Source organism: Heteronotia binoei, chromosome 15 (assembly GCF_032191835.1).
Source record: "Heteronotia binoei isolate CCM8104 ecotype False Entrance Well chromosome 15, APGP_CSIRO_Hbin_v1, whole genome shotgun sequence".
NCBI classification, from domain to species: domain Eukaryota; kingdom Metazoa; phylum Chordata; class Lepidosauria; order Squamata; family Gekkonidae; genus Heteronotia; species Heteronotia binoei.
The window spans coordinates 39,801,568-39,873,656 of record NC_083237.1 but is presented as its reverse complement, the minus strand read 5'-3'; the positions used below and the strand labels follow the sequence as shown (position 1 = coordinate 39,873,656).

The window sequence follows — 72,089 nt, the reverse complement described above, 5'->3', positions numbered from 1 at the left end:
TGCAAACCCAAGGCAGTCCACTTCATCACTCAACCGTCCTGCATGGTCCAGGAATGATTTAGCAAGACCCCGTGCCCCAAAACTGGGGTGCTACAGGTGCTCACCGAGCTGCATAATGAAAGTTTAGGCCAAAACCCAGCCAACCTAAAAAGTGACTGACCTATTTAAACTAGCCACACCCCAGCCAATTCCACAATCCCTTCTACGAGCAGTGTGAGGTAGGCGAAAAACACCACTTCCTACAGCCAAAACAGAAGTGGCGAAAAAATTCCTACCTGGTCCCCCAAAATTGAGAGCAACCAGCAATCACCCACACTGCATCAAGGGCGGGAGGGAGGGCTGAGCACAAGGCGAAGAATGAGAGGAGGGAGCGGAGCCTGCCTCTAAGGCAGGCCTTCTCCGCCCCCACCTCTGATGATGCCCTGCCCGCTCCTCCTCCTTGCGAGGAGGCAAAATGGCCCCCAGACACAAGGCTGTGCAGCCTGCTTCTGGATGGGAGCCACATTTGAAGTGAAATGAGAAGGAGCAGGAAAGGAGTTAGAGTGATGTAAGTAGTCAGTGATTTTGTCCATGATTAAACATGGTAACCTTAACAATGCCTCACCACACACTCACCTCATGGTTGACCAGTCATATTGTGGTTATACAGTAACCATGGAGTGGGCAATTGGGTGGTAACCTTTTTGTTTGCTTGTCTTTTGAGTAGGTTCCTGCAAATAAAAGATTGTTCCCCAAGGACGGAATAAAGAGTCAGACACAGAGTATTGGTATAAAATTGGGCCACTTTATTCTATATTCCAATAAACAGCAAGGGTTTTTTTATTATTATTTATACTTTATTAAAATTTTTTCATAAAGCATATCACAGACATTCATTCCATCGAATGAACAAAGGCACTCATCCTACACCCCTTGCACCACCACCATGTATTCTTCTAATCTAAACTGTCTGTAACTTGATCGATTTAATTACATGCCGGCATGCCAATTCCCCAGCCTGTGCGTCCCCGGACAGGCAAATCCAGACTCAAGGTGCGGAGCGTTGAGTATTAGATGCTTCTAAAAAAGCCAACCAAATCTCTTCAAATTGTTGTTGTTGACATTGCCGGCAATATGCTATCCTTTCTTGCACAGCCAGAACATACATTCCCTCAAGCCAAGTAGTAATCGTGCCAGTGAAGTCTTCACGCCACTGCCGCAGGATAAGCCACTTCACAATCATATCGCACGTGCCGCCCATCTTCGCTGCCAACGAGTCAATGGCCAGGTCGATGGGAAATAGTTCAATAATATCTGCATGGCAAAGATAGACTGGTCAATGTTGAGTACCTGTTTCATCCATCGAGCGATCCCATCCCAAAAATTATGTAGCGTAGGGCGTTTCCACAGCATGTGAACCAGACCCACCTCTGGACGTAGACATCGCCAACAGGCCAAAGATTCAGCCAAACCATGCTTATAAAGGCGGAGAGGAGTCCAGTAAATCCTGAACAAAAGCTTTTGCTGAATTAAAATCAAACGAAGATCTTTCGAACAATGCCTGAGACCACTGCAAATGGCTGCCCATTGAAAAGGGTAAATAGGGCAGTTGATTTCCTCGCTCCATTGACATCGCAAGTCTTTCATAGAGTATTGCGAGTCTTTTTTCAGACATGAATATAAAATGCGGACTGGTTTATTTTGTTCTATAGCCTGTTCTAGGGTCTACAGGAGAGGCGGGGCATCCGGAACTGCCAAGGCATCTATGCCGAAAGAAGTAGACAGTGAGTGCTTCAGTTGCTGGAATTGCAGCCATTGATTAGCTGGTAATCCAAAGGCACTTTGTAGATCTTCAAAAGAGAGAAACGTGTCCACATTGCTATCTTTAAGCTGAGTGAGAGTTAAGGGACCCCTCTGTGTCCATGGCTTCCAGATCACCGGCCGTCCCCCTATCTTCACTTCAGGGTTGCCCCAAAGGGTCATCTGACTATGGATGTAGTTGTCAAATCCGTAGGAATCATCCAAATATTGCCATGTTTGTCTTGTCACCCGGATCGATGGAAGGGCCAACTCTCCCTGATGGTATGTAGACCCGAGCACATTCCTTGTCAACAAAGGAGTAAGAACAGCAGTTTCCAAGTTCATCTAGGGAGACTCAACCAGATAATTAGGTGGAGCCCTTTGCAGAATACCAGCTAGCAAATATGCCCAATGGTATAGGCATAAGTTTAGCAGGCCAAATCCACCTCAGTCAAATGGTAACTGTAAACGTGCCCACGACAGCTGAGGGAGTTTCCCCTTCCACAGGAAATTCATTAATATTGAGTTGATTTTTCGAAACCACTTCTGCGGTATGTATTGATGGATACCACGCAACACGTAAAAAAACGGGGGATAGATTATCATCTTCAAAGCATTTATTTTACCCCAAAGCGACAAGGGGAAAGCGGACAATCGCTCAAACTCCGGCTGTATTTTCCTTATTACATTGTTTAAGTTTAATGATATCAGCATCTTAGGCTGTTTAGGAATAAGGATACCCAAGTACATAATAAAAGCCTCTTGAACTGAGAACTGCCCAGTATCTCCCACCAGTGCCACTTCGCCCCCGATCTGTAAAATTTCTGATTTTTGCCAATTAATTTTATAACCGGACAAACTACCGAAGTAATTTGCCAGTTGAATAATCGCCGGTATCGATATTTCCGGCTGCATAATGGTGGGCATGGCGTCGTTGGCATATAACAAAATCTTAAATATCTGTGATTGGTAACACATGCCATAGATATTGTCATTCAGACGAACCGCCCTAGCGAATGGTTCCAAACAAAGATCAAAGAGAAGAGGGGATAGCGGGCACCCCTGTCTGGTGCCGCACCGAAGATTAATTGACGTCGAAAGGTGACCATTCACCCACACCCTTGACGTAGTGGACTTGTAGATCAGGCATGTCCAGTAAAGAAAATCTTTTGGGAAACCCATATGTTTCAATACCATCTGCAAGAAAGATCTATCAACCCGATGGAAGGCCTTCTCTGTGTCTAGAGAAATAAGGAGGGTGACACCATCTTTCTGAGCATGGATCATGGTCAAGTCCGTGATAAGCCGAATATTGTCTACACCAGAACGTCCTTAGATAAAACCGGTTTGGGAAGGGTCGACCACCGAGGCGATGACCCTTTGAAGACACTTAGCCAATACTGCTGTCAGATTCTTGTTGTCGATATTTAAAAGTGATATAGGGCGATAACTGGCGCAGAGATGTTCTGGCGCAGAAACTGGCACAGAAAAAGTTCTTTTGCTTCCTCACACAACTGCGGAAGACCCAGAGAACACAAAAAAGATTTCTGGACTGATGGGTCCACCGAATTATGTCCCTGATATAAGGTCTGGTAGAATTGACGGAAGCATTCAGCAATCTCGACAGAAAAGACGTGAGGCTTGTCATATTGATCCACAATTTGAGTGATCTATCTCTGCTCTTGCAGGGCTTTAAGCTTGGATGCCAAAACCCTGCCTTGTCTCTCTCTGAATTCCCATTGCTGTTGTTTGATGCGTGCATAAGCAAGTTCGACCTTGTTTGACCTAAGCATATTGAGTTGAAAATTTATTTGTTGAATCTGCCTAAATTGCATCTCTGAAGGACTTTGGAACTGTGCGTCCCATAGGGCCTGAAGTCTGGACTCAAGATTCGCCTCAGTGCAGCATTTTTTCTTTTGTTTTGCAGCAGAATAGGCGATGATTATTCCCCTTATTGTTGTTTTAAAAGCCTCCCATACAGTCAAATAATGTTGAACGGAACCCTCATTAGTGGCGAAAAAATGTTGAATTTCTGTTTCCATTTGTACACAAAAAGCCTCATCGTTTACTAAAGAGTTATTAAAATACCATGATGGAGACTTATCTATGTGCAACAAGTTGTCCACTTCCATAAGCACCATGTGATGGTCAGAAAGAGTGGAAGGATGGATTGCCGATGAACGCACACATCGGAGTATGGATTTAGACACCAATAAGTAATCTAGTCTTGCAAAGGTCTGGTGGATGTGAGAGTAAAAGGTGTAGGCTTTCAAGTCTTTATGTTGCTCCCTCCATACATCCACCATCCCAAATTCCTTCATCAGGGCCAACACAGCCAACCATGATTTCAAGGATCGTTCAGTCGCACCCATGCGATCCATCTTGCCATCCAGAGTGGTATTGAAATCACCACCTAAAATAATATTATCATAGTCCAAGTTCTCAAGTATAGCAGCCACTTTGTTAAAAGTATGAGGATTGTCGTTATTCGAGCCATAGATGTTAATCAGGGCCGTCCTCACCCCCTGGGCTTCCCCTAACAGCACAATATAATGTCCTTGGGGGTCGAGAAACTCCAAGATCCTTGCCCACCTCAGCTTAGCCCGGATAATTATGGCTACACCACCAGCATTTCGTTCGAAGCCCGCCAAAAACACCTGGTCACCACGATACTTTGCCAACCAACCAGCTTTGTCTTGAAGAATGTGGGTCTCTTGCAGCATAACAATATCAGCAGCTCGTATCTCGTGTGCACCAAGGATCATGACTCTTTTTTGGGGGGTCATGGAGGCCACGTGCATTAAATGTCAAAACCTTAAACGGCATCCTGCACCTTGGTCCGGGGGCACCCGGCCGGGGGTTGACAGCCAGGCATCAAGTGGAAAGTAAGAACAGGCATGTTACACCCTACAGTGAAACCCACCACATAATACGCTCCGAACCCCAAGGAGCGTATAACCCCCACCCAAACTTCCTGGCTTCCAATAAGTCATGGGGTACTTAGCAGAGCACGAGTGGCATAAACCTGTGCTTGCTACATTGGGTACTAAGTCCAAACACACACACACACAAACAAAGAATTACAGAAAACACACTGGAGTCTATATAGCTATGACGCATAAATTATGGACATGGCAAGACCAATATGTCGCATAGACTGTCACCCTTGCAAGCACATGCCTAATCAAACACTCGATCAGTCAAGACCCTGATCCCCAGCCCATCAAACAAAAACTCACCCCCCGCCCTCCTGCCCCCCCCCCAGCCCACTTGTTAAAATAATAATAGTCAGACACAACACTGAATACACCTCAGCCTCAGAATAACCGATATACAATGAATAAGTGCTGTGTAGGTCAGTCCAAGCAACAAAACTTAAACTAATAATGAATTCTCCAGAGTAGCTGCAGTGATCCAATAAGTGCCAGTTATCTTAAAGCAATCTTAATGCAGTCGGAGTTTATTGGGCAAGGGGGGTAGAGAAGAGGGCAGAACGGCTCACTCCAGACAAAAAGGGGAAAAAAATTCTGCGTAGCGAGGCAAGGCGGCATGAGGAGGCCTCCCCAAAAAAATAAGCGGTTGACTATGAGTAATAGATTAGAGGGCAAACAGACCCAGCCACATAGAAAAAGTGGATTACATTGCATTGGGATTGAACAGTCTAAGAGGAGAAAGGTGGGACCATCAGGACCCCCTTGCAACCAAGAAAAAAAAAAGAAAAGAAAAAGAAAAAAACAAATGCAAAAAAGAGAGTGAGACTGAGCAAATGGTTGCAAATTAAAGCAACCTTCCAGTGTAAGTTTTTTTTCCTTGCAGCAGCAAACATCTATGGCCCAAGCATAATTAAGTCTCCATGGACCTTGCATTCCCTCCCTGTGACCTTGATGAGTTCACAGCAGCTGGCAGTTGTAAAGTTCTCAGAAATTCTTCCGCACTCTGAGGGGAGTAGAATACTTTACGTTTCCCTTGCTGAATCACGACCAAAGTTGCAGGTAACAAGACAAAAGCTTTTAAGTTCAGCTGCTTAGCTAGGTCTTTTGCAGTTTTATATGCCCTTCTCCTTTGAATTAAAGATAGAGGATAATCAGGGTATAAGGCGAGACGCACTGCACTCCCTTGCCAAGTTATTCTGCTACTCATTGCAGTCTCCTGAAACAGTTTCAAAACAAAGTCTCGAGTAGTAGCATGGACAAAGGAAATCAGGAGAGTGACTCTGGTTAAACCCTGCTGTCCTGGTCTCGCCATGCGACAAACATCAGCAATGTCCAGAGCAAAATCCTCAGGAAGTTGGAGTGTTTGCTGAAAGAAGCCAGCCACAAAGGAAATCAGCTCAGAGGGGGACTGAGCCGGCAAGTCTGTCAAGCCCACCAGCCGTAAGTTACGATGATGCGTTTCAGCCTCCAGGGTATCAAATTTCTCTCGCAGTGCCTGCACTTCTCCCCCTGTCTCTTTAAGAGCAACAGCTTGCTGGGCCACCAATTGTTCAACTGAAGCAACTTTACCTTCACAAAGCTGAATTTTATTTAAAGCTTCATTTGTGGCCTTTTGCATTTGTTGTAACTGCAAAGTCAGTTGCTGTAGCTGTTGGGTAAGTTGAGTAGGGAGACTCTCTAAAACTTGCAGCTTGTCCATACGCGCCGACAGCTGATGCAAATTGCTTGAGAGGGTGTCTATCTTTCCCTCTAGTTTCTCCATGGGGGGTCTTCCTGATGACCCCTCTGCCGACGAAGGCTCGTCTCCACTCAAGGAATCTTCCTCCTCCACCCCCTGTCTCCCACGCATATCATTCTTTCTTTTCTGCTGAGGTTTAGGAGACATAAATCTTCAGCTAAGCAGTTAAGGGGGGGGGGGGAATAAGATAGAGACCTTCCACCTTCTTTAACTCTGCATGAGACCAGCAAAGTCAGGCAAAATAAAACAGGACCTCAAAGGCTTCTCTAAGAGCTGCCGCACTGTTTGAGTAAAGAAAAAAAAAAAGAAAAGCACTCTTATCTGCTCATATAGCCCCAAAGTTGTAACTGCCGCTCGGAGCTCGAGTTACACGCATCTGCTCACAGCATCCCACGCGACCGGAAGCCCCCAATAAACAGCAAGGGTACCCCACCAGTGGCCTGGCCAGGGCTAGGGGTCACCGCGACTGCTCCCCTGCTATTAATGGGCAAGAGACCCAGCTCCCTCCAGGCAAGCCCAGCAGGGAGGCACGCACCAGAGGGCCCAAACCCAGTCGCACGTCTCAACAGAAAGGCACCCTCTAGCCGAGCCTCCTGGCAGTCTGCATTCTCCAAACCTGGGTCTTCAAACCCCAAGGTTGATCATGCCAGACCCCAAATTCCACAAAAGGGGGATGCTTCACAGTCCTCCCCTAACTGCATAGTGCCCTAAACCCCAAAAACCTGCCACTACTAAGGCCAAGTCTCTACTTAGGGCTTAGCGCCCACTAGGAGGCCCAAAGCCACCCACAACCCTTGCTGCAAATCTCTCAGGAAAAGCATATTACCCTTTTCCAAGAGATGGACCCCATCCCCTCTGCAGAGGTAAAAAAAAATCAATGAAATGTCTGGATGGGGCAAATAGTGGCCCAACCCCTTTTCCAGCACCTTCCTGATCTCCTTATTAGCCTTATACCGGGCCCTTTCTATAGCTGCAGGGTCCCAAGCACAATGCCACACCAGGCGGGGCAGCATGGCTGACCAAATTATGGTGGTCCCAGGCCATCGCTCCCAAATGTGCTGGAAATCATCCCGGGCCTACCAAACTAAGGCCTTGCCCTTTAAGAGTCCCAGATTGTTACCTCCCAGGTGAACAATTAAAACCTGAGGAGAAGGACCCACACTATCTTTAAACAACAAAGGCAGCAGGCCCGGCCACTGAAGGCCCCGGTGCCCTTGCCATTCAATAAGCACATGTTGGCTGAGTCCCAGCTGAGAGCCAACCGCAGTTCTCCATGCCTAATGAGCGGCCCAAAGCACGTGGCTATGGCCGCATACAAGAACTCGGCTCCTCTGGCCTGGAACAACAGCGTCTAAAGAGAAAAAACAGTTAAACAAGAACAGAACCAACAATAAACAGCCACCAGGTCACTCACGGCCTAAGAAAAGGTCGCATGTAGGCTGTATAGGCCGATGAACACCACCTGCCCAACCTCTGAACGGAGGTGGAAGGATACCCCATGACAGCCGCTGTCAAGGCTGCCCCAATTCTAAAGGAGTGGGTCCCAAACCACACCCCAGACCACCCCAACTCACCTAAAGCCCTTGACGTTACTGCCCAAAACTGATGCTTCGTCAACAGGCAACCATCCGAATGTATAAACAAAAACTCCTCTATGAGCCCCCTAACTGCCAAATAAGCAGCCAACTGACACAGCTCAAGCTCTGAACAACTACCCAACTCGAGCATCATACCCTTCTGCAACTGATCCATCTTAGAGCGATGGACAGTGATGACTGCCTTACCCGCAAATAGCTGCAGATCCCTTAACAACAGAGCCTTACCAGAAAGATCCTTTCTAGACTGTGCCACCAGCTCACTTACTCTAAGAGCCCCCCAAAAGCTAACAAAGACGCAGCGTGAAACAAACATGCTTCAAATGATGAAGCACACACCACGTCCCACACCCTCTTCAAACCCCACGGAATTGAAGGAGACACAGGATTCCACGTATCAACCCTGGAACCGGCCTCTCTGGCCCACCCCTCCAGAATCTTTTGAATACGAAAGTCAGCTGTTTCCTCCCTATAACCCAGCGCCTTCCTGGCAAAAGCCAATGCAGACAGGCGCCCCCTAATTGATCGCACAGCCAACCCCTTACTTCGCAGCAAAACACAGTAATGGAGCAAATGCTCCACCGGAAGGGGCCAAACCCTGCAATACCCTATCTCAGCCCTAAAGTCTTCAAACTGCCACACAGCCCGTTTGTAAGACTTCCTGGTGCTGGGCGCAATGGCTAAACCTATCGCTCTGCAGGCTTCAGCTCTCCAATCAGCCATAGCTCCTGGGGCATCAGCACTGGCTATCTGTCGGTATCCGGGGCCAGCTGATGAAACCTCTCCATCTGTTTACGAGATAGAGCGTCAGCCACCCCGTTACTCACCCCAGGAACATGCTTGGCTAAAAACAAAATGTTAAGCCGCAAACAGCGCAGAGTGAAGGCCCTCACCAATCTCATAACCCGGCCAGATTTGGATGAAAGGGAATTAATGACGTGGACCACCGCCATATTATCACACCAAAAATGACTGGTGTGATTGGCCATATCCTTCCCCCACAGCCAAACCGCGACTAAAGTGGGAAAGAACTCGAGAAACGTAAGATCTTGGTTCACTCCTACCCGTGCCCAGGAGTCAGGCCAACTATCTGCGCACCAATGACCCCGGAAATAGTCTCCAAAACCCAAAGATCCAGCAGCATCAGACATGACCTGGAGCTCAGCTTCGAGCCTCATGTCATCCCTCCAAAAAGAGATTTCATTAAAGGACTCCCAAAATTTCTGCCAAACCCTCACATCATCCTTCATGCTGCAGGTGACCCTAGCTCTAGCTCTATGCTGAGGCAAGCGTAACCCTGCCATAGCATCACAAAGCCTTCTAAGAAAAGCCCTTCCAGGAGCAACCACTTTGCAAGCAAAGTTGAGGTGCCCAACTAGCTGCTGGAACTCCAACCAAGTAACCTTCCTTTAAAGAAGAAAGGTAGAAATCCTAGCCCTCAGCTCCACTATTTTTGGAAGAGGCACCCTAGACAACTGCGCAATAGTGTCAATCTCAATCCCCAAAAAGGTCAACCTCTGGGTCAGACCTTCAGTTTTCGCAGGAGCTAAAGGAACCCCAAGCTCCACCGCCAGCTCAACAAAGCCAGACAGCAGCAGCCCACAATGCCCAGTCCCCTCAGGACCCACAAAAAGGTACTCATTCAAATAATGAACGACATCCTGCAAACCCACTTTCTCCCGCACAGCCCATTCTAAAAATGTGCTGAAATGCTCAAAAGCAGAACATGACACCAAGCAGCCCATTGGCAATGCTCTATCCATGTAAAATTGACCCTCAAAAAAACCCCCTAAAAGCTCAAAATCATCGGGATGGACAGGTAAAAGGTGAAACGCCGACTTAATGTCGCATTTCGCCAATTCTGCCCCCACCCCGCAACGCCTCACCACGGCAATAGCCTGGTCAAAGCTGGTGTACCTAACAGAGCATAAGTGCTCTGGGATCCCATCATTCATGGACTTCCCCTTAGGAAAAGACAAATGGTGAATCAAATGAAATTCACCAGGTGCCTTTTTAGGCACCATCCCCAAAGGTGAGACTCTAAGAGTACTCACTGGAGGATGTGAAAAAGGACCCAGTATCCTTCCCTCAGCCAGCTCTTTTGCAATCTTGTTCCTAACGACCTGCTCCAAGCCCTGAACTGACTTAAGGTTTCCTGACATAAACGGAACTTGAGGACCCTGAATAGGGATCCTAAAACCAACTTTAAAACCTTCTAACAAATACAAACTATCAACCCTTCAAGGTTACCTCACCAGCCACTGCTCAAGAGGTCCCACCCTTATCGGGCTGGGCCCCTTTCTTAGCTGGAAAGGCTCCTCCACTCCCACCAGGCTTCTTCATATTTTTATGCCCATGGGCTCTAGGACAGTTGTCAAATGAGTGGGAACCACCACACATGGGGCACTCATGCTTGAACTGGCACGCCTTCCTATTACATACCCCAAGGGATCCAAATTCCCAGCAGAGCATGCGGGGTTGAACCGCCTGCCCCGCTGCACCACAGGGAGAGCCTGATGAACCAGCAGCGGATGTGGATGACCTGCTCACCAAGCAGCCGCGATCGGAGCGATCACCCAGGTTAGGCCTAGCCGGGGACATAACCTGAAGCCAAAGCTGCTGATGGATCCGATCCCACTGAAGGGACGGATACAAAGCAGCCCTCATCCTAAATTCCTGGTCATATTGTAACCAGGCTGGTCCACTAAAGGCTGTATAGCCTTTATAAATTATGTCCAAATACTGAAACAGGGATGCTGCCCGCCACGGCTTGCGCCCTTGCAATCACCCCGGCATAAATATAGAACCCAGGAAGCCAATTAGCCCAGGTCCTGTCCACCTTTCGTTTTTTTTAATTTCTCCTTCTCATCTAATTCTTCCTTGTCTTTTTTTCTCAACCTCCCAAAAGAGAAGAGAAAAAATATCCACGTACTCCCCTTTTAATATTTTTTTCCCTAGTAGCAGGAAGCAAGTGGTCCCCCAGCGGCAAGGCAACCTCCCCAAATGGCAAAGCTGCAAAAGGCACCATCCCATATGCTGAGGGTGCCCCCATAAAGGAACCAGCCATGCCAGGATGCCCTGCACCCAGATAAACACTAGGAACACCTTGTCCACATGGCCAAACCCAATTCTGAAACACACCCAACGCGGAGGAGCCAGGCACCCCCGCGCTTGACATGGAAGCGCTCTGCCCGGCCGCTGAAGCAGGCCCCCATGCTCCCCATGGCCAAACCTGCCCAGGCCTCACCTGTAAATTATCACCCGACCTACCTCCGAATCCAGCAGGAACCAATGGCAAACGGACCCCCGATGCTCCAGCCGCCATCAAACCCACATCCGGACCGCAAAGGCCAGCGTCCCTGCCAGGCACAACTCCACCAGACCTACCCTCAAGAATAGACAGCCTGGTGAGAATACTCGCCTGCTTACCCTTCTTAGATTGCCTCACACCTTCCTCCCCACCTGGAGAAAGAATGCCCGCTGCCTGTTCCAATGCTCTCAATCTACAAGCAATATTGGAATCAACCATCATATCACCCTCCTCATCAGAAGAGGATAATGGCGGTGGTGGCCTTTTCGCAGGAGCCTTGGGTGCCTTAGGCGCTGGCTTTTTCCCTTCGGGCTTCCCCGACTCTTTTCCACCAGCCATCTAAATAGCAAGCACAAGACCACAAAATGGCCTCCTGTAGCTCCAATCTAAAATGGCTTCCCCCTGGAACAAGAAAAGGGAACTCAAAATGACCACAAAAGGCCTCTGCTGCACACCAATGTCCCCAGAAGAATCCACCCAACCAATACACCCCCCACCTAAGGCTCCAGCCTGCACAAACCTTCGATTAAAAGGGGGAAAGGCCAACACCTGGGCTCCACAACCCCTGCCCCATCAGACTCCAAACCCTAGGCAGACTCAGCCAACAAGAAGGACAATGCCACGTCCTCCACCGCCTCCGATGCCACTGCCAGCCCACAGCACTGCAGCCAACGCTCCAGCCAACGCTGACGCTCCAGCCAATGCTTCACCCACTGCTGCCCCACCGACTGCCACAACAAACCCCGATGTCCAACCAAAAACAAAAGAAAAGTCTCAGCCTCAGACCTATCGTCTGCCGAGATGAAGGAGCTGACAAGGAGCGCAGATCTGACAGTTAGACTGTCTCTAGTTAGACTGTCAGATCCCGCCTTTTTCTCTACGCACCAAAATGGGTGCCTCCTGACTCTTTCCATCCAGGGAAGCAAACTCTGCTCATGCAACCTAGCAGCTACGCCGCAGGCTGCAAGCATAAGAATGTATCTGCAGTTGCATGTGCATAAGAATGTGCATAAGAATGTATCTGCAGTTGTGGTTCCTTTTTGACAGCTCTGTAATTCCTCCACCAAGTACTGAGGACCCTCTCATCCTCATTGCCTCTCTTCCTTGGAATATATGGGGGGAAGGGAATGTAACCACCACGCAGACCTACATGAGAGTAGCTGTTCTGACTTCATTACATCAATTACGGGATGCTCTAAAACAGCAAGCTTTTTTCTGCTGGCAGGGGAGAAAGTAGGATGGGGAGTAGGGTTGCCAGCCTTCTCAGGCTCCCTGCTGATATGGGAGCCTAACTAGAGACTATTTCCATGGCTTTCCAATCCTAAGAAACAGGAGGGGTTGGGGGGATTGTCATTCAAAACAACTCCCCCAGGGCTCTCAATCCTGACAAAATGTTGGATGCTGAAATGCACAAATGGTGATTCAAAACCCTGGGGTGAAAATCCAGGCATTATACATGTATAGCTTTTTTTTTTTTTAAAGCCACACAATAGATGGCTCATAATTCCCAGTTATCTTGAGTTCTCAACAGGGGGGTTCAGGCATCTGAAAATGCAGTGTGAAATGCTGACATTTGTAAAGACCAGAATTTCTCTGATGTCAAATAACTTTGATTTGAAGACTGGCCAGAATGGAGGCCCAACAATTAAGGAATGGGAGACAAATGTTTCTGTTTGATTGAGTACTTTAAATCTGGAAGGGAACAGCAATGACATCAGATCAAAGTGCTTATCTGACTACAGCCCAGGTCACAGCATCTAACTCCCTAGAAATATATAGATAACTCTGCTGTGCAACCCTCAGGATCAGGCCTAATTGCTAGCAGCAAGAGTGAAATGAGTTATGGATATATCAGTGCAATGCATTCTTACACTGTCTGATGGCACCATTTATATCTTGAAATCTGCCTTCAGTATCAGTAAGAAAGGTGGGCTATAAATAAACCAACTCAATAGATGTAGTTCAGCCAAAGTTGAAAAGATAATTCCTTTTAAAAAAACCAACAGGTAAGTGTAATTGATTGTGATTATTATTTTGTCCATTCTCTAAACAAGGGATCTTTCTCATATAAATATTTGAATTAACATTCAAATTAACATGCTTTCAAGAGGGTGACTATATTGATCTTTAAAATATATTTGTCTGTGTGCTATAATGGATGGGTGGAGGCTTCCAAGAGATAATCCTTTGGATATGCAGGGTGTTTGTTTTTGTTTTTAAATCAGAGAAGGATGAAAAAAAAGAAAGGAGTATTTGTTAATAATTATCATTGGGGAAATATGAATTTCCCTATGATCAAGACATTTTATTTGCAAGAACCTGCTCAAAAAGGTCTCTGGAGAGGGAGTATTTAAATTTTTGAAACAAGGTTTCTAAATAAAAGACTGAAGTATTTTGAAGCCTTAATGAGTATTGCATCACATATTTTAGAAGGGGGAGTTGCTAATTGTTCTGAAATCCCTTCTTTAAAGTACCAAGAGGCTGTTCTTTGTAGACAGTTATTCCCTTATATAAATCCCGTTTTTGTGTATACTGTACAAGTGAAGTGGCAAGAAATGATTGTTTTCTTCAGGAAATGTTAGTAATTTCTCAAGATAGCTAGAAGTATGAGCAACAGCTGTATGGACCTATCTCTCAACAATTCTTTATTGATGCCAGGTGATGGATAATGGTAAGAAAATATTATTATTCTAATGTGAAGATGTGAAGATATTGGATTTATATCCCGCCCTCCACTCCGAAGAGTCTCAGAGCGGCTCACAATTTCCTTTACCTTCCTCCCCCACAACAGACACCCTGTGAGGTGGGTGGAGCTGGAGAGGGCTCTCACAGCAGCTGCCCTTTCAAGGACAACCTCTGCCAGAGCTATGGCTGACCCAAGGCCATTCTAGCAGGTGCAAGTGGAGGAGTGGGGAATCAAACCCGGTTCTCCCAGATAAGAGTCCGCACACTTAACCACTACACCAAACCGGCTCTTATTTAAAGATTGCATGATTCCAGAAACTACTTCTGTCAAAAAATATGAAACTATATTCAATGATGTCCATACACCGTCAAAAGTATTCCATGGAATTAAGTGTCCTTCATTCGGTGGGTGGAAGCTTCCAAGAGATAACCTCATTGATACAAAATATATGATTGTGACAATATAAGTTGCTTGTAGTCAAGATCTATGTATGTGTGAATATGGCCAATTTTCAAATTCAAACTCAAATCCACACAGAAGTAGGTTCTGTTTAATAATTCAAATTTAAATCTGTTACAAAATCTGAGACTTCATTTCAGGGTTCAGAAGGGGAGCATTCTATTATAATGGTTGTGCTGTTGTCATTTGTGTTTGTTTTGTTTGATTACCAACTTCCGTCTAACATCTGGTCATGCAAGATACAAAAACAGGTTTATTTTGAAGAGGTCTTTACTGCATACTTTCAAGGGAGATTACATTTTAGTGAACTTTCACACCATTCCAAGTTCACTTTCACACCATCCCAAGTTCACAAACTGACTTAGAAAAAAAGGGATGTATATTCATCCTGCACATGGCCCTGATATTTTGCATGTGGAGTTGGATCCAACCACTTTTTGCTGGTAGAAAAGAGGGTAAAGGCCCTCTTTCATTGGGAAAAAATGGGACCTGCATAGACTGGTTTTTGTGTGTGTGTGATGGGGGTTTTAATAAGGAGGCCAAGTTGGGTGACATTAAATGAAACCTTGGATGCATCCAGCTCAAGAAAAAAATAATGTAGAATAGAATCTTTCCCCAATACATCTGGTTCTATATGGTGATATTGGAGTCAAGTGATTTTTCAGCATCTGATTGCAAGGATGTAAGGTGAGGTAAGAGATAGACATTGAATTACTTACAGCATGAGTTCCACTTACTGGCGCTGTGAATACAGGCAATGCTGGGCAGCTTCAGGTGTTAATGGCGAAGAACATCAACACAAACCCGCAACCATTTGCTAAGATTTTTTTTCTCGAAAAGTTGTGTATGGGAGGATCATCCCTCCTTTGGCAGATTCCTTGATCACAGTCAAAGGTCCATCCCAGCATTCTTCTCAGGCATGAGGAAGAGGTAGTAGCACCCAACAGTCAGAATTAGGGGTCCAAGGATGCAGAAATGGAGTGTGGTGCTATGTTTAAGGGAGAAAGGCCAACTATAAACATTGCTAATAATAATAATAATAATAATAATAATAATAATAATAATAATAATAATAATAATAATAATAATAATAATAATAATAATAATAATAATAATAATAATAAAAGAAGCTCTGTTGAGTCAGATTCAGACTACATGTTTGAACAACATAATGAAACTTTCTTTCTTCCCCCTCCCAATGAAGTTCACTAATCAGCATGAAATGCTTCTCTTGGAAGACAAGGTACCCTAAGGAATGGTATGAGGGATGTAATGCAAGAGGAAGGTGGAATTCTTGGTAATTGTCAATATAGTCTGGATTTAAACTAGTGTTTGCATTCTTACATGTCATTTAGCTTGTTAGCTTCATATGTAAATGGGTATTTAGTTGTTTTCTATTCAGAATACTTCCATGACCATTTGAGGTGAATATCATGCACTGCTGGTTCCACAACACAGGGAACAATTGTTTTGTGTCCAATAGATAATAGGGCTGCAAATCAGAGCATTTCAGACTAGGACTTTGCTTCAAGAAAATCAGACACCCACTGTCACTCTGATCTATCTCACAGGACTGATATTAGGATAAAATCAAGGGAAAAAATGATGTAAGTCTTCTTGGAGGGGAAATGCACAATATAAATGAAGTAAAACCAGCCAATCAATGGTGCCTGCTAGCCATTTTATGGTCCAGCACTAACAATAGATTGCAATAACTTTATTTTATGTTGTCACCAAGTAACAATGAGATGGTAGTATCCACACAATTAACTTCATAACAGAAAGTCTTTTGAGGTGGTTTCCACATGTCTAGATAAAACACATGGGAATATTTTATACATCTAAGCATTAATTGTCAGAGAGAGGGTATAATAATTTCTAGGCTTTGGGTCTTTCACTTGGAGACCTTATGATTTTTTAATTTCATTTTTAGTGATTCAAACTATGGAGCATATAGAGACAGACAATAACACAGCAATAACTGCATTCATTCTTCTGGGATTTGGGAATGCCCCTGCACTTCAAATTCCTCTCTTCCTGGTTTTCCTAATAATCTACAGTGTGACCATGACTGGAAACATCATCATCATTGTATTAGTAATTACAGATCATCATCTTCACATTCCCATGTACTTCTTCCTTGGAAACTTGTCCTGTTTGGAGACCTTCTACACTTCAACACTTCTCCCCAGGATGTTGGCTAGTTTCCTGACAGGGGACAGAACGATTTCTGTTGGGGGCTGCTTTATCCAGCTTTATTGTTTTGGTACACTTGTGGTTGCTGAATGCTACCTATTGGCATCAATGTCCTATGATCGTTATTTGGCAATATGCAAGCCCCTCCAATATGCTACTCTCATGAGCAGAAGACTCTGCTTTCTGCTGTCAGCTATCTCTTGGATTTGTGGGATAACGGTTATGACTTTAGTAATGAGTTTGATGTCACAGCTGAAATACTGTGGCCCCCGTAAAATTGATCATTTCTTCTGTGAATTGACACCAGTGATTAATCTATCATCCAGTGACACAACTCTGGTGACACTAGTAGGCCTCACAGTATCCATCATAGATACTGTTCCTTCTTGTCTTCTGACCCTGCTGTCTTACATTTGTATAATTGCTGCCATCATACAAATCCCATCTTCAGAAGGGAGAAAAAAGGCCTTTTCCACTTGTTCTTCCCACCTCATTGTAGTTTCCATATTTTATGGTTCATTGATATTCGTATATGCTTTACCAAAAAAAGAAGCTCTGAGAGGAGTGGACAAGATCTTCTCAGTCTTCTACACAGTCTTAACTCCTCTAATTAATCCCCTTATCTATAGTTTAAGAAACAAAGAAGTTAAAAAATCATTAATGAGAGCTGTAAACAAGTGTGGGATTTCCAAGTGATCTATTGGAGAGAGAATTTTTAGATCAAACTGGTCTGGAACAAAATGTACAGAGTGTAGCAATTTCTTGTAGACTCCTGTAATAGTTTCCATTCTATATATATACTTGAGTAGGGATGGGTACAAACTGAAAAAATGGGGGTTCATGCGGTCACACAAACCTTGATCCACCATGAACTTCACCATTTAACAAACTGGTTTGATTCACGAGGTTGGGAGAAAATCTGAGATCTTCCATCCCTCCTTTCTCCTATTGGCAGCTCCCCGAAGTCAGCAGAATGGAAAGGAGCAGAAAATACCACAAAAGCTATTTAAAAGGAAAGTCATGTGTAAGCTGCACATGAGTGAAGTCCAAGCATTCCCTTTAATTTAAAGGGAATGCTTGGAAGTGAGGTGGGGGAGTAAAAGAGATCTCTGAATTAGCTTGCATCCATTTCAGTGACTGTGATTGTGCCCCTCCCTGCTTCCCACCACAAACCTCACAAACTTCCTGATAACCATCTGGAGGGTCATAGGAGGGCTGTAGATAGGAATGAACCAGTAATGTTCATCACTAAATTAGATTTCTGACACTGTCCCTGCCCATCATTATACTTGAGTTTCAGCTTCAGTAGTAAAAGTGGTGGATATTGAAGGTGGTAGATAGGGATGGACCTCCAGTTCATGAACCAGCAATGTTCAACACAAAATTAAGTTTGTGACAACATTCATGCCCATCCCTATATTTGAGTTTTCAGCTTTAGTAGTGGTGGCATAATGGAAAGGAGTGAAGGGGGGGGGGATCCAGTTCCTTCTCAAATCCTCTTTAAGCTGCTGTTGATTCCTGCATGAATCAGTTGCATGAATCCTGTATGAATCAACTGACAATGTAATGATAATAGAAGTAATATGTTTTGCCCCCACAGACAGAAGAAAGAGATGGACACAGGGGATTGGGTAACTAAGGGCCACTTTATTTGCTGCTTTACATAGAACAGCAGGGATATTATAACCAGTGGCATGGGCAGGACCAAAGGTCAAACTACCTCTCTTTTGCTGCATAATGGGTGAGCCACCCTTGCCCCTCCATTCCTTTGCACAGCCCAATCCTCTTAGCAGGTTCCTTGGAAGTAAGTTCCACCATGCTAAACAGCCACCTGTCTGCCCCCCAAGGGGGAAAAAAGCCTCTGGACTATGGTACAGCAGAGTCCGATCGTTATTCTGAGCTGAGTGGCCAGTTTTGAAGCACTTAGATTTATTTATCTGATGCCCCAGGACCCAGCTACAATGATCCATGGTTGGACTAATGTCACTTCCAGGTTGGACTAATGTAACTCGCTCTATGCAGGCTTGTCCTTGAAACTGATCAGGCATCTGACTTCCCACCCTCTGGTGCCAGCTCAGAAGGCGAGGAGCTTGGGGATCATACTGGATGCCTCCTTTTCCATGGAGGCCCAGGTCACAGCAGTTGCGCGATCTGCCTTCTACCATCTTTGACAGGCCAAACAGCTGGTGCCCTATCTGACACCCCAGGACCTAGCTACAGTGATCCATGCAACAGTCACTTCCAGGTTGGACTACTGTAACTCACTCTACACAGGTTTGTCCTTGAGACTGATCCAGAAACTCCAACTGGTGCAAAATGTGTCAACATGGCTCCTAACTGGATTGCCTCTATGGGCAAGCATTCGACTGATGCTGTGCAAATTGCATCGGTTACCAGTTGAGTACCGGTTTTAGTATTGACATTCAAAGCCTTACGTGGCCTGGGACCAACATACCTATAACTGCCTCTCCCCATATGAGCCCCGAAGGTTGATGCAATCTGCCAACCAACATCTTTTGGCTATTCCTGGCTCAAAGAACATCCGTTTTTTCTTGACCTCAGCCTGGTGGAATCAGCTCCCTATGGAGATATGGGCCCTACCAGATTTGTTACTTTTCTGTAGGGCCTGTAAGATGGAGCTGTTCCACCAGGCATTCAGTTGAGGCAAGCGGGCATCCTTCTCCTCTTTGCCTATACTATCTACTATCCTCCCCAACAGTGATCCGTCATCTGAATTATTATATTTGGACCATTGATTATATTCCAACCTGCACTATGAGCCCGCCTGCCTTTGTTATATAGTACTGTGTTGTGTTGTTTTGCTTTTAACTGTATTTTACTGGTTTTACTGTATTTGAGCGGTTTTATTGGATGTAATCCACCCTGAGCCCATTTGGGAAAGGGTGGAATATAAATTTACCAAAATAAATAAATAAATAAAAATATTTTGGGGGGTGAGTTATGCCTGCCACAGACCACTGTCAGGGTCCTTCAGCTCCCCTGATACTTGTTGGATCTCTACTATTCTGCTTCCAATCCAAGGGAGGCTTCTTCATGGATCAGAATGAGAGGAGAGAGGGTTGGTTTGTGAAAGCCAGTTTGTTGCAGTGGTTAAGAGTGGTGGAATAGAATCTGGAGAACTGGGTTTGATTCTCCACTCCTCCACATGCAGCAGCTAGGTGACTGCGGGTCAGCCACAGTTCTCTCAGAGCTGTTGTCTCAACAGCTCTCAGAGCTATTATCTCTTCAAGCTCTTTCAGCCCCACCTACCTCATTTGATGGCTGTTGTAGGGACAGAAAGGGAAGGGGATTGTAAGATGTTCTGAGACTATGAATGAAAGGTGGGGTAAAAATGCAGTCTCCTCCTCCTCTTCTTTATCTCCGCTTCCTTCCCCTCTGTCTTCTGCTAAATCCATAGCACACCACTGGGGTTGTAGCCAACCATTACCTCTCTATCAGGGTTATGGTGCTTTCCTTTTAAAAATAATTATCCTGTCCCTTCCCTGGGGGCCCTCTAGTCCCTTTTCCATTCTGCACTTCTGACCCTTCCAGGGTAAGATGTGGTCTCACTAGACTTGGAAGAACCAGTTGCCTATATCCTCTCCCCGTCCTTTGGGCTGCTTCTGTTTTGGGTTGATGGGGCATTTAAATAAAATACACAAATAAAATACAGCTAATAAATTGACAAAACCTTGTTCATCACTGACTCTCATTCTCAGCCCACCCAATCCCTACCCCCATGGAGTAAGCCACCCAGTCTGTCCATTTCAGGTGAAAGTAGGCTGTCACTGGTTCTGGTCCAAAGTTCTTGGTGACTGGGGAGCAGTTGGACTCTCTGGGGCCTAATCTGGGTCAGTTCTGCTTTTGTGGAACTGGCTGACAACATCATAAGCCTTCGTCAGTTGCAATTAGCCTGCAGCATGTTCAGGACTTGGCTCCCTCCTCCTATTGCAGCTGGCTTCCCAAGGGAAATTTGTCTCTCTGCTGTTATGTTCCACCAATGGGTGAAGATTCTTGGTTCGTTTGTTGGTTTCATTTGGCATACTCCCAATAACCATGTCTCCTTGGGTTCTAGTATAGGTTGTGTGTTTTTATTGGATCATTTCAAAATGTTAAATGTTTCTAATTACTCTAATGTTTTTATGTGCACTGCCATGAGGACCCTAACCAGGTGGAAAGGTAGCATAAAATGTTTTAAATAAAATACATAAATAAAATAAAACTAATAAATTGGCAAAACCTTGTTTATCATGGCCAATAAATATCAAGTTAATCTTATGAATAACTTTTGTGTAATTTCTAAAGGACCAAAAGAAATGGATGCATACTGTATACATTTTAGTAGTAGTAGTAGTATTTTGCAATTTGTATGCTATAAAGCAGGGGTGGCCAACAGTAGCTCTTCAGATGTTTTTTGCCTACAACTCCCATCAGCCCTAGCCGTTGGCCATGCTGGCTGGGGCTGATGGGAGTAGTAGGCAAAAAACATCTGGAGAGCTACTGTTGGCCACCCCTGCTATAAAGATTTTGAGGTATCAACTAACTGAGTTAAGTGGCAGATTTTTTTTAAAGTATCAAATAAATTGTTACTTTTTTGTTCTCGTTGTTCATTTCTAACATCCTTTTGTTGGGAGCAGCACAGCAGTCATTTTCTCATCAGTGATCACAATTCTTCAGTTAATTAATACATTCATATACCCATTTTGCACAAAGAGAACTGGAGTAGGGAAACACTGACTTTCCAGTTAAACTGAAGGAAGATTAGCACACCTATATCCCTTGTGCAGAATATATGTGGAAACAACTGCTTCCATTTATTGGCTCTAAAGCACAGAAAAACTTAGCAATGTAAACAGCTAGTGAGAGGCAAAAGCACAATCCCACATGATGTGGGATGTTGGGGAGAGTTTGGCAATCTGGCTGGTGTACCATCCGTCTAATGCACCGGCCAGTGCCTTACCGTCCCTGATGGAGGCTGTAGCAGACTGGGCATTGGAGCATCCTCGGGCTTATAGTCCTGGGTGACTTCAATGTCCATGCCAAGGATGCAGCTTCCACTCGGGTGACGGACCTAGTGTCTTCCATGGCAGCACTGGGACTCTCCCAATATATAACAGAGCCCACACATTGGGCCAGAGACACGTTGGACCTGATCTTTGCGGCAGGAGTTGTAGTGGATCGGATTTCTACCAAGGCAGTGCCGTGGTCTGACCACTATGCCCTAAGGCCCGTGTGGATATTCCACCCCTATCCCATTTAGGCCGTGAACAAGTTTTAGTTCGCACGCTAAGCCAGGTGGACCCTCTGCGGCTTCAAATGGCTTTACAGGATCTCTGGCCCTCTGGTGACTTGTTGGATGAGCTGGTGGAGATCTGGAATAACCAGCTCTCTACAGCCATTGACGAGATCGTTCCTCGACATCCTTGTCATCCTCATTCACGATCAGCTCCATGGTATACCCTGGAGCTGCGATCGATGAAACGGCGATTGAGACAACTAGAGAGACAATGGCGATGCACTTGCGATGAAGCTATGAGAACATCTTATAGGTCATTTATGCGGACCTATGAGATGGCAGTCCGGGCCACAAAGAAGACTTACTTTGCATCCCGGATTGCATCTGTGACCTCATGCCCAACATAATTGATTAGTATAATTCGGTCACTTACAACTTTACTGCAAGGTAAACCAAACGTTAGAGAATTGGAAACTGGCTGTGAGGCTTTTGTGATTTTTTTCACATATAAGGTCGCATCACTCTGACATGACCTTACCACCATAATCGATACAGTGAAAGAACTTGGGGCAATGAGCGCATCTTCTGGTCCAATTCTAGATTCCTTCAATCCACTCAGCCTGGAGGAAATCAACAGGATCCTTTTTGCTGTACGCCCTATGACCTGTGGGTTGGACATGTGCCCGTCCTGGCTTATAAAAACTAGCCAGGCGTTGCTATGTGAGCTACTACAAGGTATTGTCAACAGATCCCTGGTAGAAGGGATCTTTCCCACATCTCTTTAAGAGGCTGTGGTCCATCCCCTCTTAAAAAAACCATCTGCAGAGCCAGCCGTATTGGCGAACTATTGGCTGGTATCAAACCTTCCCTTTTTGGGTAAGGTTATAGAGCGGGTGGTGGCAACTCAGCTACAGGAATTCCTGGATGACACTTCCGCACTGGATCCATTCCAGTCTGGCTTTTGACCAGGTCACGGGATGGAGATGGTTCTGGTTGCCCTCATAGATGACCTTATGTGACATCTGCATCGGGGCGGCTCAGCGGTGCTGTCATTATTAGATCTGTCAGCTGCATTTGATATGTTTGACCATCAGCTACTGACTAGCTGCCTTGCCGACGTGGGGATTCAGGGGTCCGCCTCACAATGGTTGGCCTCCTTTCTCCAAGATCGGAGACAAAGCGTGGTGATAAAGGAGGAATCATCCCAAAGGCACCCACTTATATGTGGTGTGCCACAGGGTGCAGTTCTGTCCCCGATGTTATTTAACATCTATATGTGCCCCTTTGCCCCAGATTTTCAGGAGGTATGGGCTGGAATGCCACCAATATACAAATGACACCCAGCTCTATCTATTGATGGGTGGCCAGTCTGACTGTACCCTGGAAAATTTAGACCTGGCTCTTCACGCTGTAGCATCTTGGCTCAGGCTGAGTCAGTGAAGCTGAATCTGACGAAGGTTCTCTACCTGAGCCGGGGTGGCCCAGCGGGGGAGATCCTTCGGCCGTCTCTTGACAGGGTGTCACTAATACTGGCCCCTAAGGTCAAGAACTTGGGTGTGCTCCTTGAGTCCTCTCTTACAATGGAGGCCCAGGTAGCAGCCATTACTAGATCTGCCTATTTTCGTCTCCGGCGGGTACGGCAGCTGGCCCCTTTTCTGGAGCATGACGACTTAGCAATGGTGATCCATGCCACGGTCACCTCAAAAATAGATCACTGTAATGCTCTCTACATGGGGGTACCCTTGACGCTGACTCGGAAACTACAGCTAGTGCAGAACGCTGCAGCATGGCTGTTAATGAGGCTCCCCCAATGGGAGCACATTCAACCAGTGCTGAAAGTGCTGCACTGGCTACCTATTGTGTTCTGAGTCAATTTCAAGGAGTTGGTATTGACCTTTAAAGCCCTCTATGGTCAGGGGCCTGTCTATCTGTGGAACTGCCCTTCTCCACATGTTCCCCAGAGATCACTGCATTCAGGGACAAAAAATCTATTGTCCATCCCTGGACCAAAGGAGGCTAGGTTGCATTTGACATGAGCTAGGGCCATCTCAGTGGCAGCACCAGAATTATGGAATGCTCTCCTGGAGGCTATAAGGGCCCTGCAGGATCTTTCTACTTTCCACAGGGCCTGTAAGACCGAACTGTTCCAACAGGCCTTTGATATCTAACCAGGAGAGAACTGCCACCCTACGTCTGCCAAAGTCTGACCACATCTCAGAGAGGTCTGAGGGAGAGCAGAGAAGAGCAGCTCTAAGATAAGCTGAGATAGCTGAGTTGTGGTAGCTGGGGAACTGTTGTTTGTTTGGTTGAGTTGGCTGAAGGTGAAGGTGATTGAAAGTGATTGTTGCTGATTGCTGCTGATTGCTTAGGAGTGGCTGTGCTCCCCACCCTCTTTGCATTTTAAGCTGCGCCTTGCCAAAGGCGCGAGCCAAAGGGCGAGAGCTAAAGGGCTCTTGGTCTGTGGCTCCTAGCCTGGGGGCTTTGTAGGGACCAGGAATCCAGATCCCTACTTTCCTTGTTCTCCCAATAAGGTAAGTTGACTCTCCAGAAGGGGAGCCACTTAAACAAGATTTAAAGAGGTCTGTGTGTGAAGGTAAAATGCCAGCAGGGGGGTGGGGGCTTTTCAGTGTTTTTCACTGAGTGTCACATGTATGACTATCTGCCCACAGGACAGAAGTTTTGGGTGTGTGCTCGATGCAAGGAGCTCCTGGTCCTCAGGGAACGAGTTCGTACCCTTGAAGCCGAGGTGACTGCCCTGGAGAAGCAGAGGTGGTCAATTAGGTACTCGAGGAAAACTCTCGGGGGCATATTAGATGAGCCCCGCTCTGAACGTGACAGCCCCATTGCTGCTAAGGAGCATGAGGGTCGAGAGGGAACAAGGCACCGTGCTAAGGATAAGGGGAATGCGCCCTCAGAAGGGACCTCTTCTTCAGTTGGTGAGCAGGAATCCTTTTGCACCAAGGAACCATCCCTGGGCAGGGAGGGGGGGGGGTCTTGGTAGTTGGTGATTCGATCCTTAGGCAAGTAGACAGCTGGGTTGCAAAACTGCATATTGACTGTATGGTGACTTGCCTGCCTGGTGCGAAGGTAGGGGACATTACACGTGTAGTAGATAGGCTGATAGACAGTGCTGGGGAGGAGCCAGTGGTTGTGGTGCATGTTGGCACCAACGATGTGGGGAAATGCAGTTGTGAGGTCCTGGAGGAAAAATATAGGCTGCTAGGCGGGAGACTTAAGGCCTGGACCTAGGCGGGAGACTTAAGGCCTGAGCCTTCTCAGAAGTGCTACCTGTTCCACGTACAGGGCAGGAGAGACAGGCACAAATTAGAACTCTCAAAGTGTGGATGAGACGATGGTGTAAGGAGGAAGGGTTTAAGTTTGTTAGGCACTGGGATACTTTCTGGAACAAGCGGGAGTTGTACAAAAGAGACGGTTTCCCCTTGTCCCCAGATGTGCGCTTAAAATCAAAAAGGTGGCAGAGCAGTTTTTAAACTAAATCTTGGGGGAAAGCCAACAGGAGATGAAATGTCTCTGGTTCGGGAGGACTCATCTCAAAGAGATGAAGGGTTAGCTGTTACTTTTTTACGGGGTAATGGATCAGAGTTGTCCACTGTGATGGTGACAAACAGTATGGACTGTCTGCCAAAGTCTTGAGGCAGCAGGAGGAAGGTTGGAGGCCTAGCTTGCCTTGGAAATTATAGATGTTTGTATGCAAATGCTAGAAGTGTTCGAAGTAAAATTGGTGAATTGGAATGTTTAGTGTTGAAAGAAAACATAGACATTGTGGGAATTTCACAAATTTGGTGGAATGAGGAGAATCAGTGGGACACGGAGATTCCTGTATATGTTATATCGGAAGGATAGGGAGGGAAGGGTTGGAGGTGAGGTGGCTCTGTATGTCAGAGAGAATATACGGTCCAGTAAGACTGAGGTCGGAGAATTAGATTCCCTTCTAGAAATGCTTTGGGTTGAAATAGAGGGCCCAAAAGGAAATTTAACTACGGGAGTTTGTTGTCACCCACCAAATCAAAAGATAGAGGACGATTATAATATGATAGAAGGATTAAAGATAGCGGCTAAACGTAAAAACTTTGTCGTAATAGGTGATTTTAACTACCCGCAGATTGATTGGGTCAATATGTGTTCAGGTCGAGAGAAAGAGATTGAGTTTCTTGATGCTCTCAATGACTGTGCTATGGAGCAGATGGTCTCAGAACCTACCAGGGGTGGGGCGATCCTGGATTTGGCCCTAAGTAATGCCCAAGACTTGGTGAGAGATGTAAAAGTGATCGCACCGTTTGGGAGCAGTGACCATAACGTTATTGATTTCATCATTTGTATAAATAGGGAGTTGCCCCAAAAGACCGGCACAACCACGTTTAACTTTAAAAGGGGTAAATTCTCTGAGATGAGGAGGTATGTGAAGAGGAAACTGAAAGGAAAGGTAAATACGGTCAAAACCCTTGGGGAAGCTTGGAGGCTATTTAAAACTGCAATCCTAAAAGCTCAGATAAAATATATACCACAAGTTAGGAAAGGCACAAACAGGTATAAGAAAAGGCCCGCATGGTTAACAAACAAAGTAATGGAAGCTGTAAAAAGTAAGAAGGCCTCCTTTAAGCGTCAGAAAACCAGTCCAAGTGAGCTTAATAAAAGGGAACACAGGTTGTGGCAAATCAAGTGCAAGACTGTGATCAGGCAGGCAAAAAGGGACTATGAGGAGCATATTGCAAAAAACATAAAGACCAACAATAAAAAATTATTCAAATAGATTGGAAGCAGGAAACCAGCCAGGGAGGCAGTGGGGCCCTTGGATGAGCAAGGGGTCAAAGGATTACTGAAGGAGGATAGGGAAATGGCTGAGAAGCTGAATGCGTTTTTTACCTCCATCTTCACTGCGGAAGATGAGAAGTGTTTGCCCATTCCAGAACCACTAATTTTGGAAGGGGTGTTGAAAGACCTGAGTCAGATTGAGGTGACAAAAGAGGAGGTCCTACAACTGATAGACGAATTAAAAACTAATAAGTCACCGGGTCCGGATGGCATACATCCAAGAGTTCTGAAAGAACTCAAAGTTGAACTTGTGGATCTTCTGACAAAAATCTGTAATCTTCATTGAAATTTTCCTCTGTTCCTGAGGACTGGAAGGTAGCAACTGTCACCCCCATCTTTAAAAAGGCTTCCAAAGGAGATCCAGAAAATTACAGGCCAGTCAGTCTGACTTCAGTACCTGAAAAGTTGGTAGAAACCATTATCAAGGACAGAATGAGTAGGCACATTGATGAACACGGGTTATTGAGGAAGACTGTCAAGCATTAGATCTCAAAGTAACCAGTCCTTGAAGTATGAAACTATGTTTGGTTTATTGATAATCCATGTGGCTCAGCCGATCTAGGCATTGGAACTGATACAGTGTAACAGTAAAATGCATACTTATAGATGTCACATCAAAGGTTCTCTAAACAATTCTACATTCACGTATGAAACTTCTCACTGTAACTTCCTTATCCGCCCTGAGCCCGCCTCGGCGGGGGAGGGCGGGATATAAAAATAAAGTTATTATTATATTATCTTTACTGCGGTCAGCTCATCCTGGGTTCCAGCCTGGCTGGCATGGGAATTAGTCCGAGGTGTCAAGCATGGCTAATTCTGATCAATAACTGATGGTTTTAAGGCCTGACTTGTAAGCCGAAATGCCCTCAAAACGAGGTTGGGGAATTAGTTAAGTGTGCACCTGGCTCACTTGGGATCTTTTCCCAATGTATACAAGATTAACCAACCAGAGAGTGATGCTTAAATAATGGGGACTCTAATTTAGTAAAACCAATTACAATTTATTAGGAAAATATAGGCATACATACAAGATAAAAATACTCATACAATCATACATATAGTCCTAGGAAATATATAGAAAGACATAGAGACAACACATGGGTAGACAAACAGGGTGATATTTACCTATCGTAGTCTTCAAGGAAGGCTCCAATGGCGACAAAAGAGGACAGGGGAAATGGACCCAAAACTGTGGCCAGAATTGGGGATAGATCTAGACAGCAGAACTGGGGTACTGTTAGATGCACACATGAGTGGAGTTGGGTCAGAGGTTAAATAGACTACCTTAGACCCTCAGGGGTTGGGAGGTATGGGGGAGGAGAAAGGGGAGGCTCTGCAGTGACCATAAGGGCTGGACTACTGCAGTAGCCAATAGAAAGTGCATTGGTGACACCTAATTGGGTGCTTGCTCTTGACCAATGGACTTGCCTGGATCCTGGAAACCTAGTTAAACTTTCAGGTTGAAATGGACCAGGGGGAGGCTCCAAACTGACAGTTGGAAAGAAAAATAGAAGTGACTACTGGGTGGAACACATAAGATTAGGGAACTTATCTGAAAGGGTGACAATAGAGAGTCAAATTGTGGCCTAGGTAACACCCGGTTTGCACAAAAGGAACTTGGCTCTGGCTGAAGATGGTATTCCTATTCTTTAGTCTTCTTCCTGGCACCAGTCTTTGTCTAGAGTTCCGTTAAACAAAGAAAGTGGCAGTTGGACTATTAACCACTCTGGGGTGGGTAGGTTGCTTGTAGGCCAAAGGTGACATCTGGTGTGTACGTGAGCCTTCTGTTGGGATGAACAACAGGAAAACAAGATGGATTCTGGTGGTGTTAGCCTTTAGTTCATGGAAACAGGCTGGAGACTGCTTGCCTGTACAGTTCATGATGGTGTGGCTTCTTCCACTGCAGTGGCCAAGACTGAGCACGCAAAAAACAGCTGAAAGCTTGTCTGTAGTTCTGGCTAACACCCATCCAGAGATGTAGAATGCTGCTGCAAAGCTGAGGCTTATAGTATCCACATAAGCCTTAGAAACCGTGGGTAAAGTCCACTTCTTAGAGCAGATGTGTGTGAGTTAAAACTCCAGGCACCCTGGCAACCATACTGGTGATCACGATGACCATGTGTATGAAAAGTAGGGGGCTTTTCCTTACAGACTAGAAGCAGACCTGGGAAAGATCCCAGAGAACCAAATGTTGTTAGTTTATTATTCTTTCCTGGCTTTCCTCCCGCTTTATGACTGTTTAATTAGCAGGAACAAAGTAATCAGCACCTTCCCATGAATTCTCCTCCGGGAGGATGAGCCATCTGGGCATTGCAAGGCTGAATGCCTGATAACGCCCTGGGAATGTATGTGAACACTCCCCTGCTTCCCCCTCCCTTTGGAATCTCTTTGAAGTGTGCCTTAAAAGTTGTGTATCAATGTATCGGTTTCATTCTTCTCAAGCAATGGCTCTAGCCAAAGTATCGGTCTATCAATAAATGTAGTCTTTGTATCAACTTCGACTTGTCATTGAACCCGCATGCTTGACATTTTGAGAAGAATTCTTTTTGAAGCTTAATCACCCTGGCAACTTTATAACCCAATGGCTGAAAAGATTCCAGGAGGCGGTGAGCTTCATGAACCTGAAGATGGGGTGCCCGTACCATGGCATGTGCAGGACGCCCGGAGGTTCGCCTCTCCAGATCCAACAGCTCCTGGTCACACCTCGGCAGTGGCAGCTGCGGACCTCCACCACCACAATGGACGAGGCACCAGTGCAGAGAGAGGCCATCCTAACCAGACACATGTGTCGGGTGAAAATGGCCAACGAAGGGGGTGACAATCCGGGACCAGTGGAGCCAGAGGAGATCAACACCATCGTAGTCATCCCTCTACCAGACGCTGATCCCGACCCGGGAGAGAGGGACCCAGATGCCCCGTCCCGAAGGAGGAGGAAGATGAGGTGGCCCGCGAGTTCCGTGCGATGGTCCGCAAAAAGGTAGAGGACGTCGCCAAGGGACTGCGGGAAGAAATGCAGGTGATGACCACTCAAATGGCGGGGGAGTTCACCAGACAAATCAACCGAGTCCTGGGACTACCCGGGTTCCAGAGGGCTCAACCACCCCCTCCGGGGAGGCAGCCGGCGGGTACCGGGGGCACAAGCTGCTCCACCACCTGCGGGACCGGCACCTAGGCCGGCAGCGCCTCCAGTGCCTCAAGAGGGAGGCCAAGGATGCCACTTTCAACGGGGACCCTGAGGAGGTGGAATATTTCACGATCCAGGCTAACAGCTACATGCACTATTGGGGGAACACGTTCCCCGACGAATTCAGCAGAGTGGACTACCTGGGGTCGAAACTAAAGGGGGCCGCAAAAAGATGGTACGTGAGCCTGTATGAAGCCATGAGTCCGGAACTGGACTATGTCGCTATGTTCCTCCAGGCTTTGATGGCTCTGTATGAAGATCCCCTTCAGGAGACCAGGGCGTTGGCTGCCTTGTGTGACATGCAACAAGGGTCCAAGTCGATTCGAGAGTATGCTGCGGAGTTCCGGGCCAATGCAGCAAAAGTGAGAGGGTGGAGTGAGCTGATGAAAATCGAGCATTTCGCCAGAGGGTTGAATGCGGGCATCCTGGACCAGGCCCTCACCCAGGCCTGACCTGCAACGTTGGTGGGCTGGATCCAATTGGTGGCCCTGCAACGCCAACACCAAAGTGGCAAGGTGAGCCAAGACCCGAAGGTGGGAGTAAGCCGGAGGTGAAGAAAACCCAAGGGGGAGGCAGCAGTGGAAAGGCTACAGGGTCCCGCAAGTGTTTCCAGTGTGGGGACCCCAACCATCTGGCTAGCAATTGCCCCAACCCACCCCGAGCACCTCTGAGTGCGTCCAAGCCGGGCACGCTGGTGCCAAAGAAGACACCGAGCTGCCCTAAGGAAGCGGCGAAAGGCAGCGCTGTGGCTGCGGCGGAGCAGGATGATGAGGCCCTCATTGCGGATGAGCTGGGTGAGCTGGTGTGGCTGGACGAGCCATCGGGAAACGAGAACGACCTGCTCTAAAGGGTGCCAACTAGCAGGTTGCGGAGGAACCGGCACCGCTCAGGGTGAGAGTAACGGGGTCACTGTATTTTGTACCGATGAAACTATTGAACAGTAAACTCAAAAGATTTGTGCAGGTGAAGGCACTGATTGATTCAGGGTGCAACCGGGACTTAATCACCCCCAAACTAGTGGACACATTAGGGTTGGCCACCACGGCCCTACCCTTCTCCATCCAATTTGAGCAAATGGACGGGTCAGTTATGCGGGGGGAGCCCTGTGTACTAGAGACTCAGTTGGTGCATGTGGGGATTGAAGAGCATTGGGACCAAGAGACTTTTGTAATCGGCCCCTCGTGTTCCTACGATGTGGTCCTAGGGGTGGGGTGGTTGGCCAAGCACGAGCCAAGCATCCAGTGGGGGGATCAAATTATAAGATTTGTTGATCCCCTGTGCAAGGCGCAGCTTTGGAGCATGGACTGGGGGCCGTGACCTCCTCTACGAAGGAGGGAGTCTGTTTAACTATGGAGGAGATCCCAGCTGTCCCCAAGGCCTACCAGGACTTAATGGGGGTGTTTAGTGAACAGGGGGCGGATGAACTACCCCCCCCCCCCAGAACACCGACTGCACCATAAAACTGATACCAGGGCAGTCGCTGCCTAAGGCTAAACTATATTCCATGGGGTGGGCAGAGAAAGTGGAACTGCGAAAGTTCCTAGACAGGAACCTGAAACGGGGATTTATTAGACTGGCGACGGCCCCTCACGCCGCCCCCATTTTAATTAGGAATAAGAAGGGCAGCACGCTCCAGCTTTGCACGAACTTTCGAGGGATTAATGGGATTTCTACCTCAAATGCCTATCCCATCCCCCTCATCAAGGACTTACTAAGCACGGTGTCCAAAGGAAAGATTTTTACCAAACTGGACTTGAGGTCCCCTCCCCCCGTTACTTGACCCCCGCTAGTGTTATTTACTTAAAAAGCAAATATTTAAAAGTGCTCTTAACTATTAAAACAAAAAAATTATATTCTTCTTCTTTTTAAAACTTAATCATTATCAAAAATTGTCCAATGTCCTTTTATTTTCCACTCTTTTTCTACATATCTTCTAAACTTTTTCCACTCTGTCTTAAAAACTTCCAAATCATAGTCTCTTAATATTCTTGTTAATTTGTCCATTTCACTTCATGTCATAACTTTTATAATCCAATCCCATTTCTCTGGTATTTTTTCTTGCTTCCACAACTGCACATACAATGTCCTAGCAGCTGAGAGCAAGTACCAAATTATAGTTCTATCTTTTTTTGGAAATTTTTCCATTTGTAATCCCAACAAAAAAGTCTCTGCAACTTTATTAAACTCATATCCCAAGATCTTAGAAATCTCTTGCTGAATCATCTGCCAAAACATTTTAGCTCTTTCACAAGTCCACCACATATGGTAGAAAGAACCTTCATGTTTTTTACATTTCCAACATCTGTCTGGCATCTTGTTATTCATCTTTGCCAATTTTTAGGAGTCATATACCATCTATACATCATCTTAAAAAAGTTTTCTTTAATACTTTGACATGTTGAAAGTTTCATAGAGTTCTTCCACAAATATTCCCAAGTTTCCATCTGTATTTCTTTATTTACATTTATTGCCCATTTAATCGTTTGCGATTTCACTACTTCATCTTCTGTAGACCATTTTAAAAGTAACTTAAAAGTTTTTGAAATTAATTTTTCATTATCTCCAAGCAGAACATTTTCCATTTCTGTTTGCTCTTTCCTTACTCCTTCAGTTTTAATATCATTCTCCACCAAGCTCTTTATTTATTGCATTTGAAACCAATCATATTTATGATTCAACTCTTCAGCAGTTTTCAGTTCTATTTTGCCACTTTGTATTTTTAATAATTGATTATATGACAACCACTTTTCTTCGCCTATCTCAGCTGCTATTTTTATTACTTCAGCTGGCACTATCCATAACGGTCTTCTCTCATCTCCATATTTCTTGTATTTCATCCATGTATTTAACAAATTATTTCTCATATAATGGTGAGGGGAAAAAAACGACCATCTTCTTTTTTCCATAATACAAATATGCGTGGCAGCCAAATTTATTTCCGTGACCTTCCAGCACTAAAAGTTTAACAACGTTATCCATTCTTTCATCCACACTAAACAAACTGCTTCCTGATATAATTGTAAATTCGGTAGTTGAAACCCAGCTCTCTCTTTTGCATCTGTCAAAATTTTCATTTTAATCCTTGGTTTCTTCCCAGCCCACATAAATTCTGAGATTTTCCTTCGCCATTTATCAAATTGTTTGCCATCCTTCACAATAGGAATAGTTTGAAACAAATACATTATTCTTGGTAAGATATTCATTTTAATTGCAGCTATTCTACCCAACAATGACAAATTAAGCTTGTTCCATTTTAACATGTCTTCATCTATTTTATGCCATAACTTCTCATAATTATTTTTAAACAGATCAATATTCTTCATTGTTTTCTCCACCCCTAGGTACTTTACCTTGGAAGTGACTTCACAGCCCATTAGTCTCTGTAATTCTTGTTGCTTGTTCATCTGCATATTTTTACACAGAATTTTTTATTTTTCTCTATTAATACAAAGTCCCGCCAACTCCCCATATTCTTGTATTTTAGCTAACAGCAAAAATGTAACTTGTATGGGGTTTTCGTTTATAAACATTATATCATCAGCAAAAGTTCTGTATTTGTAAGTAAATCCTTTTATTCTTAAACCTTCTATAGCTTTTTCTTCTTGGATCTGCATCAGTAATATTTCAAGAGTCATTATAAACAATAGTGGTGAAAGTGGACAGCCTTGTCTAGTACCTTTGCTAATTTTCATATCTTCTGTAAGATCTGCATTTATACACAACCTTGCACTTTGTTCAGAGTATATTGCTTTTATCATTCTTATAAAACTTTCTCCTAGCTCCATTTTTTCCATTACTGCAAATAAAAATCCCAATTTAAATTGTCAAATGTTTTCTCTGCATCTGCAAAGAATAATGCTGCTTCTTTTTCTGGATGTCTTTCATAATATTCTCCAATATTTACAACAGTTCTAATATTGTCTCTTATTTGTCTTTTGGGAAGAAACCCTGCTTGATCTTCCTTTATAAAATTTATCAAATATTGTTTAAGCCATTCTGCCAAGATTTTTGTAAATATTTTATAGTCATTATTTAACAGCAAAATTTGCCTATAATTTTATACATTGGTGACATCTCTATCTTCCTTAGGTATCAATGAAATAACAGCTTCTTTTCATGTGTTTGGTACATTCCCTTTTATTCTTATCGTATTCATCAACTTCTGCAGTCTTGGTATTAATTCATCTTTAAAGGTTTTAAAATATTTAGCTGTATATCCATCTGGCCCAGGTGCTTTTCCATTTTCCATTGCATTGATTGCTGCTTCAATTTCTATTTTTTCTATTGGATCATTCAAAACTTTTTGCATATTTTCAGTTAAGGGCTCTGTTTTTATCTTTTGTAAATACTCATCCATCTTCTCTTTCTTTATTTTAACACCTTTAGACAATTTGTCATAGTACTTAAAGAATTCTCTTGAGTAACCACTTATCTTCCATCTACCACAATTCTGTTAATAATTCTATTTTCTCTCTTTTTCTTCAATTGCCAAGCCAAATACTTTCCCGGTTTATTTGCTCCCTCAAAGGATTTCTGCCGAAGTCTTTTCAAACTCCATTCCACTTCTTTATTTAGCAAATGTCTCAATTGAGTTTGTAATATTGTAATTTCCCTTAAAATTTTCTTTTTCCCTGGTCTTTTTCTCAACTCCCCTTCCTTTTTCTTTATTTCATTTTGAATGCCCAACAACTGTTTTTCTTTTACTCTCTTATCGTTATTATTCAAAGTAATCAACATTCCTCTCATTACTGCTTTATAGGCATCCCAGACCATTTGAAAATCAATATCCTCTTTGTCATTCACTTGGAAAAAAGCTTTAGTTTCATTTTCTAGGTATGTCACTGTTTCTTTATTCTGTAGCAAATCTTCATTCAATCTCCATCTTCTCAACTTCTTGGACAATTTTGTAATCCACATTATTGGGTTATGATCAGCCCCAATTTTAGGTAAAATCTCTATCTTCCTTGTTATAAGACCTAAATCTTTAGTTCCCCACAACATGTCAATTCTAGAAAAAGTTTTGTGTTTTGCTGAAAAAAAAGTATAGTCCCAAACTTCAGGATTAAATTTCCTCCATATATCTTTCAAATTTTCTTGTTTAACCAATTAAAAAAAAGACTTTTGCAATTTTCCTGTCCAATGAGTTCTTAACTGTTCCATTAAAGTCACCCATTATCAAAACTTGGTCATAGGTCAGTTCATCAAGGTGTTGTATAATGTCTTTTTAAAAAGCATCCTTTGCACCATTAGGTGCATACAATCCCAATAACAACGTTTTCCCCCCCATTTAATATTGTCTCTACTGCTACAAATATTCCATCTTTATCTTTAAACACTAAGTATTTGTAATTGTGATTCTCTTCCCCTGGAGTTGAAAGCTCAAACCTTCAGGTATTATCTGTTAGAGAATTTATATGCAACAGAAGACACTGAAGAAGAGGGACATGGAACACAGGAATTAATAGACAAGAGAGACAACTGTATGCAACAGTAGAATATATTTACCAGGACAGTATCCAATATTCAGAGTCATTGCCAGGCCAAGGTCATACACAGTAATCAGTACACACTACAGTAGATAACAGTATACACCAGTAAGTATACAGATAACGATCCAAGCACAGTAGCACAGGATCAACACAAGCAGTGTTCGCTGCCACCCGGATGGTAAATTACACAGTACCCACAATCCTTACAGGCAGGATGAGCAAGCTCACTGAGCTTCCCTAAATACACACACCAATCATGCAATCCCACCAGAGGTTGCATCAGCTCTGTGCCAAAACGATAACAGCTCACATTTCTCTCATATTCGAGAAACCTCATATGTTTAGCCTTCAGCTGGTCGTCTAGAATTATAGTATCCTTGTCTAGAACCATCGATGTTGCAGTGCTTCCCCGGACCGACTCTTTGGGCCTGGCTGAAGTCTTCTTGGGTCCCGTCCCAGTTGGCTTCGGAGTCAGGGGAGGGGCTCGAGGTTTCTCAGGGCAATTGGCCGCCAGGTGATTTGGGTCGCCACAGCGGAAGCATTTGCGCACCAGAGGTGTCTTGGTGGCTCCCCCCTGGGTCGCTCCCTTCTTCCCATCTGCTTTGGCCCCCGACCGAGCTTCTTGTCCCCGCTTTCCCCCTTGCTGCAGATTGCGCTGAAGGGCCACTCATTTCATGTTGGTCTCTACCTACCCGGCCAGTTGTACCCAGCCCACGAGGGTGGTGGGGCGGGCTTGCTGCAGGGCCCGATCCAGTAGACTCATGTTCAGCCCTCTTTGGAATGCCTCAATATTCATCATCTCACTCCAGCCCCAAACTTTGGCGGATTGTGCCCTGAAGTCGGTGGCATATTTTCTCACCGATTTTGCCCCCTGTTGCATGTCCCGAAAGGCCGCGATGGCTCTAGTCTCTTGAAGGGGGTCTTCATACTGGGTCAATAGGGCTTGCAGGAACCCAGCTACGGTGTCGAGCTCAGGCCCTCTTGTCTCGTACAGATTCCCATACCATTTTTTTGTGGCTCCCTTCAGCTTGGACCCAAGGTAATCCACCCGGCTGAAGTCACATTGGGGAAGGTGTTCCCCCAGTAATGCATGTAGCTAGTCACCTGGATGGTGAAGTACTCCACTTCCTCGGGATCCTCGTCAAAAGTGGCATCCAGTTCTCTGCCCCACCTGTAGTCCCGGGGTCCCAGGAGTGGTAGTTGTGGGGCTGGTGGCCCCACTGGGGCCGGGACTGCTGGGGGCACCGCCGGCGCTGGTGCCGCTGGTGGTACTTGTGGGGCTGGTGCAGCGGGTGGAGCCGGTGGAGCTCTCCCAAAGTCACACATCAGCAGCCGATCAATCTGCCTTTGCATCTCTCACACCATGAAGGTGGAATTCGCTTGGATTTCATCCTGTAGTTCTCTTGCCATGGTGGTCATCTCGCCCCTCACTGTCTTTAGGATGTCTGTCTCTTTTGGGGGGCTCCTATCTTCCTCCTCTGACTCAGACCCACCAGCACGGTCATCCTCAGGCTGCGGGCCACCCCTTTCCTCCTCATCATGACAAGGGCTCTCCTCCCTTCTCTCATCAGGGTTCCCACCGCCTTTACCACCTCGCCCGGGTCTCGCCAGGATGATTTTGTGGTGCACTGGTGCCTCGTCCATAAAGGTGGTAGACGTACATGGCTCCCACTTCTGAGGGGTGATGAACAACTATTGTACGTGCAGAATGGACCCGCATCCCCCAACTCTTCGAGCTCCAATGATATGCCGGGGGGGGTCTTCTCTTCTACTCCTTCAAATGGATCTGTAGGTTCTCTGTTATCCGGCCCTCTTTCAGCCATCTGGCTTAAAGGTTGCTGGAGCAGATAAACTCTTAATAAAGGATCAGTTCCAAAATGTCAAGCTTTAGATCTCAAAGTAACCAGTCCTTGAAGTATGAAACAAAGTTTGGTTTATTGATAATCCATGTGGTTCAGCCGAGCTAGGTATTGGAACTGATACAGTGTATCAGTAAAATGCATACTTAAAGATGGCACATCAAAGGTTCTATAAACAATTCTACATTCACGTGTGAAACTTCTCACTGCAACTTCCTTATCTCTACTGCGGTCAGCTCATCCTGGGTTCCAGCCTGGCTGGCATGGGAATTAGTCCCAGGAGGTTTTATCTTCAAAGAGTACATTCCTGCATTTGTTAGTAAAAGCGAAAGGAACAAAGGGGGGGGGGGGGTTGCTACTTTGATGTGCATAAGCTTAATTCATGGTTAGTAACATTTCTATAATTTGGTAACTATTAATCAGAAAGAAATAGACAATGCTTGACATAGACTCAGCATGGGTTCTGTAAGGGAAGATCTTGCCTCACTAACCTGTTACATTTCTTTGAGGGGGTGAACAAACATGTGGACAAAGGAGACACAATACATGTTGTTTACCTTGACTTCCAGAAAGCTTTTGATAAAGTTCTTCATCAAAGGCTCCTTAAAAAGCTCGAGAGTCATGGAGTAAAAGGACAGGACCTCTTGTGGATCAAAAACTGGCTGATTAATAGAAAGCAGAGAGTGAATATAAATGGGCAGTCTTCACAGTGGAGGACGGTAAGCAGTGGGGTGCCCAGGGCTCGGTACTGGGTCCCATGCTCTTTAACTTGTTCATAAATGATTTGGAGTTGGGAGTGAGTAGTGAAGTGGCCAGGTTTGCAGATGACACTAAATTGTTCAGGGTGGTGAGAACTAGAGAGGATTGTGAGGCACTCCAAAGGGATCTGTTGAGGCTGGGTGAGTGGGTGTCAGCATGGCAGATGATGTTCAACGTGGCCAAGTGCAAAGTAATGCACATTGGGGCCAAGAATCCCAGCTACAATTACAAGTTGATGGGGTGTGAACTGGTAGAGACTGACCAAGAGAGAGATCTTGGGGTCATAGTAGATAACTCACTGAAAATGTCAAAACAGTGTGCGATTGCAATAAAAAAGGCCAACACCATGCTGGGAATTATTAGGAAGGGAATTGATAACAAAGCAGCCAGTATCATAATGCCCCTGTATAAATCGATGGTGCGGTCTCATTTGGAGTACTGTGTGCAGTTCTGGTCGCTGCAACTCAAAAAGGATATTATAGCATTGGAAAAAGTACAGAAAAGGGCAAGTAGAATGATTACAGGTTTGGAACACTTTCCCTATGAAGAAAAGTTAAAATGCTTGGGGCTCTTTAGCTTGGAGAAACGTCGCCTGTGGGGTGACATGAAAGAGGTTTACAAGATTATGCATGGGATGGAGAATACATGGGATGGAGATGGAGAATGCATGGGATGGAGAAAGTAGAGAAAGAAGTACTTTTCTCCCTTTCTCACAATACAAGAACTTGTGGGCATTCAATGAAATTGCTAAGCAGTCAGGTTAAAACGGATAAAAGGAAGTACTTCTTCACGTAAAGGGTGATTAACATGTGGAATTCACTGCCACAGGAGGTGGTGGCGGCTACAAGCATAGCCAGCTTCAAAAGTGAATTGGATAAAAATATGGAGCAGAGGTCCATCAGTGGCTATTAGCCACAGTGTGTCTGTGTGTGTGTGTATATATATTATATATATATATATAATTATATATATAATTATATATATATAATTATTTTGGCCACTGTGTGACACAGAGGCCGTTTTCGCACTAGCGTTTACTCCGGCGTAGCACCCCATTTACCTCCGGATCTTTTCCTGGTTTTCCCACCTGTTGCTCCGGCGCTGCGGTTTGCTCCGGCGCTGCAGGGGTTTCACGCCGGAGTATCTAGATCCACCTCCTTCCGAAGTTTTTGAAAACCTCCGGATCCACACCGGATCCACTCCTCGGAGTTTGCTGTGGGAAATCCATCCACGCCGGATCGACTGCTTTGTGGGCGTCACCCTCTCCCTTTCCGTCCTCCCACCCCATTCACCCCCTTGGCCAATCATCAGCCTTTCGCGGCGCTTCCCCAAAGTGCCGGCACGGCCATTTTTTTTTAAACTTCACAGTTTTGCGTAATAGCGATATTTCCAAATTAACAAATAGAAAAAAAAAACCCCTCCTGGAATAGCCTCAATTGCCACTTCAATTGGTTTCGTTAGAATTTTTTATTATTATTATTGACTTTAGTTGCGTTATTTCGCTGTTGCGTTATCTCGATAATGCGAAAACGACCATTGTTGGGGGGGGGGGGGAATCTAGTGCCGGTGCGGGCCAAAGCGTTCATGTGTGTGTGTTTTAAAAAGGGAATGCCTCCCTCAGCTGTGCCACCAGGATTTCTGGACCTGCACAAAATCGCCATGTATAAAATGGGAAGTTGGAGTCCTGCGTTCTTCTCCCTGGCTACATTCCGCTCGGTTAGAAAATAGACGCGAGCTCGCTCTTCACACGCGCCACAGAAGGGGAAGGAGAGAATGGGGCGGGGGGGGGGAGCTCTGGCAGCAGGAATCAGTCAGGTCCCCGTTGCAAGCGCCAGCCGGGGAGGAGAAAGAGAGCGGAGGAAATCCCAGCTTCGCCACCCGGGAGGGAGCGAGGCTGGGAAAGGAAGAAGCTGCCACACACACAAACCCCTCGATTTCTCTCTCTTCGTTATTGCGATATTTCGCAACTTCAGAATTTGGGGGGGGGGGGGAATCTAGTGCTAGGATTCTCCACTGTGAATGCTTCTGTTAATACATAAAGGGCTGTGGAGGATTCTACAGCTGCAGCCAATCCATAAGCAGCAGCAGCACACGTGATGCAGTTTGTCCACGAAAAGAAGGGGAGGGAACAGCTGTGCCTGCTCGATGTTACGTTAGTACGTTAGTACGTCCTTACGCAACCAGACTTGCGCTTAAAAAAAAAATGATTGACAGGGCATCGAACTCAAGTCGATGCCAGTGGGAAAACGATTTGAGCCGGGGCTTCAGGGAAGGCGACTCCGCAAAGAGTCACTAGTGCGAAAACGAGAAAAATGATCCGGACATAATTGTGCCGCGGAATAAGGGGAGCAAATGCTAAGTGCGAAAACGACCAGAGTGTTGGACTGGATGGGCCATTGGCCTGATCCAACATGGCTTCTCTTATGTTCTTATCATTATAGAGTACTAAGTGATCACCATCAGAAAAAAGGAACTCGCTTATATTGTAGTGATACAGCACCACAAAATGGTTTTAAAACTTAAATTGTAATTATTTTTTATTGGTTTTAACTTGTAAATATGAATGTTGTCATCCGCCCTGAGTCCGCTTGCGAAGAGGGCGGGATAAAAATTTAAAGTAATTAATAAATAAACAAACAAATAATATATTTGAAGATGGCCAATTTTTATAGTATTGATTATGATCGTTCTCATTATAATTCCAGGCTTCTTTACAAAACTATGCAATTTGCTGTAAAGCTGTATCAAAGCTTCCTTTACCTCTTGTTTGTTCATAGAATAAACAGTGACATTGGCAATGCAAATCAGAACACTATAAAGATAAATATTTTGTTAAGATTTTTCAGTGTACCATTTTTTGGGAAACGTGTAGGCAAAGATAAGGGTTCGTTCAAAAACTGTAACTTTGGTAAGGAGGGAAGAACAGGTGAAAAAAGGCCTTCTTTCTGACCTTCTGTCTGCATATGGTTGAGGAAATTCTCAGGACACAAGAGATGAAAAAGTGTAAGACATCAGGCCCAAAATAAATGGAATATGAACTGTCAGGGAAGAGAGGCCATGAATTCCATCTTATTGCATTGTCCTTCTGACAATACAGTTCAAAACCATTCCAGTGAGCACCAAGTCTATATTGCTTTCTTATTTCTGCACCCAAATTGAGAAAGAAGCCTGATATCCTCAAAAAAGCTTGATATTAACTTTTTTTGGGGGGGGTGTAATGGTAGGTTTACAGGTCCTTCCCTGGATCTTCTACCATGTGCCAAGTTTTGAACCCAAATTTACCATAGAATTTTGCCCAAAACCTAGAGTGTCACTATGACTGTGATCACACATGCTAAATAATGTACTCTCAATCCACTTTCAATGCACTTTCCAACTGAATTTTGCCAGTTCACACAGTAAAATCCAGTTGGAAAGTGCATTGAAAGTGGATTAAAGTGCATTTATTTAGTGCATCTGATCAGAGCCCATTTGACACAAGTAGCACAATGAGATCACTTCTGGGTGGCATCATTGCACTGAGTTTCATGGCCAGCTGGCCAGTGGCAGGAAGGAACCCACAAAAGTGGGCGAACCCCCACCCAGACCAAAGGACTGGGAACCTTAGGAGTGGATAAAGCAGTTTTGAAGCCACAAATGGCAGGACCTGGATTTCTAAAGATTTTAGTGGATGTTCTGAAGCAATCTGATCTCACTCAGATAAACTCTATAAGAAAAGTTGTGAACAAATACGGTTGCCACCTCTGGGTTGGGAAATTCCTGAAGATTTAGGGACAATACCCTGAGAGGAGGGACCTCAATAGGGTATAATGACAAAGTAGCTATTTTCTCCAAGGTAGATCTTAGTAGTCTGGAAATCAGTTGTAATTCAGAGAGATCTCCAGGTACCAGGCAACCCTACCAATCAGAGTATCATATATGAAAAACATAACTTTGATAACATAATAATTATTAGTCAGTAGACTCTTTTGCCTTTCCAGAACATGCCTGAGATAGTATTGCAATAACATTTGCATATTACAAAACAAAGTTGTTGCTTAGTTTCCTTGCAAGTGAAGTTGGTTCACCAACACAATGGATAACTTTGCTTTAGAGGTTGGATCTAGTCCTGGAATTGCCAGCAAGTATGCATTCATTCACACAACAAAAGTGCATCAATAAAATACCTTGTGAATCAGAATTCCTACTATTGAGTCAAAATCAAAAGAGAGGTCTTTCTCATTCTAATCTAAAACTGCTATGACAGGATCCATGCCTCCCTGAAAAAATTACACAGTTGACTGGTAAGCTTATTTAAAGCCTCCTTTACTTCTCTGTTTCTCAAACAGTAAACAATGGGATTGACAATGGGAGTTAAAACAGTGTAACAGACAGAAAAAAATTTGTTGAGGTCTTTTAGAGTGTCATTTTTAGGAATCATGTAGACAATCACAAGGGTCCCATAGAAAACTGTAACTATGGTAAGGTGGGATGAGCAAGTGGAAAAAGCCTTTTGTCTTCCTGTGATTGAGGGTATTTGTAGAATTGTGGAGATGATAAAACTGTAAGAAATCAAGGTCAAAATAAATGGAACAAGAGCTACCAAGGAAGAGAGGCTGAAAGCCATCAGTTCCATCCAATGAGTGTTCTCACAGGCAAGCATTATCACTGGAGTGAAATCACAAAAGAAATGGTCAAGTATGTTAGGGCCACAGAATGATAACTGAGACATCAAATATGTTGTTATGGAGTTAAGCAGAAAACAGCTTATACACGAGGTCATAATAAGCTGTACACAAAGTGTATTATTCATTAAGACTGAATAATGAAGTGGTTTGCAAATTGCTAAAAAGCGATCATAAGACATGGCAGCCAGCAGATAACATTCTGAACCCACTAGAGAGCCAAAGAAATAATATTGCAAAAAGCAGTCCCAAATAGGAATGGTTCTGTCTCCTGTTAAGAAGGTTGTGATCATCCTGGGTAGAATGGTTGTGCTGTAAAAGGTTTCTAAACATGAAAGATTTCCCAGGAAGAAGTACATGGGTGTGTGAAGATGCTGATCGCATGCAATCAGAACAACTATGAGAAGGTTCCCAGCTATTGTCGCTGTATAAATTAGGAGAAAGACCAAAAATAAGAATATCTGTAACTCAGGCACATCATTGATTCCCAAGAGGATAAATTTTGTGAGATTTGTTTGGTTCCTCAGTCCTTGAGTTGCCATTACATTTATCATGTTGAAATGAGAGATACAGAAGTACAGTTATGAAGCTAGCCTTAAATGGTTTCAATGTCTCTTTAAAATATTCATGTTGGTTGAAATCTGTAAGGAACATTGGAAATAAGAGGTAAAATCAAAGAATTCTATACCGAAATTCAAAGCAAATGTTTCTGGAATGTAATCAAGGCCTCAAACAACTGCTATCTCCCAAGAGATTACAAAAGCAATTTTTGAAGATATTTCTTCTGGGAAATATTTAAATAATTTTGAGTGAAGTCAAATGAGTTTTAATAAGAGCAGGGCTTTTAAAAAGCAGCAATGCACAGGAATGCAGTTCTGGCTGGCTTGGCATCAGGGGGTGTGACCTAATATGCAAATGAGTTCTTGCTGGGCTTTTTTACAAAAAAAAACCCCAACCTGAATAAGAATAAAATAGTTTCTTGGGTGAGGAAAGGAGCCACTCATTTCTAATAGGCTGTAGGCAGCGGTGGAATTCCAGGTGGGCCCAGACTACCCGATTGTCTTAAAGGTTGCACCCAGCCTATCAAGTTATTATTATTAATATTGGATGGGGGGATCATTTGTAAGATTCTCATTTGCTTTTGTTGGGGTCTCAGCATTTACTATTTATTTACATTAGGTTAACAGGAAAAAAATACTTTAAAATAATCAGTTCATTTTTAAACTTGAATTTTTGTGTTGTCTTAAAAATGTAAATGGTTTTGCTTTGAAACAGTCATATGATGGCCACTGCTGTACAGTTAACTTCATCTTCATTGTCTTTTAGCCTGCCTCTGGAAGTCAGAAGGAAGATCCCCTTATAGCTGGCATGCACACTGTCAATGTACCTCATTGCAGGGTGTGCAATGGATTTTACACCACCAGGGGTACAGCATACTAATGGCCAGCTTTTAGCAGACATTTTGATTTGCATAGAAATATATTATCTTCCAAACAAGGGATCAATGACAGGATATTAAAAGCAAAGTAGAAACTCTTAAAATCTCATTTACCCCATAAACCCTTGATTGCAGATGTATATTATTAAGGAAAAGAGACTCGGATCTAGAGAGCAATGAATAGACTTCTGCTTATACAATTAGGTGTTCTGCCTACATCTTATGTTGCTGCCCCTTGAACCTCCTGAAAAGACACCCTTGTCAGAGGAACTTATGAATATCAGGGGAATAGGAGATTTCAGGGTTTTTTTTTAAAAAAGGGGGGGGTGTCAGAAGAAATCTCCTTGTATGAGTAGATGACTGGATCTTGACCATTATAATAAATGCACAAGACATTAGAGTCTAAAATTACTGATTGAACATACCTTTCTGGACATAGCACTAGCTTCTCAATTGCATTTACCAGAACTTGTTTAAAAAATCCAGACTCCTTCAGCTTGCATCTAGTCTTGAAGTAATTGATGTTTCAGGAGTGGAAAAAAACATCCTTACAGCATTAGGGAAAAATGCAGAATATTCAATAGGCAATGTGATTTTGGTAGATGATCAACAGAATCAACATTCCCAGTTCAAGGCTTTATATTTCCTGTACTAAGTGAATATCATGTACTGGATGTTATCAGAAATATCTAAGGGATTCATTATGTACTTGTAGTTAATTGGAAACTGTAATTGAGACAAACTGGTAAATCTGGAAGATCTTCAGTTAGGGGAAAACACAACTGAATGGCATTCATTGGATTATTAAAATGTGCTCATTTATCAAAGACATTTATGTTTTAGGACTTTGATCTGTTTTATAAATGAACAAAATTGGGTATACTGTGACACAGTTCTAGGATGCTGAATCCAGTCAGATTTTTCTTCTCTTCTCTTTTGCTAAACCTTTCCAAATCCCCCCCCCCCCTTTTACTGAGGCCCTCACCACACATAACTCTTGTCCATGAAAGTTCCACAATCACCACCACAGCCTTCCTCACTTCCTTATGGTGGAAAAGCTGTCTGGATCCTACTGTCAAGCATTAGATATTCTTTCCTTATTGTAATTGTCTGATCATAGAATTGTTACTAACCATGAATTCAGCTCAGGCACATCAAAGTAGCAAACCCCCTCCCTTCTCCTATGCCTCTTTCGCTTTTACTAACAAATGCAGGAATGTCCTCTTTGAAGATTAGACCTCCTGGGACTTGTTCCCAGGCCTAGCCAGGCCTGATCCCAGGATGTACCAACCGCAGTAGAGATAAGGAAGTTTAGAGTGTGAATTTCACACGTGAATGTAGAATTGTTTATAGAACCTTTGATGTGCCATCTTAAAGCATGTACTCTGTTGTTACAATGTATCAGTTCCAATACCTAGCTCGGCTGAGCCACATAGATTATCAATAAACCAACCTTTGTTTCAAAATTCAAGGACTGGTCATTTTGAAATTACGTGCTTGACACCTACTCAGAACATGCAAGTCAAAAGCCATTCCAATTTTGTGAATATGCAGTATATTTTATAAACAATCTTAGACATAATAATCTTATACAAATGAAGAATGCAATCTACATTGGACAATCTATTCCAAAGCAACATTAATCAAAGTACATGAACACTGTCCAGAAATCTTTACAGATATCCAGGTATATGTTAATCAAGATGTCGAGCAACATCTGACATCAATTAAATGTTATGTCTAATATTGAGGGAAAATACTAGATAAAATGGTCACTGTGTCTGCAAAATATTGTGGCCACTTTTTTTTTTATCTAAGTGAAGAAAAGGAATTCAGTAAAGCAGCTATTCAGCAATTTTTTTTTTAAAAGGAGTCAACTATACATTTAACAAGGAATAATCCACAATGGCCTCTAGCTGCTAGATTTTAGCACATGAGAACTGTACATCGGAGTGGGATCCAAACCACTTTTGCACTCAATCTCACTCAATTATCCTTCTTTCTACAGTGCCCATTCCTCATGGCTGTTGTCTTTGTAGGTCCCATGACCCCTAGCATTGCGGCTCCCATCCAGAAGCAGGCTGCACAGCCTTGCTTCTGGGGGCCGTTTTGCCTCCTCGCAAGGAGGAGGAGCGGACAGGGCAGCATCAGAGGTGGGGGTGGAGCAGGCATGCATAGAGGAGGGCTCCGCTCCCTCCTCTCAGTTTTTGCCTTGTGCTTGGCCCTCCTTACCACCCTTGATGCAGTGTGGGTGACCACTGGTTGCTCAGTTTTTGGGGACCAGGTAGGAATTTTTTCGCCACTTCGGTTTTGGCTGTAGGAAGTGGTGTTTTTTCCCTACCTCACACTGTTTGTAGAAGGGATTCTGGAATTGGCTGGGGTGTGGCTGGTTAAATAGGTCGGTCACTTTTAGGTTGACTGGGTTTTGGCCTAAACTTCCATTATGCAGCTCGGTGAGCACCTGTAGCACCCCAGTTTTGGGGTACGGGGTCTCGCTAAATCATTCCTGGACCATGCGGGACAGTTGAGTGAAGAAGCGGACTGCCTTGGGTTTGCATGGATTGATTCGCCCGTTAGCCGTGTGGCTGGGGGTTGGAACTCCAGGGCATAACCTTTACTAGGCTGCCTGGGTACGAGCCATGTATTTTGGCCAGACCTAGGGGAAGCGTGGCTCATCCGTCATGCGACAGGGGAGGAGTATTTCATCCCCAGGCCCTGCTGTGCTGCCTGCTATCTTACAGCCCTTGTGTTAATGTAATAAATAAATAAAGTGGCCCTTTAGTTAACCAAACCCTTGTGTCCGACTCTTCCTTCCATCGGGGGGGGGGGGGACACCTTTTTCACTATTTTCCTTACCTAGGGTTGCTAACTTTGAAAACAGTTCCTCTAGTTTTGTTTGTTTGTTTGTTTGTTGATACTAGTTTTACTTTTCATGCTCTGCTAGAATGCAGATCTTTTGAGATTATGAAGGATTACTGTATTGACTTTATTCAAACAAGTCTCCCCCCATGCTCTGGAAACCCTGGCTCTTTTGCTAAGTGATAAAGATCCTAAGATCACTCTAGCAATTGCAAAATTTGTCTCAGTCCTTTTAGCCCTTTCACAAGAAAGAAAGAAAGAAAGAAAGAAAGAAAGAAAGAAAGAAAGAAAGAAAGAAAGAAAGAAAGAAAGAAAGAAAGAAAGAAAGAAAGAAAGAAAGAAAGAAAAGAAAGAAAGAAAGAAAGAAAGAAAGAAAGAAAGAAAGAAAGAAAGAAAGAAAGAAAGAAAGAAAGAAAGAAAGAAAGAAAGATCTTCTGCTGCTTGAGATGTGTGAATCAATGAGCTTCTAAGGGTACAAAAGGAAAGAACACTACTTTTATTTGCAAATATTTGTAGGGGACTTTATTTCATGTTATTCCATAAAAAGTTTCAACAGATCATTTCCACTCATTAAACCTCTGTTAAAAATTCAGGACATTTTTTTCCTGCCCAGATGACATCACTAACCCTACCTCATGTTGTTAACTGGCCAGAAATGAAAGAAAACAAAACTAAGCTGTCTAGATTGTTCTTGTACCCTTCACAACTGAATGATAGAGAAATCTGCAGATGAAGGTTTTTAATGAATAATGGATGCCTGATAACTGATGCAGGTCAAATGGCTGCTTAAATTCACAGAAGAAAGGACCAGCTGAAAACTGCAACTCTAACATCAAAGGATTGGGAAGTATAACTCACACAAAGTAAATGTAGTAATTAGAAATTACAACCTACCGAGGAGCTTTGAATGTCACAAACTAGGCTATGGAATGCATATGTACTACCTTGGCAGCAATGTTTCAGGGGGCTACTCAAGCTGGTTCTTCGACTTCCGTTTAGAGCTGCTGGTAGAAGGGAGGAGGCTTACCTTCCCCCTTTTTGTACTTCATCACAAGTCCTGAGCGAATGTATGGAATTGCACACAAGTACAACTTCAATATGGGAGGGGACATAGCTCAGAGGTAGAGCAGCTGGTTGGCATACAGAAAGTCCTGGGTTCAATCCTCAACATCTCCATTTAAAAAGATCAGGTATTAGGTGATGTGTAAGATTTCTCCCTGGGACCCTGTAGATTCACTGCCAATCTGAGTAGACAATACTGACTTTGTTGAACTGATGGTCTGATTCAGTGTGAAGCAACTTTGTAGGTTCATATGTATTTTGCCCTATTAAGAATGTAAGAATTACCCTGGTGGTTCAGAGTCTATCCAATCCAGCTTTTGGTTTCCAAATGTAGTTAACAAATACCTTCCTGATGTGGAGTTTTATAGTGATACCCATGTCTGTGAGTGCAACTCTAAACATACTTCCTAGAAACACTCCCCCCCCCCCGCAATTTAGAACTGATGTGTACATATCAAATATGTTTTAATATTAAGACATTACAAACCATTTACTTTCATTCCCCCAAAAATAAGCACATCGAACAAACATATGAACATATGAAGCTGCCTTATACTGAATCAGACCCTCTGTCCATCAAAGTCAGTCTTGTCTTCTCAGACTGGCAGCGGCTCTCCAGGGTCTTAAGCTGACGTTTTTCACACCTATTTACCTGGACCCTTTTTTGGAGATGCCAGGGATTGAACCTGGGACCTTCTGCTTCCCAAGCAGATGCTCTACCACTGAGCCACCGTCCCTCCCCTACCAGTTATGACAATGTGTTTGTGACATTTTAGAAATAATGTTCCCATTAGAAGGAAAAGAAGGAAACAATGCTTATGATGAATCAACAAAATGCCGGATAGTTTTTTTCAAAGCTTGTTTAATGTCTTTATTTCGCAGACTGTATACAAAAGGATTCACCAAGGGAGTCAAGACAGTGTAAAAGACAGAGAAGATCTTGTTCAGTTCTCTGAGTGTGTTGTTTTTGGGCACTACATAAACAATTACTATAGTTCCATAAAAGAGAGTAACCACAATGAGATGTGATGAGCAGGTGGAGAATGCCTTCTTCCTCCCAACAGAGGATGGGATTCTTAAAATAGTTTCTATGATGCAGCTGTAGGAAATGAGGGTTAAAAGAAAAGGGAACAATCCAAACAGAGCTGACAGAATAAATATCAGTAGCTGGATGTTGAGGGTGTTGGTGCAAGAGAGGTGGAGTAGTGGAGAAAAATCACAGAAGAAATGGTCAATTATGTTAGGTCCGCAGAATACCAAGTGAGTCATGAAATAGGTTGTCACCGAGTTAACCATAAAGCCAATGACCCAAGAACCACTTGCTAACCACAGGCAGGACCTGACATCCATAAGGGTTGCATAATGCAATGGCTTGCATATTGCTAGATAGCGATCATACGACATGGCTGCAAGGAGATAACATTCTGCTGTAGCCAAGCCCCCAAAGAAATATACTTGCATAAAACAAGAAGTCACCCACATGGATTGGTTCCCAGTTAGGAAGCTGTCAAGCATCCGAGGCCAAATGGTGGAGATATAGCAAGTCTCCAAGCAAGACAAATTCCCAAGGAGGATATACATGGGAGTATGAAGATGTCGATCAACTGCAGCTAAGACAACAATCAGCAGGTTCCCAGCCATGGTAACAATGTAGATCACTAGAAATACAAAGAAGAGAAGGATCTGAAAATCACCAGTATCCCCAAATCCCAGGAGAATAAATTCTTTAACTACCGATTGATTTGTCTGGTAATTATCCATGGGTTGCTGTTCAAAAAACTGAAAAACACAAAAGATAAGAGGGAGAAAAAAAGTCATTCAAGAACAAGACATGATCTTACTGCTATTTAGTATGAATATGTTTATATACACACACTATTTAGCTTACATCAGGGGTTTTTTTGGTAGAAAAAGCCCAGCAGGAATTCATTTACATATTAGGCCACAGCCCCGACACCAAGCCAGTCAGAACTACACACGCACACATATATGCATAATACCTTTGGGGTTTTTTTCTGATTAAACTTAGACCTTACCCTTGCAACATTATAGATTAATTAATTTCCATGGACCATACATACTGAATAGGATCCAGCCAGGTGTTCTGCTCAATCTAACCCAAATATTCTCTTTACTAAAGCCTGTCCCACACAGCTTTTGTACATTCTACTTCTATGATCCCCAGAATCTTTTTGAGCAGGCATCAGTTGGATCTCACCCACCTGTTCTTTATACATTGTTTTCTTTTGCAAATGTAGTTGCTGAGGTTGCATGGGGACAATGAGGACATTTTACCCTTTTCTCTCCTCCATTTTTTTAAATAAGAAAAGCCACCCCCAAGTTGCTTTTAATCTCTAGTGGGTGGGGAGATATAGTAGCCTTTAAATTTTCTTCTCCTTGATTTGGATAGCCCAGAATAGCTCTAACTCATCAGATCTCAGAAGTGCTGGTTGATACCTGGAAAGAAGATCATAAATGATTTCTAGGATTGCTATGCAGAGCCAGGCAATAGCAAAACACCTCTAGATGGTTCTTGCTATGAAAATCCTATGGGGTTGCCATAAGTTGCAGTAAACTGCAACTTGATAACCTTTTTTATTTTTTCTTCAGTAACATAAAAGCACCTTGAGGAAGGCTTTTCACTTAAGAAAATGGGAGAGTGAGGGTCAAACTACTAATCTCTCAGCTTGCCATTCTCTTCTATGACAGAACAAAGCCAGGAACTGTATTTGTAAATGGATGACAGATAAGCTAAATTATTATAATGGGGAAGGCAACAGTTACTATCTTTTTTTGGGGGGGGGGGGGAATTGAAGAAGAAGAAGAAGATATTGGATTTATATCCCGCCCTCCACTCCGAAGAGTCTCAGAGCGGCTCACAATCTCCTTTACCTTCCTCCCCCACAACAAACACCCTGTGAGGTGGGTGGGGCTGGAGAGGGCTCTCACAGCAGCTGCCCTTTTAAGGACAACCTCTGCCAGAGCTATGGCTGACCCAAGGCCATGCCAGCAGGTGCAAGTGGAGGAGTGGGGAATCAAACCCGGTTCTCCCAGATAAGAGTCCGCACACTTAACCACTACACCAAACTGGCTCTCCGCCAGGAGGTGGAGAGAAAATTCATGAGCCTTGTTGGTTCAAGTCAAACAATACCTAGTCCAAAATCCTGTTACCAGCAATGGAACAGCACCTCTTACATGAGTATTTTAACTTGAACAACTCCTGAAATTTTACATCACACTTCCTTTATATAACAAGGGAAACATAAATTCAGGAATTCAGGAAATGTAGTATAGAAACAAATAAGTTGATTAATATATACTTTTCACAAATCATGTTTGCAAATATTATGTCCAAAGCTGCCAACTTAAAGCACTTTCTTGGGAGTAAGTTCCACTAAATAACAATAAGTAGACTTGCCTAGGACTGCTAGTTCAGAGCAGTGTAATGATTACATGACATTTGCACAGTTTCTCAACATTAGCAGCTACAATGATGCCATTGGTACCATGAAATGAAATATGATTTGCATTTGACTGCAGTTAGATGTAAATTATTTTAAGGCTCCAGAGTCCACAATTTTGTGTACATAAGGATACTGAAGTCCGACACTACTAAAGACCTCCTGATTAATGAAAACCTAATTTATTTCCTTTAAGTTGAAGGTGATTTATGGTAACCCCACAGGGTTTCAAGACAAGAGACTTCAAGGCAAGAGACTTGTCATTGCCTGCCTCTGAACAATGATCATAGTATTTTTTTGATCGTCTCCCATCCAAATACTAACCAGGTCCAACTCACTTAATTTTCAAGATTTGATGAGATCAGGCTAGCCTTCGCTATCCATATAGTCCCATATTTTATACAGCATTTTTCTTAACACAATTCTTGCATTGGATTGGATACAACCAGCTTTTCTCTTTTCTAAATTCTACTCATCACTACAATCCCCACCTTGTGTAGCTCTTGACCTCACCCTAGCATACATATCCTAGTTTCGTCAGTGGTCAAAATAGCCCTTTACTCCCTCTTATGCTAGAAAAGCTGGCAGGATTCCAACCATTACAGTGAATTAAGATGACTGACTCAGTATCTTCTGCAGGTACTATGCATACATATAACTAGGCTACAGCTACATCATATGACAAATTACATGACAGATACCAGCAATCATCCCTATTCCATATGGAGTTGACCACAAAGCAATTATAGTGAGACAGAGGTGAGAAATTGTTATGTTCATTGTATACATCTGTCAATGAATCATATATAGACAAATCTAAAAGTTAACATGATGACCATACCTTGAAATTTTCTCAGACTTGTACTAAAACACTTTCTGTCTGTGTTCCAAAGATCAAAACAGTTCTATGACTGCAATCAACAAGGTGAATTCTCAGTCTTTTCAACAGACTGAATGTTCATACTTACATATAATTTTGAAAGACAAAAAGCTGTTTATACAATCTAATCACTAAGGAATTAATTATGGTGTTTTATTATATGTGAAGAGAGAATTATCATCTAATGGCCAACCCAGCATTCCCAAATGATGATACCAAAATCTCCAGTGTAAACAAAAATATATAATATAAATTATAGAAATATACATTAAACAGGAAAAGGAAATATAGAAAAAGTAAATGGGTTAATATTCTTGATTGTCAAGGTATTACTTTGAGGTTTAAAATATTGGCCAGGGTGTGTGTGTGTGTGTGTATCATGGACAATTTAATTTTTTTTAAAAAATGCTATTCAATGAGAAAGGTTTTATTTTTCCCACTGAAAATCCTAAAGTCTTCACCCCTCAGACTCTGAGCAGCTGGGTTTTGCATTTGATGGACAGTTTTATATGGATCAGGCCCTGCCTATGGGATGCTCCATTTCATGTGTGGCTTTTAAGGGTTTAGTTCCTTCCTCACTATAGGATGGAATTGGTTGACATGGCCTATGACCTGGACAATTTTTTGTTTGTGGGCCCAAGGACAACATGCAGTATAAAGTAATTGGATAATTTTTTATGGGTTAGGGAGGAAACTTGGAGTTCCATTGGCCCATGAGACTGCTTTGGGTATTTAACTGGATACCTGGAGGCATCCAAACTGCCCAGGGAAAAAATGAGGATCTACAGACTTTGCCCCCACAGACGGAAGGAAGAGACAGACACAAGGGTTTGGATAACTAAGGGCCACTTTCTTTATTATTAAATTAACAACAAGGGCTATAAACATAACAGGCAGCACAGCAGGACCAGGGGATGAAATACCCCATCCCTGCAGCATGATGGGTGAGCCACCCTGCCCCTAGGTATAGCCAAAATGCATGGCTCATACCAGGCTGCCTAGCAAAGGTTATGCTCTGGAGTTCCAGTCCCCATCCACACAGCTGAAGGGCGGATCAATCCATGCAAACCCGAGGCAGTCCGCTTCATCACTCAACTAGTCCACACAGCCCAGGAATGATTTAACTAGACCCCGTGCCCCAAACTGGAGTGCTATTGGTGCTCACCAAGCTTCATAATGGAAGTTAGGCAAAAAACTCAGCCACCACGAGGCTAAGCCTCTGCTTAGGCAGCTGCACCCACTAAACGCCTAGAACTCCCCGAAGCCCAAGCTTTAAGTCATCCAAAAAGGCGTCATTTCCCTCATCGGAAAGATGGACTCCATCAGTCCTGTATAAAACTATGCAATCAGCACGGATCCCAGGATGAGGGAGAAAGTGGCCCAACCCCCCCCCCCCAGGACTTTTTAAATTTCTAAATTGGCTTTGCGGTGAGCTCTCTCAATCGCCTGTGGATCCCATGCCCCACGCCATACCTGGTGCGAGATCATGGCTGACCACACAATCAAAACCCTAGGCCAACGACTCCTAATGACTTGAATGACTTGAAAGCCTGCAGCACAAGGGCTTTACCCTTGAGCAAGCCTAGTGTCAGACAATGGAAAGCTTTGATATTGTACTGCGATATATGTGCTTGAAAGGCAATGTATAGCCCAATCTAACTCCATTTTGAGCTACTAACCCTGAAGCAGAGGCCTTGCATACCAAAGTAGAGACAGAGATGTTACTAACCCCTGCTGTGAATTCCACTTCATAGTACTAACAAAGCAACAACCCTTTGAAGATAACATGCCTCAAAGGGAGCCAGCAGGACTCTTCCGTGAGAAAGGGAACCACAAGAGATAAGGACAGGAGAAGGTGTTACATGTATCCTAGCAGTGTGAGAATGTAGAATTGTTTAGAAATTCTTTGATGTATACTGTTTAAAGCATTCCCGTTCCCGCCAACTGGTATCAGTTCCAATGCTCGCTTGTCCAGAACCTTTGAGTATCAAATAAACGTCTTAACATTGTAACAAATGGAAGTCCGTTTACTTTGAACCTCCATCGTCTGACATTTTGGAACTGATCCCAATACGGGACTATCCAAATTGGCAACTTTTTAGCTGGATGGCTGCCAAAGTTCCGGGTAATGGAGAACCTACCGAATTCATAGAGGAGCCGGAGATCCCACCAGGAGTCACAGTCGACAGACGGAAGGGGGGAGCCCCGCTGCACTTCTCAACCCTACTTGTTACCTCACGGAAGTGGAAGCCCCGCACCTCAACCGCACTCATGGACGAGGCAGCCGGGCACTTCAGGAACTTATTCACCGGGATGGGGAATGAAGGAGAGGACGTCCCGACCAGTAAGGACAGAGGCGGCAGCCGGGGGAAGACAAAGGCCGGACCCCAGAAGGGGGGGAGGATGTCCAGCTACTGAGGAATGAGATGCAGATCTGGATACAAGAGATCCGAAACGAGATCCAGGCGAACACCATGCACATTGAACACGAGGTGCAGAGACAACTGGATCAGATGCGGGAGCAGATAAGGGCCCAACCAGGCGAACTGGCGCCAAGGCCAGAGCCAACGGGTCCGCTGCCAGATCGACCCACGGAACCATCTGGGGAGCCAGCTGAGCCACCATCAGACTGGCTGGCGCCGCAGCCAGACCAACCGAGGGTTCCCCCCGGGGAACCAGCCGAGCCACTGGGCCTGGCGGGACTGCCGCCAGTCCCGGACCCGGCAATTCCACCAATGCCAGCACTTCCACCTGGTTGGCCGAGGGCTCCAGCCGGCCCACAACCCCTAATGCCCTGGGGCGGAGGCAGGGGCCAAGAGCTGCACATCACGTTCGATGGCGACCCGGAGGAAGTGGAGTACTTCACCATCCAGTGCAACAGCTTCATGACCCACTGGGGGAACACGTTCCCGAGCGAACTTAGCCGAGTGGACTACTTGGGATCAAAGCTGAAGGGAGCGGCAAGACGATGGTTCATTAGCTTGTATGAGACCCGTGGCCCCGAACTGACCACCATGGCCGGGTTCCTACAAGCCATGCTGCAGCAGTACGGCGACCCGCTGCAAGAAGTCCAGGCCACGAGCTACAACAGGGGGCGTGGCCTGCGCGAGCTACAACAGGGGGCGAAGACAGTGAGGGAATATGCCACCGACTTCCGAGCCCACTGCTCCAAAGTCAGAGGGTGGAATGAGAGGATGAAGGTCGAAGCCTTCCAACAGGGCCTCAACGTGAGTATTCTCAACTGATCTTTCCAGCAGGCCTGACCCACAACACTGGTGGGCTGGATACAGCTGGCTGGAGAAGTTGAGACCAACATGAAGCATGTGCCCCTGCAATGCCGGCAGCAACAGGGAGCGAAGGGGGGGCACGAGGCCAAAGCAGGAGCCAAAGCAGAACCCAAGAAAGCCACAGCCCAGGGGGGAGCACCTAAACCCATCCTTGGGCGTCGATGCTTTTGGTGCGGCGACCCGGGGCACCTAGCTGCCAACTGCCTGGAAAAACCCCGAGGCCCCCCCTTAACTTTGAAGCTGACAGCCATCGGTCCAAAGAAGACGGCGGGGAAGCCCAAAGAGCCCAGTTGGGGCAGCGTCGCCACATCCATGGCGCTTGACGAGGATTCTATAATTACTGAGGACTCAGGTGAGGAGTTGTGGGAGCCAGAGCCGGTGGAAAATGAAAGCGACCTGCACTGAAGGGTGCCGGACGGCAGGTCGTAGATTTGACGGCACCACTACGGGTGAGAATAACGGGGGGCCTACTATTTGTACCAGTGACTTTGTTGAACCCGAAGCTGAAGTGGTTCATGCACGCCCGAGCCTTAGTAGACTCGGGCTGCACCCGCGAGATCATCACCCCAAGACTAGTAGAAGCCCTGGGATTGTCTAGGGTCCCCCTTCCCCACCTGATCCAATTTGAACAGATGGATGGGATGGCTATGAGAGGGGAACTCTGCACGGAAGAGACACAGGGACTACCAGTAGGAATAAAGGAACACTGGGAGGTGGAGGTTTTCGTCATAGCCCCCTCCTCATCTTTTGACGTGGTGGTGGGGGTGGGATGGTTGGCCCACCACTAGCCGGAAATACAATGGGGGGCGCAAACGATAGACTTTACCGATCAACGGTGCACCCACCACCACTGGCAGGGACGATGGGGGCCAACCCCTCCCCCTGTGAACGAAAAAATGTGTGTGTCGGTGGAAGAGATCTGCTCCATCCTAAAGGAGTACCAGGACCTCCGCAAAGTGTTCAGTGCAGAGGAGGCCAACAAGCTGCCACCCCACAGGGACACAGACTGTGCTATCGAGGTTGATCCCAGGGCAAGAGTTGCCAAAGGCTAAGCTGTACTTGATGGGGTGGGCAGAGAAAGCAGAATTACGAAAGTTTATTGACAAGAATTTGAAGCAAAGGTTCATTAGACCAGCGACCGCCCCCCCCACGCCGCCCCGGTCCTCTTCTGGAAGAAGAAGGATGGGAGTCTGAGACTTTGCACAGACTTTCATGGGATAAATGGGATTTCAATGTCAAACACTTACCCCATCCCCCTAATCAAGGACTTGTTAAGTACGGTGTCAGAGGGGTACGTGTTCACCAAGCTAGACCTGAGTGACGCGTACTTTCGAGTCAGAATCAAAGAGTGGGACGAATGGAAAACGGCGTTTAACACCCCCATGGGGCAGTTTGAATATCTTGAAATGCCGTTTGGCCTGCAAGGCGCGCCCGGAGTCTTTATGAACTTTATAAATGAAGTACTCCGAGAATACCTGTACAAAGGGGTGGTGGTGTACCTGGATGACATCATTATCTATTCGAAGGATCTAGAGTCCCATGTGCTCCTGGTGCGCAAAGTACTTTCAACCCTGTACCAGCACAAACTGTATGCTAAATTGTCGAAGTGCGAGTTCCACCAAACGGAACTAGACTACCTGGGGTTTCGTGTGTCCGGGAAGGGATTGGTGATTGACCCAGCCAAAATACAAGGAGTGCTGGAATGGGAACCCCCGAGGACACGTAAACAGCTCCAATCGTTCCTCGGGTTCACAAATTTCTATAGGGGGTTCATTCAGGGATTCGCCCAAGTAATGTTGCCCCTGACCGATTTGCTAAAGACCAAAGGAAAAAGGCCGGAAGCCAAAAAGCCGGGGGCCAAGCTGCCGTGGACACCTAAGTGCCAGGCGGCATTCGATGAACTTAAAAGACTGTTCACTAGTGAGCCAGTCCTGGCCCACCCGAACGAGCTGAAACCCTTTGTGGTCCAATGCAAAGCTTCCGATGTGGCCGTCGGAGCCATATTAATGCAAAAAGCTGAGGAGGGGAGATTGAGACCCTGCACTTACATTTCACGCAAATTCTCGCATGAACAGTGCAACTGGTCGGTCTGGGACAAAGAGGAGTTCACTGTAACATATGCCCTAAAGACTTGGAGGTCATGGCTAGAAGGGGCTAGGGTGCCATTCGAAATATGTACTGATCACAAAAATCTGGAGGCTCTTACAGGCCGGAGGAAATTAATGGCTAAACAGATTTGGTGGGCGGGATTCTTTGCAAAATTTGACTTTGTGCTCCGGCACATCCCAGACTCCAAGAATTTTCTGGCAGATGCACTCTCATGCTTGCCCCAGCATGAGAGCCAGAGGGAGGAAGTCATAAACTCGATCATTCCCCCCGCACAGTGGCTGGGGGGGGGTGACTACCCGATCTGGAAAGAAAACCGGTCGGCTGGAGCCGTGGGGGGGTGGCCGACTAATCGAGGAGACAGAAAAAGAAGGGGAGGGGAGACCAGAAGGCATTCTTAAGGGAGAAGGGGGCTTTTGGTACTACGAGGGGAAGTTCTACGTACCAAAGACCCTTCGAGCCGAAGTTCTGCAACATTGCCACTGCAGCAAACTGGCTGGCCATTTCGGCTATGTAAAAACGTTGCACCTAGTAAATCGCCAGTTTTGGTGGCCGCAGATGAAAAAGGACGTTTCTGAGTTTGTGGGATCCTGCCCCATTTGTGTCATGGCCAAACGGAGAGGGGGAAAGCCACAGGGATTATTACAACCTACCCCCACCACCACCAGACCATGGTCAGTGGTCTCTATGGACTTTATAGTGGAGCTCCCAGCCTCCCAGGGGAAAACAGTGGTGCTGCTGGTGGTGGACACATTCTCCAAGCAGGCGCATTTCATTCCTTGCAAGCAACTGCCCACGGCTAAGAAACTGGCTTACTTATTTTTCCATCACGTGGTTAGACTACACTCATTCCCCAACAAGGTCATTAGCAACCACGGGCCACAGTTCGTTGCCAACTTCTAGCGGGAGTTTTGCAAAATGGCGGGAATAGAGCAGGGTCTAAGTTCCTCCTACCACCCCCAGATGGACGGACAGACGGAACGCGTAAACAGTCTTCTTGAACAGTATTTAAGATGCTATATAAACTACCAGCAGTCAAATTGGGTGGAGTTACTCCCGTTTGCTGAATACGGGTATAACAACAGCCTACACAGCTCCACTAAAGCCTCGCCGTTTCAAATAGTGAACGGTTATGAGGGCAAGCCGTTCCCACTGCTGCCCAGTTCTGAGGGAACAGCGCCACCTGCCTCTTGCCAGCAATGGTGGGAAGGCATGAGAAAAGGCTGGGCAGCCATTCAGGAGAACTTGGAAATGGCTAAAAAGGGCTATAAAGCTTATTTTGACAAGAAGCACTCCCCAGAATGGGACTTTAAGGGGGGGGGGGGAGAGTGTGTTCCTGTCGACCAAGAACCTACCATTACCACAGACTTGTAAGAAACTGGCATACAAGTTCCTGGGCCCATTTAAAATAAATCGAGTAATAAATAAAGTGATAGTAGAATTGGACCTTCCTAAAATGTTTAGTAAAATTTATCCTGATTTCCGTTGCAGTCTTCTTTGAAAAGATCCTGGAATTATGTCATGGCACCCCCACCCTCCAGAGCCCACTCCTATTCAAGTGAAAGGGTCAGAGTCACCATGAGGTGCAGGAGGTGCTGGACTCAAAAATACAAAGAGGGCTGTTGTACTACCTGGTTTGTTGGAAATACTTTCCTCCTAGTTGTGACGAGTGGGTCAAATCAACAGACCTGCAGGCCCCCACTCTTTTGAAGAAGTTTTGCCTACTGCACCCAGACAAACCCCGAGCAAGAGCTTAGGGGGGCAGTATGTCAGACAATGGAGAGCTTTGATATTGTACTGTGATATATGTGCTTGAAAGGCAATGTATAGCCTGACCTGACTAACTCCATTTTGAGCTACTAACCCTGAAGCAGAGGCCTTGCATACCAAAGTAGAGACAGAGATGTTACTAACCACTGCTGTGAATTCCTCTTCATAGTACTAACAAAGCAACAACCCTTTAAAGATAACATGCCTCAAGGTGAGCCAGTAGGACTCTTCCGTGAGAAAGAGAACCACAAGAGATAAGGACAGGAGAAAGTGTTACATGTATCCTAGCAGTGTGAGCAGTGTATCCTATTGTCTGACACCTAGATCGTTTCCTTCCAAATGTATCACCACAACATGTGGTGGCAAAACATGAACGTTTTCAAAAAGCAAGGGCAACAGGCCCAACCAATGAAGACCCTGCCATCCATGCCACTCTATTGTAGCCCACTTGCTGAGCCCCAGCTGTGACCCGGCCAAAGTCCTCCTGGCCCAGAACACGAAGCTGTGCCCACATATGAGGATGCATCATCTCTCCCCACGGACAACAGCACCTGAGAAAAGAAGAAAACAGTGAATAACCACACCCTCAAAAACCTAATGCCAGTTACTGCAGCGCCAGAGGGCAGACATAGCCTTTATAGGTCGAGGAACGCCACCTACCAAGCTTCTGAATAGACGGTGCGGAGTACCCCAGTGTCATGGGTGCTAGGGACCCTGCAGAGGAAGTGGAGCCTGCAGAAGAAACTGTGCCCCTGCCACCTGCACCAGTGCCCCTGCCTCCTGCTGGAGAAGATCCCAGCCCCCCTGCCTCGCCTTCTCGGGTGGTGCGTGTGCGTGACCGCCTCCGTCAGGACCTCAGGGATCGGAGGAGGGCGGCACGCTCACAAGCAAGATGCTCCCTGAGCCCTGAGTTTTGAGAGGATTCTGGCCCTTCTAAGAGCAAGGATGCTTGAGTTGTAACAGGATCCTGGCTGCCTCTCTGAGCCAGCAATTAGCCCAAAAGGGCAACAGCCAGCAGAGGACTATATAGCTGTAGGCTTTGGGAGGAGGCTTTGTGGAAGCAACTAGTCATCTCCCTGACGTTCTAGCATCCACTCCGGCTTGACTTTGGTTTCTGGACTCCCTGACTTTGGCTTGTGACTTCTGGACTCCCTGACCTCGGCTTCTGGACCTCGGACCTGCGATACTTGTACAGTGATTCGGATTTGGCGCCTCGGACCCTCCTGCTTACTGGCTACAGACCTCGGACTGCCCCTGGACTTTGCCTGACCCGGCCCCAGCCGTGACACCCAGAGCCGCCACCATAAAAGCCGCCTCTATGCGGAAAGAATAAGTGCCAAACTTAACCCCCATCAGGCCAAGCCTGGCGAGAGCTTTGACAGTCAGAGACCAAAACTGATGCTTTGTCAAGAGACTACCATCCCCATGCTGGAACAACAGACCAGCCCCAGAACTGTGGACAGCTAGATAGCGCGTTAAAGCCACTACAGGACACAGTTCCCCCTCGGAACAGGCACCCAAACTAATAGTGTTCCCCCACTGCAACTGGTCAGTCTTAGAAAAACACACAGTGATATATGCCGCTCCATCAGCAATGCAAATGTCTTGGACCAATAAGGCTCTTCCAGAAACATCCCCTCTGGACTGAGCTACCAGCTCACTCACGTGGAGAGCCCCCAAAAATGCCACCAGGGAGGCAGCATGAAAGAGAAGTGTTTCATACTCCGACCGACACACCTGGCCCCAGACTGACCCTAAACCCCTAAGAATTACGGGTGAAATTGGCTGCCTTGCATCCGACCTAACCCCGGCCTCTCTGGCCCACCCTTCCAGCATCTTCCAAATACGGAAATCACTAGTTAGTTCCTTTAACCCCATGGCTTTACTGGCAAAAGCCAAAGCAGACAACCGGCCCTGAATGGATCAAACTACCAGGCCTCTGTGCTGCAATGATACGCAATAGTGGAGTAAATGCTTCACTGGAAGAGGCCATTCCATGCTGTAACCTACGGTGCTCCTAAACTTCTCAAACTGGCTCACTGCCCTTGTGTATGATTTTCTAGTGCTAGGAGCAATAGCGATACTTATTGCTCTGCTGGCCTCAACCCACCAATCATCGAAATCTCCAGGGGCATCCTTGTAGGAAGAAGATCTGCATCTGGGGCAAGCTGACAAAACCTCTGCATCTGTTTGCAAGAGAGAGTGTCAGCCACCCCATTATCCACCCCAGCCTCCTCAAGAAAGGATGACCAGGAGTGGGCTTCCGGTCTGAGTTTCCAACAGAGCTGCAGCCCTCTGAATATGGGGGAATCTTAATTCTTTGTTCAGGGTAGTAAAGAACCCCTTGAGGTTCTCTGCCCACTTTTCTCAGTTAGAGATTAGACCAAGATGATGTCAGAATACCTTTAGCCGTGGATCTCGGCTGAAAATTGGCAACGAAAGTTGTCTTTTGGAAGCCTTGAAGAGCCGGTGCGAAGAGGGAGCGTCGTCTAATCATCTACAAAGGATTAAGAGCCATAAAATTGGCTTAAGCTTGTTGGATCTCATTCTCTTTTAGGACTGATTTGCATTTAAAAAAACAGAAAGACCGAAGGTGAAAGAACGTAGCTGCTAAGGTACTTTGATCTATATCTCTGCTCCAGGACTTTTCTAAGCTAATCTAAATAACAGTGGGAATTGAAAATAGCCTGACCAGGGGCGAAAAAGAAAGGGAGATAAGAGTTTGCTTAATTTGGACTTAGTTAATTTAAAAGCTTCAATAGAATTCGAGAAAGAAGGAAATTGTTTTGAATAGGTGTGACTAGTGACGCAAGCCCCTGTGTTTTTTGCTCTGCACTTGCAATCAACATAACAAGCTTCAAAGACTGCGATACTTGGCGAATGAGAACTGAGCATATTGACTTGGGAAGTAAAAGCTTGTTAACCAATGTAATAAAGTCTACAAAGATTGCGATAGTTGGAGAAGGTGAACCAGGAAGGAGAGAAGACCAAGATCAAGAAGGTCCTCGCTAGGAAGTTTTTTTAACCATAGAGAAACTGAAAGAAGGAAAACTGCCAAATTTGTTAAAAATCAATATTTCAGCCCAGGAAGGTAGGAGAAAAATGAAACTAGTCTGGTTTTAAACAGCATGTTCTAAGTTATTGGACTTGGTGTTGAATTCAGACTTGGAGACCTTTTGAGTTTTGGAGAGGTTTTTATGTCAGAAGGAAGATTAACTCGTGCAAGGGCTCACTATTTTGACAAAATGCAAAGCCAATTTGACACTATGGAAGCGAGGATTATGAAGGATGTGTACAAAATGTTAACAGCCCTTAAGAAAGAACTTTAAAAAGATATTGGAGATCTTAAAAAGGAAGTTGAAGATTTTAAAGATGAACTAGGTATGGTCAAAAACAGAGTTAAGGGTGTTGAAGAGAAAGTGGATATACATGCTTCCACCCTGCTAAAACTCCAAGAGAAGGTTACAATCCATGACTGTAGACTAATGGAAACCCAAGTGCGTCTGAGAGGACTACCTGAAGGGGAGGAGATGGATTTAGTGGAATATATGGTGAAAATTATTGCTAACTATTTAGAGGAAGATCCTGAAAAATTCGGAAATATGTTGGATAGTGTCTACAGAGTTAACTCAGCATATGCAAAAGACAAAGGCCTATTAAGAGACATTGTTATAAGACTAAGGTCTAAAGACATGTCAGGAAAAAATTTAAACAAAAGTTTTCAAAAAGCCTGGATAATAGAAGGGAGTAAAGTCAAAATAATGAAAGAGCTACCAAGACAAGTGATTAATGACAGGAAGAAATACAAGAGGTTAACAGAGAAGCTACGTGCGGAGGGCACAAGATACAAATGGATACTACCCGAGGGTCTTGGCTTTGAACAACGTGGAAGAAGGATCACAATAAGGAACGAACAAGAGATGTATAGCTTTTTTGAAGAGAATAAAGACTCTGCATCATAATGGAGTACAAGTTACTATCTTGGAACATAAATGGACTAAATTCACCACAAAAAAGAAAAGCAACATTTCATTGGATTAAAAAACAAAAATGTAATATAATTTGTCTACAGGAAGTTCATATACAACAAAAGGACTACAAATTTTTGTGGAACAAACATTTGGGATTGGAATTTTTTTCATTGGTGGAACAAAAGAAAAGAGGGGTGGTCTTTTATATTAAAAAACAATTAGAACCAAAACTGATATTTAAAGATAAAGAAGGAAGATATATTGCAGTGGAAGTGACGATGGAGGGAAAAAACCCGTTGTTATTAGGATTATACGCGTCCAATGGAGCAAAAGACAAGTTCTTTAAAGACATTAATCGGCAGCTGGACGAAATGTCATATGACCAGATTTTGATGATGGGTGATTTTAATGGGACAATACAAAATAATATAGACAGATCAAGCCAAAAGAAAAAGGACAAAGGAGGAAAATTACCAAATTCTTTTTTTGAGTTGGTTAAACAAGAAAATTTGGAAGATATTTGGAGAAAATTCAATCCTGAAGTAAGAGACTATACCTTCTTTTCAGCAAGACATAATTTTTTTTCCAGAATAGACATGTTATGGGGCTCCAAAAGCTTGGGCCTCATAACTAAAAAAGTGGAGATTCTACCAAAGGTTTGTGCAGATCATAACCCAATATGTTGGATTACAAAGTTGCAAAAGAAAACAAGAAGATGGAGAATTAATGAGGACCTGCTACAAGACAAAGATATTGTGACATTTCTAGAAAAGGAAACTGCAGATTTCTTTCAAATAAATGAGACTAATGATATAGAATTTCAGATAGTTTGGGACACTTATAAAGCAGTTATGAGAGGACTACTATTACATTGAATAATAAAGATAAGAGGGCCAAAGAAGAGCAGTTGCTAGGTTTACAAAATGAAATAAAGAAAAAAGAAGGGGAATTAAAAAAAAGGCCAGGAAAAAAGAAGTTAATAAAGGAAATTACAATATTACAATCCCAAGTAAGACATTTGTTGAATAAAGAACTAGAATGGAATTTAAAAAGTTTGCAACAAAAATCGTTTGAAGGTGTGAATAAACCTGGGAAGTACTTAGCCTGGCAACTTGCGTGACCAAGACCTGGGTGCGAGATGGAGAGACAGTAGCTCTCTCCCAGATGACCCCCCCCAGGTTACTCGGTCTTTCACCAGTCACGGAATAACGGGCAAGGGGGAGGGGTGGCGTTGTTCATACGGGAGTGTTACTCCTTTCAGGCTCTCCCGGCCCCAAAGATCGACAGTATCGAATGTGCCGGTCTGACGTGGGATGTTGGAGAGGGGTTGGCGATCTGGCTGGTGTACTGTCCACCTAACGCACCAGCTAGCGCCTTACCATCACTATTGGAGGCAGTGGCGGGCTGGGCATTGGAGTACCCGGGGCTTATGGTCCTGGGCGACTTCAGTGTCCATGCCGATGACACAGCCTCCACTCAGGCGATGGACCTAGTGTTTTCCATGGCGACACTAGGGCTCTCTCAATTTGTCACAACTCCAACGCATCAGGCCGGGCACACACTAGACCTGATCTTTGCATCTGGGATTTTGGTGAACGATATTGCGGTTGAAGCGGTTCCATGGTCGGATCACCTAGCCCTTAAGGCCCATGTGGAGACACCGCCCCAACCCTGTATGGGCGGAGAGCCTATTTTGGCTCGCCCCCGGGGCCTGATGGACCCGGAACGGTTCCAAACAGACCTGAGGGATCCCTCGCCCACTGGCAATTCCCTCGATGACCTGGTGGAAGTCTGGCAAGGCCAACTATCCAGGGCTATCGATGAAATTGCACCTCGGTGCCCTCTGCGCCCTCGTGTGAGGCTGGCTCCATGGTATACCTTGGAGTTGCGCCAGCTGAAACAAGGGCTCAGACGACTAGAGAGGAGGTGGAGGCACACTCGGGACGAAGCGATGAGAACATCTTATAGAACGTTTATGAGGTCTTATGAGATGGCAGTTAAGGCTGCAAAGAAAGATTACTTTGCAACCAAGATTGCATCTGCAAAATCGCGCCCAGCACAATTGTTTAGAATAATTGGGGATCTTATAACATTGCCACAAGGCAAATCAAACGTTAGAGAATTAGAGATAGGCTGTGAGGCATTTGTGAAATACTTTGCAGATAAAATCTCGTCGCTCCGCCAAGACCTGGCTATCACATTAGATACAGTGAGTGAAATAGAGGCTCCGCGCCTATCTTTGGATTTAGTGCTGGACCACTTCGACCCACTCAGCCTGGAGGAAGTCGATGGAATCCTCTCTGCTGCCTGCCCAACAACATGTGATTTGGACCCTTGCCCCTCTTGGCTGATTAAATCTTGCCAGAGGGAGCTTAGATGTCCTTTACGGGACATCATAAACAGATCCCTCTTAGAGGGGCGTTTTCCAACACCTCTGAAAGAGGCCTTGGTCCACCCCCGCCTGAAAAAATGTACAGCAGACCCGGCCGAATTGGCAAATTATTGACTGGTGTCTAATTTACCATTTTTAGGTAAAATTATTGAGAGGGCAGTGGCATTGCAGCTACAGAGGTTTCTAGATGACGCTTCCGTCCTAGACCCGTGCCAGTCTGGTTTCCGGCCGGGCCATGGGACGGAGACGGTTCTGGTTGCCTTGGTAGATGATCTCCAGTGGCAACTGGATCAAGGCGGTGTGGTGGTGCTGATGTTACTAGACCTGTCGGCTGCATTTGATATAGTCGACCATCAGCTGCTGATCCGCCGCCTCGCCGACATAGGGGTTAGGGGGTTGGCCTTACAATGGCTTTCCTCCTTCCTCATGGGTCGGGGACAAAGGGTAGCTATTGGGGATGAGGGGTCCCAGAGGCGCACACTAGATTCTGGGGTGCCTCAGGGAGCAGTTCTCTCCCCGATGTTATTTAACATCTATATGCGCCCCCTTGCCCAGATTGCCCGGAGGTTTGGGCTGGGCTGCCATCAATATGCAGATGACACCCAGCTCTATCTGCTAATGGACGGCCGGCCCGCCTTCGTCCCAGGGAATCTGGACCGGGCTTTACAGGCTGTTGCTACGTGGCTTAGGCTGAGTGGGCTGAAGTTGAACCCGGCGAAGACAGAGGTTCTCTGTGTGGGTCGTGGCACTCTGGGGAAGGATATATCTCTCCCGGCCTTTGATGGTGCACCACTGAAGGCAGCGCAGCAGGTAAGGAGCTTGGGAGTTTTACTGGAGCCTTCACTATCAATGGAGGCCCAGATAACAGCCACTGCCAAGTCAGCATTTTTTCATCTGAGGCGGGCGAGGCAGTTGGCCCCTTTCCTAGAGCGTCAGGACCTAGCAACGGTGATCCATGTGACAGTCACCTCAAGATTGGACTACTGTAACGCCCTCTACATGGGGCTGCCTTTGTGCCGGACCCAGAGATTGCAGCTAGTGCAGAATGCGGCGGCCAGGCTGTTGCTAGGTCTCCCAAGGTGGAAGCATATATGGCCGGGGCTACGCGAACTGCACTGGCTGCCGATTGTATACCGGGTCCAGTACAAAGTGCTGGTCATTACCTTTAAAGCCCTATATGGCCGAGGACCGACCTACCTAAGGGACCGTCTCTCCCCGTACAAGCCCCAGAGAGCACTGAGGTCAGTAGGGGAAAACAAACTGACCATCCCTGGGCCAAAAGAAGTTAAACTTCAGAATACCCGCGCTCGGGCCTTTTCTACCGTGGCCCCATACCTTTGGAATCAGCTCCCAGAGGAGGTGCGAGCCCTGCAGAGCCTTGATCAGTTCCGCAGGGCCTGCAAGACCACCCTCTTCAAGCTGGCGTTCATGAATTGCTGAATTATAGTTGTAACAAGGAAAATGCCAAAACGATCTGGTTCAAGGACCCTGTTATTATTATGCCAACTGACAGGGATAGCGTCAAACAACAATGTTAATGTTAGATTTAGTAATGTTTTAATTAAGTATTGACAGGTTTTTAAATAATGTAATTTAATGTTTTTTATCTATTGTATTATTTGCTTATGGATGTTGTTAGCCACCCTGAGCCTGCTTCGGCGGGGGAGGGCGGGATACAAATAAAATTTTACTTACTTTACTTACTTACTTACTTACAACTGAAGAAAAAGAAAGAAAATAAAATTATCAATAAAATTATGGGAAATGAAAAAGAGATAGTTGATCAAAAAGGAATTAAAAGAGAATTTTTAAGTATTATGCAAATTTATTTAAAGGTGTGAAAATCAGAAAAGAAAAAATGGAAGAGTATTTACAAAACATCCAAATAGCACCCCTGACTGAGTATATGGAAAAGATTTTAAATGACCCAATATAAAAAATTGAAATCGAAGCAGCAATAAAAGCAATGAAAGAAGGTAAAGCTCCCGGGCCAGATGGATATACAACTAAATTTTATAAAACTCTTAAAGATGAGATAGTACCCAAACTGCAGAAATTGTTGAATACGATAAGAGAAAAAGGAAAAATTCCAAATACTTGGAAAGAGGCTGTAATTTCGTTGATCCCCAAAGAAGATAGAGATGTCACAAATGTAAAGAACTATAGACCAATCTCACTATTAAATAATGACTACAAGATTTACACAAGAATTCTGGCAGAACGACTTAAGCTATATTTGATTAACTTTATAAAAGAAAACCAAGCTGGATTTCTCCCTAAAAGGCAAATAAGAGACAATGTAAGAGCTGTTGCTAATATAGTAGAATATTATGAGAAACACCCAGAAAAAGAAGCGGCTTTATTTTTTGTGGATGCAGAAAAAGCCTTTGATAATTTGAACTGGGACTTCATGTTTGCAGTAATGGAAAAAAATAAACTTGGGGGAATATTTTATAAGAATGACAAAAGCAATATATACGGAACAATATGCAAAATTGTGTATAAATGCAGACCTCACAAAAGAAATGGTGAGTAAAGGTGCAAGACAAGGATGTCCGCTTTCACCATTGTTGTTAATAATGACTCTTGAAATTCTGTTATGACAAGTACAAAATGACAAAGAAATAGAAGGATTAAAAATTAGAGGATTTTCTTATAAATATAAAGCATTTGCAGATGATATTGTGTTTATAACTGAGAATCCGATCCAAGTGATACCTTTGTTGATAGCCAAGATAAAAGAATATGGAGAAATAGCAAGATTATATATAAACAAAGAAAAGTCGAAATTTTTATGCAAAAATATGCAACCAAATAGACAGAAAAAATTGCAGACTCTGACGGGATGTGAAGTTACTTCTAAAGTTAAATATCTGGGTTTAGAAATAACTATGAAGAATATTGATTTGTTCAAAAATAACTATGAAAAGCTATGGTGCAAGATGGACAAAGATATAATTAAATGGAATAGACTTAACTTGTCCTTGCTGGGCAGGATTGCTGCAATCAAGATGAATATTTTGCCAAGAATAATGTATTTGTTCCAAACTATTCCGAATGTGAAAGATAGCAAACAATTCAATAAATGGCAAAGGAAGATTTCCGACTTTGTATGGGCCGGGAAGAAGCCTAGGATTAAGATTAAAATTTTAACAGATGCTAAGGAGGAGGTTTTTAGCTTCCAGGAGAGAGGAGGTTTTTAGCTTCCAGACTTAAGACTGTATCATGATGCAGTTTGCTTGACATGGATTAAGGATTGGATAATGCTGTTAGATAAAAAAACCTTTATGGCTAGAAGCTCATGGGAATAAATTTGGCTGGCACGCTTATTTGTATTATGGGAAAAATAAGATGGATGGTCTTTTTTCTCACCACTATATTAGAAATAGCTTATTAAACACTTGGATAAAATATAAGAAATATGGTGATGAGAGAAAGCCACTTTGGATAGTGCCAGCAGAAGTAATAAAAATAACAGCTGAATCTGATGAAGAAAGAGCGATGTCATATAATCAACTGCTAAAGATTCAAGGTGATAAAGTTGAATTAAAGTCTGCAGAAAAGTTAAATAATAAGTATGACTGGTTTCAAATGCAACAAATAAAAAGCTTGATGGAAAATGATATTAAATCTGATGGAATTAGACATGAGCAAACAGAATTGGAAAGGGTTCTGCTTGGAGACGACGAAAAATTAATATCGAAAGTATATAAATTACTATTGAAGTGGTCTACAGAAGAAGTAGTAAAATCTCAAATGATTAAATGGGCAATTAATGTGAACAGAGAAATACAAATGGATTCATGGGAGTATTTTTGGAAGAACTCGATGAAAATATCAACATGTCAGAATATTAAAGAGAACTGTTTTAAGATGATGTATAAGTGGTATATGACCCCGAAAAATCTGGCAAAGATGAGTCAAAAGATGTAAGATAGATGTTGGAAATGTAAACACCATGAAGGCTTTTTTTTCATATGTGGTGGACTTGTGGAAAAGCGAAAAAGTTTTGGCAGATGATACAGCAAGAAATTTCTAAAATTTTGGGATATGACTTTTAAAAAGTTGCAGAGTCCTTTTTGCTGGGATTACAAATGGAAAAATTTCCAAAAGAAGATAGGTCTCTAATTTGGTACTTGCTCTCAGCTGCTAGGACATTGTATGCGCAGTTGTGGAAGCAAGAAAAGATACCAGAGAAATGGGATTGGATTGTGAAAGTTTTATCGTGGAGTGAGATGGACAAATTAACAAGAACTTTAAGAGACTATGATTTGGACGTGTTTAAAAAGGAGTGGAAGAAATTCAGAGGATATGTAGATAAAGAGTGGAATGTAAAAAGACATTGGACAATCTTTTAATATGAATACGAGAAAAGAAAGACATTGAACTTTGATTGGTTAAGGGTACCTTTATAATTGAACTTAAGTATATAACCTCGGCGGGAGTCTAGTAACAGAGGGAGGGGGGATTGGAAAATATCATATGGGTTAGAGATAGTAATGATATAATTAGACATTGTTACCATATGTTATTAATAAAATTGTTTAAAACCTCAAAAAAAAAGAAAGGATGACCAGGAGCAACAACCTTACAAGCAAAGTTTAGGTGTCCCTCTAACTGCTGCAACTCCTTCAAGGTTGCCTTCCGCTGCAACAAAAACTGGAAAATCAGCACCTGGAGCCTCAAACATTTTTTTCCCTTGGGAGGCAAGAGGTTTGCTGCAAGGAGTCTAGTTCAACACCTAGAAATGTCAATTCGCTGGGTAGGGCCCTCTGTCTTCTCATGGGCTTGGGGAATGCCCAACTCCTCAGACTGCGATGTAAAAGCTGCCAGCAAGTAGGCACACTGGCCAGAGCCCAAGGGGCCGGCAAACAAAAAGTCATCAAGGTAATGCACCACATTGCTTAAACCAGCCCTACGGCAGACACCCCATTCTAAAAAAGAGCTAAAATGCTCGAATGCAGCACAAGATACAAAGCACCCCATGGGCAAGGCCCTATCCATGTAAAACTGCCCATCAAATTGGATACCCAGCAATTCAAAATCCAAAGGATGAACAGCAAGAAGGTGAAAGGCAGACTTTATATCTCATTTCTCCAACTCAGCACCCACCTCACAACGCCTCACCATGTGAACCGCTGCATCAAAAGATGTGTACTGCATGGTACACAATACCTCAGATATGGCATCGTTCACCATCTCCCCATGAGGGTAAGATAAATGGTGGATCAATCTAAACTTCCCTGGGGTCTTTTTAGGCACAATGCCCAAAGGAGAGACCCACAGAGAACTCACAGGAGGTACAGGAAATGGACCAATCTCCCTACCCTCAGCCAATTCTTTCTGTCAAACATTATATATCTACCCTCTGTTATAGTATCCAGATCATAGAATTGTTACTAACCCTGAGTTAGACTAAGACACATCAAAGTAGCAACCCCCACCTTTCTTCTTTCACCTTTACTAACAAATGCAGGAATGTCCTCTTTGAAGATAAGACCTCTTGGGACTTGTTCTCAGGTTCAGCCAGGCCTGAAACCAGGATGTGCTAGCCGCAATATAGATAAGGAGCTCAGCGTGTGAATTTCACATGTGAATGTAGAATTTGATGTGCCATGTTAAAGCATGTATCCTAGTTTTACAGAATATCAGTTCCAATCTCCAGCTCATATGAGCCACATGGATTATCAATAAACCTAACTTTGTTTCAAAATTCAAGGACTGGTTATTTTGAGATCTCATGCTTGACGTTTTGGAACTGATCCTTTATTAAGAGTTCATCTGACCTGGCAACTTTTAAGCTGGATGGCTGAAAGAGCACCAGATAACAGAGAACCTACTGATCCATTCGAAGGAGTAGAGGTGTGGACCCCCCCCCCCCCCCCCGGGCACATCATTGGGACTCTGAGAGTCAAGGGGCACGGGTCCCCTCTGCACGTACAGCAATTGTTCATCACCCCTCAGAAGTGGGAGCCGTGCACTTCTACAGCACTAATGGATTAAGCGCCAGCATGCCACGAAATCATCCTGTCGAGACCGGCGCGAGGGGGCAAAGGCGGCGAAAACCCTGGGGAAAGATGGGAGGATTGCCCCCTAAGAGATGAGGATGAGCAGGGTGGACCCCGACCAGAGGACGGCAGTCC

General features: G+C 44.5%; 3 protein-coding genes across 3 annotated transcripts; 1 reads left to right on the top strand and 2 right to left on the bottom strand.

Moving 5' to 3' along the window:
* The first annotated feature begins 16,444 nt into the window (after window positions 1-16,444).
* Window positions 16,445-17,392, top strand: LOC132583504 (olfactory receptor 6B1-like). The gene has a single exon (XM_060255133.1). The coding sequence runs from the start codon at window positions 16,445-16,447 to the stop codon at window positions 17,390-17,392; it is 948 nt and encodes a 315-aa protein (XP_060111116.1).
* Window positions 17,393-42,293: 24,901 nt separating this feature from the next.
* On the bottom strand, window positions 42,294-43,274 carry LOC132583503 (olfactory receptor 6B9-like). The gene has a single exon (XM_060255132.1). The coding sequence runs from the start codon at window positions 43,272-43,274 to the stop codon at window positions 42,294-42,296; it is 981 nt and encodes a 326-aa protein (XP_060111115.1).
* A 5,621-nt stretch (window positions 43,275-48,895) lies between these two features.
* On the bottom strand, window positions 48,896-55,021 carry LOC132583502 (olfactory receptor 6B1-like). Its single transcript, XM_060255131.1, has 3 exons — window positions 54,959-55,021; window positions 54,562-54,831; window positions 48,896-49,858 (listed from the first exon to the last, which is right to left on the bottom strand). Exons 1-3 carry the CDS (start codon window positions 55,019-55,021, stop codon window positions 48,896-48,898), a joined length of 1,296 nt encoding a protein of 431 aa, XP_060111114.1.
* Between the last annotated feature and the right edge of the window lie 17,068 nt (window positions 55,022-72,089).

Coding starts and splice junctions, on each gene's coding strand:
- LOC132583502 (XM_060255131.1), bottom strand. CDS start 55,021: ATGGTTCCGTGGGTCGATCTGGCAGCGGACCCGTTGGCTCTGGCCTTG. Junction 54,832..54,958: donor CCTTGGCGCCAGTTCGCCTG/GTTGGGCCCTTA, acceptor ATTCCTCAGTAG/CTGGACATCCTCCCCCCCTT. Junction 49,859..54,561: donor CCGGCTCCTCTATGAATTCG/GTAGGTTCTCCA, acceptor TGTGTTTTTCAG/TTTTTTGAACAGCAACCCAT.
- LOC132583504 (XM_060255133.1), top strand. CDS start 16,445: ATGGAGCATATAGAGACAGACAATAACACAGCAATAACTGCATTCATT.
- LOC132583503 (XM_060255132.1), bottom strand. CDS start 43,274: ATGATAAATGTAATGGCAACTCAAGGACTGAGGAACCAAACAAATCTC.